Source organism: Lycium barbarum, chromosome 7, assembly GCF_019175385.1.
Source record: "Lycium barbarum isolate Lr01 chromosome 7, ASM1917538v2, whole genome shotgun sequence".
Lineage (NCBI taxonomy): Eukaryota > Viridiplantae > Streptophyta > Magnoliopsida > Solanales > Solanaceae > Lycium > Lycium barbarum.
In genome coordinates, this window is record NC_083343.1 from 30,840,273 (window position 1) to 30,912,361 (window position 72,089).

Sequence of the window (72,089 nt, forward strand, 5' to 3'; positions counted from 1 at the left end):
AGTCTTCCAGATCTCGTCGATCAAATTGTGAGGTCCTGTCCCGCCTATGTTCAGCAGTCCTATCTCCGCCTGAGTTTCTTCTTTGACAACCACGGTGTCAGCTTGGTAGTTGCCTTTTCCACGACCGGGTCCCAGTCCATCCCTCTGATGTTGTTGTTGTCCTCGTATTCTTCCTCCGATTTTCTTGTCTCCTTTTTTATATCTTGGCCAGCAATCCGGATAACCAATGAGTCAAAACGTGTCCGGATCTCTTGCAATGTGTGCAGAATGCACCATCATTTTTCCCTTTACCTCGATCATGATAAGGGTTTCTTCCTTGTACGACAAAGTCTATGGTTTCACTACTATCCTATGTTTTTCGTGCGATTCTTCTCAGACGTTCTTCTTGCACCAGCTTCAAATAGACCTTGTTCAATGATGGCAACAGTTACTGGGCCAGTATGTTCGACCTCACTGTAACATACGTTGTCTCATCCAGTCCGATGAGGAAAAGATGCACCTTTTCTTCTGCTCTTTTGGCTTCTACGACGGTTCCTAGATTGCACGTGCACTTTCCGCGCATACAAGTTGGAATCTATTCATAATTTTCCAATTTCTCCCACAGCTTAGTGAGTTTTCCATAGTAATCCACTATGGTCCTTCCCTTCAGCTTGCATCCGGAAGTTCCGCCTATTGTTGTTGCATCCGAGGGCCGTTAATAATGGCGCATCACTCTCAGATGCTCGTCCGAATTCTTCCATTTCCTCTTAATGTGAAATCATTGAGCGATGCGTTGGTTTTATGGTGTTGCATACCCACGACACCAACATTGATTTTATAGTCCACCAAACTTCCAAGTCACATGACTCTTCATCCTGCTTCTTGATTGTACCGTCTACGAAGCTAAACTTCATTCTTGGTCTTAGGGTTGTCCTCATGGATCTAGCCCATTCTTCGTAATTTTCACCCTTCAATTGGACTTGTGTCACCACAATTCCAGAATCATCAGCTGGCGCAATGTTATAAGGTGAGATTGTTTTTCTTTAGGTTCTGTTTTCTTCAAGGGCGATTCCTTTGCTTTTATCGCCTATTTTTCCGTCACCTGCTATTATTTTAGGATTTTTGTGCTCTTTTTAACGTGGCTCTGATATCATGTTAAAATCGAGAACAGGGACGAGAATTTAGAGAGACAAGAATAATGAGAGAATTTTTTCTACTTTTTATTCATCATATGATGACCTCCTTATAAAGAAGTAAGGTCTTCCTTCTCCTAGTCTAATAAGGTAACCCTATTCTAATAGGACTACCCATCCTATATTACCATAATTACAATTTACCATAAATAAAACTATTACAATTAGACTAGAATAGGGTTTCATATTAATGCTCGGTGTGTTCAGTAGCTTATTTTACAAAAGTATTTTCAGAGAGGAAGAAATTTCCAGTTCTCATCTTTATAAGGACGTAAAAACACTCAATTCAGTGAATTTTGAGTGAATCGTAAGCAAATTTCATTAACTACTACAATGGAAACTTATATAATATAAAAATCTTTGATTGGTATATGCTTATTTAGGTCGATCTAATCGTTTACAAAAACTGGTGATAAACTTCAGCACGTTTGTTAGTTAATGTTGAAACTTTGATCTTCCTAATTACGAACTTAGTAACTGTTTATTAAAGTGGTAGTTATAAATGGTAAAAGCTGGGGAAAAAATTGCAATCCTATGTGATGGAGTAACTGCTTTGGGCTCTAAGTAAAATAGTGCGCAAACAATGTCTATTATCACATATTGGCTTGTAAGATTACGTTTGAAATTGTATTGGTTTTAATGCTTTTTTCCCTGTCCGAAATTGATATCTACACTTGCATCGGTGCCAGCTTATATTGTATGTACGTATATGCGCATGTTGTCTTTAGAAAAATAATTGTACTGTTTTTTCTATTTCAATTTATGTGACACAGTTTGAATTTCGAAAGTTAAATAATTTAATTTCGACCGTGAATTTGGGTATAGAACCTTTAAGTTTTTAAAAATATAATTTACAAATTTGGAAACCAAGTAAAAAGTAATATAAGTCACTATAATTGACAATTCAAAATATTTAAAAAATATATGAAAAATTATTATTAAATAAAAAAAAATTATTTAAATCTCAAAATTCTAAAGATGTCACTAGACAGACAGAGGGAATAATAATTTTCTATAAAGAGATGCTGGATAAGACACCTTTTGAAAAGGTGTTTCTGTTCCCAAATCAAGTGAAAGGATCAGGAAAACGATTTGAAGACAAGAATTATGGCAGACTTGATAGATACACTCACATGCTTACTACTACTACTACTAATAATAATATATAAAATATCCCTATCACTGCTTCTCCTCAGACGAATCACTGTCAACATCTCGCACCTCTTCCCGCATCTTATCCACCATTGAGGCCACTCTCACATTGCCCTGTATATCTTCGCTCCTAATCTTATTTCTTCTAGTGTGCTCATACATCCATCTAAACATCCTCATTTATGCTACATTCATCTTCTGAATGTGTGAATTCTTGACTAGCCAATACTGTCCCTCATACAACAACTCTATAGAACTTACCTTTAACTCTCGATAGCACATTCTTATCACATATGACACTGGATGCAAGCCGGTATTTCATCCAGCTCACTCAAATACAATGTGTGAGTTGAGTGAACTTTTGCTATAAAAAAATAAAATAAATCTCATTTTTCCTTTTTCATTTCGTCTTTCTTTTGTTTTAAACTTATAGGAACTTTAGTTTGCTAAAAATCATGCCCTTTAACTGAAAGTTTATATGCATATTAACATACTTAAGTAAATATAATCATGACAGTTACTGTAAGTATCAGAAATAGAAATAAATGATAAGTTCGCTTTAGAGATTAGTGTATATTCAATTTGAAGAATAAATAAAGTGATTTATATTTATAGATTAATAAAATAACTATATTTTCTGGATAATGATGAAATGTCATTATTTAATTTTTTGGATAATGATGACATGTCAATTTGATTGGACAATGATGTATGCTTACGATTAAAATTGTTCAATCACCTGTTTGTAAGCATTTTAAACATTAGGAAAAAAAAATCTAAAAAGAAGATTAGGATTAGCTAGGCTTTTTAATTTTCTCAATTTTACTTATCCTATTTCGGAGGAAATGGTCTTCCATAATCATTTACAATTTGAGTAGAATAAAATGATCTTTTCAAATCTCTTATGTGTTACTTTTATGCGTAAAAATAAAAATCTAGGAAAACAAAACATAAAATTATAAATGAATTTATAAAAATTAACAAAACCAAATGATCTATGTTATTTGTCGGGCCGTGCTAGCAAGCTGAGTTTACAATTTTTTTGCACGGAGTGCCCTTCTTTTGGGCTGGTCTTTATATTTTGCCCCTCATTTATGTCTTCTTTAAATTTTTCCCTTGCCGCCTGTTTAATGAAAGTTTTTTGACAAAATTACCCTTACCCCATTAAAATCCTTTTTATTTCGTCATTTTCCCTTTCCTTTTCTTTTTTTGCTTCTTCTTTCCTCCTCTGTTTTGTGTTTGTCTCATCTGTTCTAAAACTTAGGTACGAATTTGGATCTTTTGCTTGTTTCAATATTTGTTTTTATGTTAAATTGTTATTTGTTGAATTGATATCCTTGTCTTCATCGTTTTTTATATTTAATTGATCCTTTTTTATTTAAAATTATAGTGTTTTGTTATAGTGTCTGTATGATTTTTTGAACTTTAGTTTCATTCCCCATGTATATATTTTGGTTTTTTGAATGTCGTAATATGTTTTAGTTGATTTTGATATGCGTTTTGGTTTTCTCTTTGTTGAATCGTTGAAGTTTTGCCTGTGAACAGCTGTTTTATGTTGTTGCTGCTGTTTTTATTTAATAATCTGGTTTTTGTGAAGAATGTGTTTGTCTGAGGCAACATATGTCGGGTCCGGCAGAGTTCTTGGTTTTTGAAACTGAAGTTATGCCGGTTCCGGCATAAAGTTATGCTTGTTCCGGCATAACTTCATGAATTAAGTTAATTTATGTGTGCTTGATTTTTTGGTGTTGTCTTGTTAATAATTTTGGTTTTTATGCAATCTTATGTGTTTTTGGTGTTTTGTTAATAATGTTTTGTTTTGGTTATGAAAAATGAAAGTTTGCCTCTCACGGCATACTTTGTAATTTTGTAAACTGAAGTTATGCTGGTTCCGGCATAAAGTTATGCTTGTTCCGGCATAACTTCATGAATTAAGTTAATTTATGTGTGCTTGGTTTTTTGGTTTTGTCTTGTTAATAATTTTAGTTTTTATGCAATCTTATGTGTTTTTGGTGTTGTTTTGTTAATAATGTTTTTGTTTTGCTTATGAAAATGAAAGTTGCCTCTAACAGCATACTTTATTCTTTTGTAAAGTGAACTTCTGCCTCCTCCGGCATACTTTTCTAGTTCTTAACACTTGCGTAAATTTTTGTTTTGCTCATGAAAATAAAAGTTTGCCACTAACAGCATACTTTGTTCTTTTGTAACGTGAACTTCTGTTCCCTCCGGCAGACTTGTCTAATTCTTAACACTTGTGTACTTTTTTATTTTGCTTATGACAATGAAAGTTGTCTCTAACAGCATACTTTGTTCTTTTGTAAAGTAAACTTCTGTCTCATCCGGCATACTTTTCTAGTTCTTAACACTTGTATACTTGATGTTTTGCTTATGAAAATGAATGTTTGCCTCTAACAGCATAATTTGTTCTTTTGTAAAGTGAACTTCTGCCTCCTCCGGCAGACTTGTCTAATTCTTAACACTTGTGTACTTTTTTATTTTGCTTATGAAAATGAAAGTTGCCTCTAACAGCATACTTTATTCTTTTGTAAAGTAAACTTCTGCCTCCTCCGGCATATTTTTCTAGTTCTTAACACTTGCGTAAATTTTTGTTGTGCTCATAAAAATAAAAGTTGCCTCTAACAGCATACTTTGTTCTTTTGTAAAGTAAACTTATGCCTCCTCCGACATACTTTTCTATTTCTTAACACTTGTATACTTGATGTTTTGCTTATGAAAATGAAAGTTTGACTCTAGCGGCATACTTTGTTCTTTTGCAAGGTGAACTTCTGCCTCCTCCGGCATACTTATTCAGAACTTTGCCTGATTATTTTTTATCAACTGAAGTTACTATAATTTCAAGTCTAAGTCATTGAGCATTGTATACTAATCAAATGGAACGTATAAACTAATCAAAATTAGAACAAAGCAATAAATTTGATCAATTCTATGTTGTTGAGTAAAATTATGATTCGCAATGTTGAATATCAGTTGTTTAGTTCATAGAAGATGATTTGTTGTTATTTTCAAATATTAACAAATCTAAACTTAATAAAGCATCAAATTGAGTTGAATTACGTTCAATTGAAACGCTATATATTATGTATTTATCTTTTCCGATGTTGTAGCAGCAAAATCAATGGAGATTTCTCTGGTGAAATGTTGGAACGATTGAAAGGTTTGTTGTTGGAATGATGGATAGGTTTAATTGGATGTTTGGGGTTCGTTACAGACTTTCAGGTTTTTATATGTGATGGGTAGGAGTAGTAACGTCTTTTCTTATTATTTTTTAGCTTAGAAGGGCAAATATTAAAGACCACGCATTACGGGGGCAAAAATTAAAGACCAACGCATTTGAAGGGCATTCGCGCGAATTGTTGCAAATGTGAATTCATTTTAAAATTTCCAATTTAAAAGGTTAGAAAGCATGACAAATATGTGAGAAGATGTTCCGTGGAAGTCTAATTAACTCAAAAAAAAGAACTCTATTAAAACCCTTCATTCAAAAACTTCAATGATGCTCACGTCCTGTGAAGGAGAAAAAGCGGGATGTTACAATGTTAAAACCCTACAGAATTTTATTTGAGTTAATTAGACTTCTACGGAACATATTCTCATATATTTGTCATACTTCTCCAAAGCCAATATAATTGAAGCTTTTTATGGTTTTAAACTATTCCGTGGAGAAATAGTTAAACAATACAAATTGAAGGTGTATCTATGATAAGCATAGTCCAACAATCAATTTTTTTTTTTTCTGGATATCACGTAAAATACAAGACGTGAACTATTCATACACGACAACTCAAAGTTCAATGGACAAAGCTTTGCCATGTATTGGACAGAAACATTCAAATAGGGACCAAAGAAATATGAATTGCTTTGTCCAAATTATAGTAATTTTTTTATTGGAACCTTGTATGTCCTTCTCATAAAGGAAAACTCAGCTTTCTAACATTTTAAATTGGAAATTTTAAAATGAATTCGCATTTTCAACCCTAAAGTAAGCTTGCTAGCACGGCCCGACAAATAACATAGATCATTTGGTTTTGTTAATTTTTATAAATTCGTTTATAATTTTATGTTTTGTTATACAAGATTTTTATTTTTGCGAATAAAAATAACAAATAAGAGAATTGAAAAGATCATTTTATTCTACTCAAATTGTAAATGATCATGAAAGACCATTTCCTTCGAAATAGGATAAGTAAAAGTGACAAAATTTAAAAGTCTAGCTAATCCTAATCTTCTTTTTATATTTTTTTCCCCCCCTAATGTTGAAAATGTTTAAAATGCTTACAAACAGGTGTTTGAACAATTTTAATCGTAAGCATACATCATTGTCCAATCAAATTGACATGTCATCATTATCCAAAAAATTAAATAATGACATTTCATCATTATCCAGTGATACGATTCAACTCGGGAGAAACCCAAATCAAATCATAAATGCGGAAATTAAAGATAGTAAGAATTAGGGATGAGAATTGAAGAAATAGGAGATGAGAATAGAAGAAAGAAAGGATCTACTCAACTATAATTGTGACTAATCAATATAGGACTTGATACCTACACCTATTAATCAACAATCTAAGATTAATCCAATCCAAGAAAGAAGAGATTTAAACTCAGACATGGAAATCTAGTCCTAGATTATCCAAGAGAGATTCAAGATGAGAGTTAAGGTATTCCACCCACTAATCATAATACTAGCTCATCCTTGCTAAACTAGGTCCATACAAGGAGAAAACACACATAAGAGTTTCATCTTAAATCTAAAGCTAAGGAATGAAAGTAGGCTAAGGCAAGCTTATATAGTTTTGCCTTTACATGGATAGCCACAATTAATTAACTACTAGCCACATTTGGCATTTAACCATTAAGCCCTATTACAACAAAGGCCCAAAAGTGGCCTTTGCACAAATAACCCAACATTGGGCCTTCACACACCCAATTGCGCTCTTAGCTACTTTTTGTGGTTTCCATCTTTTGGCCATCATCTTTGTGCCTCTTCCAAGTAATCATCCACATTATGTATGCCCTTGTGAATTGTCTTTCCATGGCCTCCAAAGGTCCAACCTTCATCATCAAAGGGCGTGTGATATGAGAATGTACGTCCAAGGTTCCAACATGGATTTTAGCCCCCATAATCGCTCATGAGCTTCTTAGAATCATATCATCCTCCCCTTCTTCAAAGGGATTCATCCTCGAATCCAAAACTAGCAAAACCCAAGGGAAGACATACGAAAACATGATCCTCAAAGCATGAGGGTTAGCACAAAAGGCAAAAATCACACTCTCACTCCAAGGAGGGATAAACTTGTTGTGCATCCACACATCAATAATTATCAATAATAAAGTCTACACATATGAGGTATCAAGAAGTTGATTTCTCCAAGGTTCATGACATATGGATAAAATAATAAAACAAATGGATTCAAAACACGAAGCATGCAATACTACATTGGTTCTATTTGACATGAAGCACATGGGATCCTTACTTTTTAAATAAGGACTCCTCCAAGGTAATTCCAAGACTAAGTTGTTGACACCTAATTTTTGACCTCCCGCAATTTATTTTAAGAGCTCAGAGTCCTTGGACAATTAAAAAAATCAGTTGTGCACCCTAAAGGGTCTAGATAATTTTTATGAAATTATTTGGGATAATATTTCACTCTTTTAAATTGATAAAGAAATCTCTAGGTAATTTTAATTTTTGTGAAAATTGATGATATTCAGAGAATATTTTTTTTGTAAATTAATCAAAGGGGCAAGAAAACCCTTTTTGGATAATTATTTTTTTAATTAATTAAATCAAGAAAAATTAGATTAATGAGTAATTTTATTCCATTTTATTGTCCAAGGTATTTTGAGTAATTAAAAAGAATTGACCATTTTACCCTTTAAATCTTGATTTTGTGTGCGTTTGCTAGTTGATTAATTTTCTTTTATCTGATTAATTATTTCAAAACCAATATCTACAAATAATTTTTATTTTATTTATGAGTCATGTTTTAAATTATTTAAGTCCTAATGGACTGATAATTAGTTTTTCTTTATTTATTTATTAGTTTGTTTTTTCCCGACCCTCTATGCATATATATGTACATACACCATGTATATACCAATATACATGGTGCGTATACATATATTTATATTTATAATGGGCCTAGCATTTTTTTTTAAAAGAATAAAGGACCAGGCCCAGTCCAACAAAGGACCAGGACCCGGTCCATTAAGAGATTAAAAGGGACGAAGTAGACTCCTCCCACCCGTTTCATTTAGAAGACCCTAAGGGTCTGTTGGTGCAAAGAAAGAAAGGGGAGGCGGCTAGGGGTAAAAACCTAGCGCCGCCTCCTGTTCCACCACCAACCCTGCCCCATTTTTCAATCCTGTCCCATGGTTGGAGCGTGTAACGTGAAGCAGAGGACAAAGCTCAAAAAAGGGGGCCAAATAGGACCTTAAAGGTACAATCCCCTTCTTTTATATTTTTCTAGCATTATTATTGCGATTTGAGGCCTGTAGGCCGTTGATTTCATTTTTACACTTTAGATCGGGACTGTATATTGAGTTTGTGACTGAGACTTGCATAAATCGGCAAGTACCACATCGTTGGTTGAGAGATAGGGGTCTGGAAACTGAAAAGAGGCTAAAATTTGCTATTTTTAAGTCTTAAAGATTCCAAAGTCAAAAACTTTAGTTTTAAATCTATGGTTTTCTTTTTTTAGTTTCCTAGTTCTAAAATTTATTTTTTATTTGTTGTGTGGTGTTGTGGTGGCTCAAGTTTGGTATTGGAGCACAAAGGCCTCCAAATCCATTGCTTGACCCCGGTTGCACTCAAAAAAGGTAAATACCTTTTAGTTTAATGCGTTGCATTTATGTTATGTCATAGTTAGTAAGATTATGTGTGGTTTTATGATGAAGTTTAGGTTAGTATTTTAGTTTAATGCTTTATATTTAGATTTCTATCATGTTTAGTTAATAAAATTAGTTGTATGATGAAGTTTAAGTTATTATTCTAGTTTATTGCTTTTCATGTTTAGATTTTTTTATGTATAGTTAATAAGGTTGTGTGTGGTTTTATAATAAAGTTCAAGATAGTTTATGGCTTTTTATAAGAAAGTTGAAGTCTTGTTATGCTGAATCTAATCTGATCATTGCTTGTCTCATGTGGTTAAGTGTCATGGGAAAGTCAAGTCTTATGATGTTTAACCCCAACCTGATCATTGCTTGTCTTATGTGGTTATGTGTCAAGAAAAAGTAAAGGCTTGTTATGTTGAACTTCAGTCTTGATCATTATTGTCTCACCTGATCATGTACTTGTTTGAAAGGTTGAAAGTCTACTAGGAACTGGACCTAGTTTGGTCATCACCTTGTCTTTCCTAAATATGTTGTTTGTTTGGTAGTTGAAGTTTGTCATGTGCTAGATCTGGCCTGATCATGTGTGTCCTCTAATGGAATTTTGATTCTAAAAAGTGAAAGTTTATTGAGTGCTCTTTGTGGAATTCTACATTTTACTTGGTAACTTGTTTAGCCTGATCCTTTTTTGTCTCACCTAAGTCATACTTGTTTGGTTGAAAACTGGGCACTTTGAGTCATATTAATGTATATTGAAAAACAAAGGTCTTAAAAGGTGATCCTGGAGAGGAGAAGAGTTTGAACTTGCCCAAAGTAACTCACTTTGCTCTGCTTCTTGTCTGATTGTCCTGTTTGTGGTAAGTATGGGAACTTGTTAAACGACCTCTGAGTAAAACATGCGGAGTGTGTGGCTGTGATATGTTTGAGTAAGGTTTATAATGTTGTTAAAATAAACTAGACTCAGAGCAATCCTGAGATGGTCTATGTTTGATGAATATGGGCAAATCTCCTAGTCTAACAGGTTGGTTAAGAGGTGGTTGTCATGTCTGTTCTCACCTAGCCAATGAAATATTTCTACTTTGATAAAAATGGCATTAAAAGAAGGGTTTAAGTACTGGTAGTTAGCCAGGAGTGTGTGTATGTGTGTGAGTTCTTTTGGTCCCTCATGTGTAGAAGTTGCCTATGAGTCATGTCTGTGTGAAGGAAAACCTTGTTTCTTGTTTGAAGAATTATCATCTAGTTATACTAATAGGAAAGAATAGAGGGTAAAAGGTTGGGAGGATAACAGGATCCTTGTTATAAACCTTGTTTAGCTTGTCTTTGTATGGTTTTCCCTGGATACTGTTGTGTTTCCCTTTGATGTTGAGAGCTAAGTTCCTTTACAAAAGGGTCGTGATAAGGCTAAGATGGTGGTGTTTGAAGTCTGTTGATTGTTTCTTTGTGTGGTGTGATCCTGATGGAAAAGGAAATGTGTATTCTCTCCTTTGAACTACAAAGTGGTTAGGAACAAAGCCCCTTTTATGATCACGGTTTTAGTTTGAAGGAAGAATTAGTTTGTTGTTACTTGCTATGTGTTCATTGTGTGTCTGTCTCTAGTACTCATAGGGGAATTTGGTAATAAAATGTCTTTAAAATCTGGACCTGGTCCTCATAAATCAACTAGTTTTCTTGTTTGTCTGCTATATGTCTATGAAGGGCCTGTTCCCATAAATCATTTTAACTTGATGACTAAGGTTTATTTTATAAATCTGGACATAGTCTTTATGAATTAATCAACTTGTTACTGTGTGTTATGTGTTTATAAGGGGAATGTTCCTAGTGTTCATAGTGAATTTGGTAACAAAGACTTTTAAAATCTGGACATTAGTTCCATAGGCTTATTGTGGAAACTATATGGTAGAGTAGAGTTCTTCTGGTTCCTCCCATGGCCCTTAGTGGAGTCACTAGGGTATGAGGGGGAGTACATAAAGGAGAGGAAAGAGGTCTTGGGAGAGTGAAGGTGAGCCTGGGCATGAACTGGAGGTAATGACCAATGGAACCCGGGATCCCTTTGCTGAAAGGGAGATTCAGGAGGAGGAAATAGGGAGGTGATGACCCACCCTATCCTGCTTCCCCTTTCCTTAGCTTGAGATCCCATCATTTTCTTTTAAAACTCTTTTTCATGGCCTTGGGACACACAAAGGCACAGGGTAATTTGGAACAATCTAACTGTGTCTAATAAGGAGGGAAGACACACCTAGAACCAAATAAGCTACTGTCAATAATTGTCAAAGCTGAGTGTTATGTGATTCCCACCTTGCCTTCTGAAAATCCCTTTTGTCTGAAAGGTTTGTAGGTTTTCTGAGCCTTATTTGTTTAAAATTGGTTGTGTGTCTAAAGGGAAAATGGGGTTGATGGTTGTGCTATGTGGGCTTGAGTCCACCTATGAGAAAATTGAGTGTCCACTGGGATTTGCCATTTACTTTGCTATTGGTCATATGCCTTTGTCCACTTTTCCTAACTTGTTCATCCATGACTAATGTCTGAGACCTGCTACTTGGTTTAGACTTATCCTTTATCTGATGTTTGGTCTCTTTGTTTGCCAAAACTGTGATCATGCTGTAAATTCATTTCTTGCTTTTCTCTTCCTTGGATTAGTCTAAAATATGTTGAAGGAATACTTTTAGGAATCAAAACTGTTGACAGACTGTTTGGTTGACTTGTCCATTGAGATTTCCCTCCCTTTAGCAAAGTTTTTCAAAGCTCACTTGTCTATTAACCAATAGCTTTACTTTGTGCCCTAGCTTGTGGTGTGTCCAAGTTAATAAAGAGGAGTAAGTTTTAAAGGATGCCAGTTCTGAATGTGCACTCTAAAAGTTTCCAAACATGGCTATGAGCTTTGGCTGTCTATGAGGTCTTCCCAGGTCCCTTTTTTCTGAGAATACTGTGCTTTTTTTTTTTTTTTTGGATTTGGTTATGTGCAATCTTGAGCATAGTTGAGATTGGATGAATGGCATCACTTGAATTAGTGTAATTAGGTTTTGTTTTCTCTGGGCAGTGGTTGTGAACCTTAACAAATGAGTGGGTTAGGCTGTCTGAACATGGGAATTTGGAACCTCTCTTTTTTTATTTATGAGGAGTCCTGGGCTAAGTGATTGATTGAAAAAAGACCAGTTTGCATTTGACCATAAAACCTCCTGAACTTGCTTTGATATACCTAAAGTTTTCCAGTTTACTCCTTCTATTTTATGACTATCTTAACAAGTCCATGGTTTTGATTGATCATTATATGTGTTCCCTCTAAAGCAGTTGTGTGCATTATCCTTGTCATCATCCAGTCATCTATGCTTGCTGATTATTTAGTCTCACTTAGGTGATGTTATTTTCTATGTTTGATATAGATGCCTCCCTCTAGAGTATGGCACTTGGCTGTAGTTTGTTTATGAGTTTGCTTGAAATCTGTTTCTACTCCCTAGTTCTATACTCCCTTTTCCTCTTGTTTGGATGCACTGGTTGAAGATAAACTATGGTAGTTCGGGGACTAAGTCCTTGCCTTATATTCCTGATGTCGCACAAGTTCCAAGGGGCTTCTAAGAACTACCATAGTTTATCTTCAACCAGTGCATCCAAACAAGAGGAAAAAGGAGTATAAAACTGGCGAGTAGCAACAGATTTCAAGCAAACTCATAAACAAACTACAACCAAGTGCCATACTCTAGAGGGAGGCATCTATATCAAACATAGCAAATGACAACACCTAAGTGAGGCTAGATAATCAACAAGCATAGAAGTAATGAGGGCGGCACACTCAGTCCATGGTTTTGATTGATCATTATCTGTGTTCCCTCTAAAGTAGTTGTGTGCATTATCCTTGTCATCATCCAGTCATGAAACTAAGTGTGCTGCCCTCATTACTTTTATGCTTGTTGATTATCTAGTCTCACTTAGGTGCTGTCAGTTGCTATGTTTGATATAGATGCCTCCCTCTAGAGTATGGCACTTGGCTGTAGTTTGTTTGTGAGTTTTCTTGAAATCTGTTGCTACTCCCCAGTTCTATACTCCCTTTTCCTCTTGTTTGGATGCACTGGTTGAAGGTAAACTATGGTAGTTCGGGGTCATCCAGGCCTTCTTGGTGTTAGCCATGCCTGGGGTTCTTAGAAGCCCCTTGGAACTTGTGCGACATCAGGAATATAAGGCAAGGCCTTAGTCCCCATGCCACTGCAAAACCTCCAACCAAGGCAAATCCATTCATGGAGAAACGGGGTAAGTATGGAATAATATGAGTACCTTCCATGTTTTATACTATGTATAGTTTTATTATCTTAGTGATTAGTTCAGTGTTTATAAACTAACCGGGTCCTTTTCTTTTTTTTCCCCCTCTCCTTACTCGCATTGTAATCTGTATCCAAACCCATATTATAGTGGAAATATTATGGTTAGAATTAGCCGTCTTAGGACAACGGTGCTTATACCGTTTAGATGACTTTAGGTCCCCAAGAAATTTCCAAAACCCTGAGCAAATGTTCCACAGTTTTTTTTTTTTTTAAAAAAAGGCTAAGTATAAAAAACAAGATTTCATAAACTCCTTTAATATAACTTGGGCTTTAAACTCCAAATGGGTAGAAGCGATTATTGACAACAAAAGATTTTTTTAGGACTTAATAGAGTTACAACCCCTTTTAAACAAATCTGTTTTTCTCAAAGTTTATACAAAAGGAGATCTCTTTTTACAACTGTTTGAAACAAACTTTGGGCCTCAGCCCACGGGTAATCCCTAATCAAAAGCCAACTTTATATTATTCTAAGAAAAAATGGACCAATTCCGTATTTAGGCTTTTTTTAACAAGGACAAGAATTGGATAAAAGAAATGTGTACACGGCTTTCTTTTCCCAAAAAATTAAAATAGAACCAAAGTTTTTGCCTAGGATTACAGCTTTGGGCCAAGAAGAAGGCCATAAAAATGGGTATACTCCCTTTGAACATACAAAACTGCTTTTGTTATAACATAAAAATCAATTCTAATACAAAGTTTCGGATAAGACTGGACGTACCAAAATGGAGTGACACGAGCCAAAGTATGAGTATGACATGAATTTAACACTATGAAAAAATCAAGAACCTCGCCTTTCTTCGTTTGTGAAAACAAAATATACTTTGTATATATATAAAAGGAGACTATTTATACACGGATTTTGTAATTCCGAAAACTACGATACCCCATAGATAAGGGGGACATATTCAAATTCTTTTCCAAATTGATTTGCAACTTACAAAATAACACTTTCTTTAAGTGCGAGAATAAACACAAAAATAGACAGTTTAGGCAAATGCTCATACTTTGAAATTCGAAAGTCAACCGTATAGTACGGATGCTTAATACTGGGGTGCCTTACACCTTCCCCAGGGGATCATCAGAACCCTTATCTAGATCTCTAGATTACGAAGGTTTTTCTCAAGGTATTTGAATAAACCCTTCAAAAATGATTTTCCTAATTTCCTAAACATTAGGTGGCCACTCTTTTAAAACAATGTCCGAAAGAGCACCGACGAGTTAGTAGTAGCCTTTTATGCCTTAACTGCCTCGTAAAAAGCGAACCGTTACAGATGGTGACTCCGCTAGAGACTGACTGGTTCTAATCATAAGGACTCCAAAATAATATGAGTTTTATTTGCCTTAATTGTCTATGTGTTTACTTCCTCGAAATTATTAACTGTCATTGCATGCATATCATAACTCCGCCATTCCTGACATTTATTTTACACTTTGTTCCAAAGGGGACTTCGTGAAGCACGTGGTCGTTCCTTCACTATAAAACTAAAACTTTCTTTTGGAACCGTCATGAGGCAGTGTTGGTACGCGGTCGTCCAACAGCCCTAACGGTTCTGCCCCAATTGTCCGCTCGGGTTCACAGTCATTCGTCAAAAACCACTCTAGTAAAACTAGGGTAGAGTTAAGCCAAACCCTACTAAACTAGAGCATTTATACCTAGACGAGCCTTGGGTATCTCAAACCTATCTAAGGCCCATTAGGAGTGACTACCCTGTGTTCGGACGGTCTATGACCCGAAAAACACCACATCTCATTTATGTGCTATGTGGAAACATGTTCGTGCCTATGTGATGGGCCATTGATCCTATGGGGATGGGGGAATCTTAACAGTGTTTGGTTTTGTAGATGGAACAAAGAATCCATTTTGTCATCATCACTGAGGCTCCAGAATTGTTGAGGGCCTTGTATGAATGGTTGGGGGATACTCACCAGAGAACGATCAACTGCACTTTAGGACACTTGCCCTCCATTATGACAATGAAAGGTCGCCCGGAGCTGATAGACGTATTGGCGGGATATTGGGATGATAAAGAAATGTTGTTCCGTTTTGATGATATTGAAATGACTCCTACCCTAGAAGAGATTAGAGACGCCATAGATAGCAATGGAACCTGCCTGAGGAGGCGACAGAACCCAGACCATAATTTGTTGTTTCCACACAAGCCTACCGTCAGCCAGATCATGAGATTTCTTACCTTGATCGAAGCATCCTGGGCGCAAGAGCCCACGGTAGCCTTCAGAGATCTATACCGAAGGTTCGGAGATGTCACCGAGTACACTCTATATCAAAAAGAATTCAGGAGCCGAGAAGAGTGGGAAACCACTAGACCTCTAGCCTTCGCTATAGCCTGTTTTGGTACTATGGTTTTCCCACAGGATGGGTCATTGGCCATAGACACTAAGGTGAAATATCTGGCACATGTGATCTTCCACGACATAACCAAAGATCAAGAGGCGAGGTATTTCGACCTTGCACCCATCATATTGGCCGACATCTTTCGGGCTCTAGATAAGTGTCGGAATCGTTTCCGATACTTCCAAGGGTGCAATATGTTGTTGCAATGGTGGATCATCAAATACCTTGACATGGCCAAAAGAAGTTCAGGATGGAGTCGACAGAACCGGGTAGATCACCTCGTGAATTACTGTCCAAATCTCGGGTTTATGTCCAAAAATTACTGGGCTGAATTCTTCACCAACTTGACTGAAGATCGAATCCATTGGATGTTCCCTGATTTATATCTGAGACTGTGGTAGTCCGAAGCAAGAATTACTCATTTGTGCCACTAGTTGGGGTTCGAGGAATCCGCCCTTAGTATCCATCCAGGGATTTAAGGCAACTTGGCAGGAGATAAGTGATACCTCAGGTAGGAAACTCTAAGCAATTCATCATTGAGCACACCAAACAAAATATCAGGCACGCTGGGGTGATCCTCAGAGAATGGAATGGACCTATGAGCTGGAGCCCGGATACTATAGCTCCAGACAAGCTCGAAGCAGGGTGCGACCCCGGGTATCGTGCATGGCTATAGGGACACTTGGCTCTCACACCCGCACCAGAGCCCGCTGAAGGACCTACTTGATTGCTGATATTTTTTTTTTATAAGTCCCATGTCGGCTTTTGTCATCACTTTTGTAATCTCTTTGGGAAAGATATTACTATTTATTATTAATTATGATGGCTTATTTGGGGAAATGGTTCAACATCAGAAATGGCACCTACATGTTTCAAACGACTAGGAAAGCCTTAACTCAAGAGGTCTTAAAGACCCGAGTAGTGTATGTTACACCTTGGAAAATTCCCCGTTAATGTACAGTAAATAGGCTAGTGAGGAACACGAGGTATACGATGATTTGGAGAAGTGAGAGATAGCATTTGACGACCCTAACAAAGATTCAAAGACATTAGATGTAAAGGAAGAAGTTTGGTAAATAAAGTAAAGGATATGTGATGTGTCGGGTAGAAATTATGGACTACGAGTTAATGATGGCATAATGATGTCTTAGAGACGAGTAATGACGTTCCTTAGATTGGTATTGAGGTGTTAAACAAGTGTCAATAAGGTTCCATAAAGATCGGAGACAAACGAGTCGACGAGAACAAGTCCCGGACAGCTGGACATTATACGGCCAGACATACTGGCCGTATAAAATCCACGGAGCGTATGTCCAACCGTAGATTCAGCCCAGAATGGCATACTCAACTGGACCAAACATACGGTCCAACATATGGTCAGTGAAAAATATACGGACCGTATGTTAGTCTGTATAAGTTGGTCGGGACAGGTTCAACATTTAATATAAGGGACCTCTCTCATTTCATTTTCACTCCACAAGTCAAGAAACCTCTAGAATTTTCTCTCCACACTTCATCCACAAGAAATCAAAGGAAAACCAAGATCAACTACTTCAAATCCATGAAAACAAGTGTGTGAAACTTAGTAAAAGTTCATCTACCTCAAGAAAACCCAAGGGAAGTGGAATAGGGTTTTAGTGCTAGAAGAGCCTTTCCACTCAAGGCTTGTTCATCCATCATCTAAGGTAATTTTCATCACCATACCATGTTGTTTAAGGTATTGGAAGGCTAAGACACTTGAATTGTAGAAAGACATAGAAAATGGGTCATAAATGAGTGAATAGTGTCATTGTTGAATAGTGGTTGGGATGAATGATGAATGTTGGTATGTTGTGATCGTGAGTACGTTATAAATGACATTTATACTATGGAATAGGTATTATATGTGAGAAAACGTGATAGGGAGTCATAACCATGATTGTGGAGAAATTGAAGGGAAATGGTGAATTGTGGTAAATGTAGATAAATGATGATTGCCGTGTGAGATATTGTGAATGTTGATATGAACGTTTGGGAGTTGATATAGAACATGGGAAAAGTAGTATAAACAAAGGAAATACTGCCTAATTTTCTCGAGCGTTAGTAAGTCCGTTCTTATGATTGTTAGCTAATGTCGATACTAATTCTCTTGAAGGTAGAACATGTGCATTAAAGGAGAACAAGCAAGCGATAGACTAGTTAAACGACAAAGGTATGTAAGGCTAATCCCTTCCTTCAAAGGCATGAGTCCTTCAAGCTTTCCATGATCCTCCTATATGATGAAGCTTATGAGTCCGTAAATATACCAAACTATATTCGAGCATGATAATGATGATGATGAGTAAAAGTATAGAGATTCTAAAGTTCATGATATGATGCTCCTATAACGTTAATGATGTCATTATTGTTAACACTCACCTTATATACTATTTCCTTCGAGGTGAGGCAGGATACTCATAAATGTTTATAATATAATCGGGGGTTCACGACCTTACGTCACCCCGACATATCCATAGTTGTCTTCAAAGTCTAATGTATGCTCCTAACGATAAATGTGATATGATGCTAAGTCTTGATATGTCTATAAGATGGTCAATAATGCTAGCTTATAATATGGTTATGTATGTATGAAAATGTCGAGCTATGATAAGATTATGATATGTTCATGAGATGTGTAATAATGATGGGTTATGATTGACTATATGGCGATATGATTCCACCTTGCCTAAATGGCCGGGAATGTCACCGCTAAGGCGGGCTGCAAATGATTCCACCATGTCTAAATGGCCGGGCATGTCACCGCTAATGCGGGCTGCTGTATTTACACTGAGCCTAAAGGGCCGGGCATGATCACCACTAGTGGGCGGCATATGATGGTTACCTGGACGCGGGTTTACGATGAGGATTATGATGTGATGATATATGTGATGTGATGACATATGTACCACGATTATGTAGAATATGATATATGTACAGAATATATTTGCCTATGAAACTCCTGCAGGTTATATCTTTCTCTTATTGCTCATGATCCTTCTATTATATTTGTTTCAGTCTTGTCTTACATACTCAGTACAATGTTCGTACTGACGTCTGTTTTCTTTGGACGATGTGTTCTGTTATATCCCGTGTTTTCACACGTTTGGAAAAATTTGATAAATATTGGAATTTTGAGATATGAGGTCAAATTTGATGTTTTGTTGAACATAGGAGTTATGCATGAAAGAATAGAATCATGAAAGTTTGGGACAAGGCCAAGGGTAATTTTGGAATTTTGGAAATTAGTTTCGGGAATTACAAATGTGATCCATAAGTTATTGGGCTCAAAAAAATTTAAGTGAATTGGAGCCCAATCCATTGAAGTGGCCGGCCATAGTAGGCCTTGGCCCAAGCCCAAATTAATGTGGTCATGTGCTAGGCATGTGACAATTAATTATAAGAAGACCAAGTCTTCATATTCATCCATTAGAGCAAGAACAAACAAAGCAAAAAAAAAATAAGAAAGAGAAGAGAGGGTTTCGGGTGAGGTGGAGAAAAATACCCCTCAAAAATCTTGTCCCAAAAATTCAAATCTTGTTGATTTCCTACTCATTCAAGGTCCCTTTGCATCTTGGTGTAGTTGGTTTGGAGTGGGGAGCTTTGGATTCCTCAAGGTGATCACATCTCCAAGTGAAGGAACTTGAAGAAAAGGTAAGAATTTCTACCTTTTATTTGTGTTATGAAGTCTTGATTGTGTTGTAGTTTATGGAAATGTGTTGATTGTATGAAGAAATAGAAGTTTGCAAAGTGGGTATGTAGTATATATGTATGGCCGTGTATATGCATGCATTATATGCTAATGAAGAATTGAAATTATGTTGTATTCTAGTTGTGAATGTGATGGAATTCATGTTGAGAATGAAAGTGGAATAAATTTGATTAAATGGCTAAAGATAGCATTTGGCCGTGTGGTGTATATGACTTGAGAATAAAATGGATTAAGTTTGTTTAGTGTGTTGGAGTGTAATTGTAATGCTTGAGATGTGAATGAAGTTAGAATGATATAAGTTGGTATTGAATTGGAAGGTAAAAACCTATGTCGTTTTAGTATGATTTTTCCGACGTTAAGGAAGTGAAGTGTTTGGTTGTGAATTATGATGTTCATGGGTGAATTTGGAAGTTGGAAACTTGTTATGAAATCATATGCCAAAGATTTGATGTTTTGCATAAGTTATACTTTTGGCGGAAAAGTGTATATCTTGTATATCAAGTGTATATCCTAAGAGAAATGGTATGATATGTCTCTAAAGTTATGTGGTGATGATCTTAGATGATAATGGGTGTGACATTATAACGTTAATTCGAAATTTTGGGTTGAATTGATAATTATGTTAACTTGTGAGGAAAATTGCTACTTGAAGGATATTTGCACTTTTAATGTTCATTGATGCTATTGTTGTGGTTGTTTGGGTTGTTGTTGATGAATTATAGCCGAGTTGAATTCTCGGGGTGCTATATGTATAGGGGAAGTGCTGCCGAAATTTCGGTAGCCAAATTTGCATTAAATTGAGACTTTGGTAATTATGGCTTACAAATGGTAAACTTGACCATTTGCAGTTTTTCGACGAAACGGGAAGTGCCGTTTGGAAGGCGTTAGGAGCGTGAAAGGTATGTAAAGCAACCCTATTACTTCCCTTGGCATGCCTTTAGTGAGTTAGGGTCGGATCCGGGCCTCGAAGGACCTCGTGGCCCTCGGAACCCGCAAAGGAAATTTTCCGTTTTTCCTTCAATGGAATTGAACATCTTTGGTGCCCTTTGCTTGAAATAAGGCACCTTTGCTTCAAACTACTCGAAACGTCGCCGAATGTCCGTAGAACCTTTTTAGGTGACTCCATTTGGTTAAAGAACACTATTTGAGCCCGCCGCCTTGTTTGTCCCGAGGCGGGCCCGCTAATTACGATTTTGCCCTTATGAGTTAAGGCTTCCTTTTTAAGCAAATGTTTTTGAAAGAAAATGTGTTGACTACCTTTAAATTATCTAAAGAATGTGGTTTATATATTCTATCAAGCCTAATGAATTATTTTGATACCCGGTATGACTTCGGGAAAGCTATACTTCCGTAATTTATTTTGACATACGAAATGTGTTATTCTGATCCCGTTTTATTCCATTTGATTTATTCGTCTTCGATACGCTTCGTCGAGTCTTTGAAGATAATTATGACGTTTTAAAATTGCATTAGTTTCTCACTACTCTATTCGTGGATGTCCCAACGTTTCCCACACTGAGCCCGGGCCAGGATATGTTGTCAAGCGTAATCTTCTGCATTGTTCGCCGCGCCCCGAGGTGAGGGGGCAGGTATACGTGTACATGGGTCTATGGAGTATGATGTGCCATGTCCGCCGTTCTGATCTGATCTGTTATGACCATTCTGATATGACATTTTATGATACGGGGCCACGCCCCCTTTTTCTGATTCCCATCTGTTGTGGCACCGATGTCGGGAGGGTGACCACGTTCTGTCTGCCGAGCCCCATGGCTGGGGCCGGATATGATATGACATATGATTTTGTACATACTCTGTCTGTTTTGAAAATATGCATATGACACTCAGGATTTTCTACTCAGTTTTCTGAATCTGTTATGGTTTATGCTTCTGTAATTCTGCTTTACATATTCAGTACATATTTCGTACTGACCCCCTTTCTTCGGGGGCTGCGTTTTTATGCCGCGCAGGTACAGACGACAGGTTTGCCGATCCACACGTTTAGGATCCTACTACTGCTATTTTGGGGCGCTCTCTTCTTCAGAGCCCATATTTTGGTACAGTCTGACACTAATCTGGATGTGTACAGTATTCTGGGTATGACGGGGCCCTGTCCCGTCTTATGACTGTGTTATGTTCTGTAAAGGTCTGTGGATATATCTGTGTGGGTTCTGTACATACGTTTGGGGTATTTTGTTCTATGACGGCCTTCTCGGCCTATGTGTGCCAAGGCTACCTTTCTGTTAAATTCTGCAGTGTTCACTAATGTTATTATATTATTATTCTGTTAATTTGCTAATCTGGGTATCGGGTACGTATAGGTGCCCACCTAGGGCACCGGTCACGGCCCACGGGGTTGGGTCGTGACAAAAGTGGTATCAGAGCGGTTCGTCCTCGGAATGTCCACAGACCGTGTCTAGTAGAGTCCTGTTTATCGGTGTGTTGTGCACCACGCCTATAGACGGGAAGCTACAGGGCATTAGGATACTACCCTTCTTTCTGTCTTAGATCGTGCGTTAGAGCTGTGTTATAAAGATGACTCCTCCCTAACGAATGGTTACATTTGCAGATATGCCTCCGAAAAAGGCAACAGCGGCCCAAAAGGGCAAGTCAGTGGCCGTAGGAGAGACGAGCCGGGTCCAGAGGACTACCAGGGCCCAGACATATATTGCTCCGGAGACTTTACCCCAGACAGAGGGTTCGTCTACACCGCCGCTAGTAGAAGAGATTGGGGCAGCCGTAGCTGCAGATCGGGGGACGGCTCCTCCGCCAGCTCCTGCAGTTCCAGTACCTGAGCCTCCAGCTCCACGGCCAGGCACTGAGGATCAGTCCATGAGGGAGGCGATTCAGTTATTGACCAGATTGGTGGCAGGACAGGCCCAGGGCCACGGACTGGGAGGCGACCGGATGTATAGGCGTGACAGTTCGAGGGCCCGGGAGTTCTTGACTTGTGGTCCTCCAGAGTTCTACGGGACTAAGCCCGACGAGGATCCCGAGGAGTTTATCAGGAAGATGCGGCGCACTCTAGAGCTGATTAATGCTTCCGAGACAGAGTCAGTCGCATTGGCTTCGTACCGGTTATATGACGTGGCAGCGAACTGGTATGAGTCGTGGAAGCTATCCCGAGGGGACGACGCTTCCCCAGCAGTTTGGAGTGACTTTTCTCAGGCCTTTCTTGGACATTTTCTGCCCCCAGAGTTACGACGAGCCAGGGCTGACAGATTTTTGTTATTGAGACAGAGGGGCCGCAGTATCCGGGACTACAGTTTGGAGTTTGATTCCTTGGCCCGATATGCGCCTACTGTGGTGGCTACGATGGCGGACAGGATACACAGATATATTATGGGGCTCGATCGCTATTTTATTGATAGTTGTTTGGTATTGGTGGCTCAGCCCGATATGGATATTGCCCGTATTCAGGCGCACGCCCAGGGCATGGAGGATAGGGGCCGAGGGGGACAGCAGGCCGATAGGGGCCAGGACCGGAGACCGCCCAAGAGGGCCAGATCATCGGGGTATTCTGGAGATTTTCGGGGCAGGCAGCCCCAGCAGCCGCAGCAGCCTAGCAGATTTTCATCTCAGCCGGCACAGAGCGCACCTCCCCAGCCTACAGGTCGCAGATTTGATAGCCCAGGGTATTCAGGACTAGGCCAGAGCTCCAGGGCATCAGGCTCGCGGACAGATAGGGGTTCTGGTCAGATGAGGCCACCCAGAGTTCAGTGTTCTTTCTGTGGTAGATATCACCCGGGCGAGTGCTACAGAGCCACTAGGGCATGCTTTTCTTGTGGCCGTCAGGGTCATTCGGTGAGAGATTGCCCGTATAAGGGCAGTGCGGGTGGTGCAGCGCAGCCTACCGGATCAGCCGCTGGGTCTTCATCTTCATCAGTGGCTATGCGCCCTACGGGGCAGGGTACTCCGGCACCAGCAGGTCGCGGCAGAGGCCGTGGTGCAGCTTCTGGTATTGGCGGTCCTTCGAACCGCATCTATGCTTTGGCCAGTCGTCAGGATCAGGAGGCATCTCCTAATGTCGTTACAGGTACTTTATCGGTCTTCTCTCGATATGTGTATGCATTAATTGATCCAGGTTCGACTTTATCATATATTTCGCCCCTTGTTGCTGGTAAAATTGGTATTATGTCTGAGCCTATAGAGCCATTCGAGGTGGCCACACCGATCGGAGACTATATTGTAGCGAATCAGGTGTATAAAAATTGTTCTGTAGTTGTATGTGACCGTGACACTAAGGCAGATTTGGTGGAGCTAGATATGATTGAATTCGACGTTATTATGGGTATGGATTGGCTAGCTTCCTGTTATGCTCATGTGGACTGCCAGAATAAGGTAGTCTGTTTCCAGTTCCCCGGGGAGCCAGTTGTAGTGTGGGCTGGTAATACAGCATCGCCGAAAGGTAAGTTTATTTCATACCTTAAGGCAAAGAAAATGATCAGAAAGGGCTATATTTATCATCTGGTACGGGTACAAGACTTGACAGCAGAGACGCCGACACTTCAGTCAGTCCCCGTGGTTAATGAGTTTCCAGATGTTTTTCCCGACGAGCTTCCAGGTCTTCCGCCAGAGCGGGAGATAGATTTCTCTATTTATTTACTCCCAGGTACTCAGCCTATCTCTATTCCTCCGTATAGAATGGCGCCGGCAGAACTGAAGGAGTTGAAAGAGCAGTTGAAGGATTTGCTAGATAAGGGCTTCATCAGGCCCAGTACTTCGCCTTGGGGAGCTCCGGTATTATTTGTGCGTAAGAAAGACGGGTCGCTGCGTATGTGTATTGACTATCGGCAGCTGAATAAGGTAAATATAAAGAATAAATACCCCCTCCCCAGGATTGATGATTTGTTTGATCAGCTGCAGGGTGCTAAGTGCTTCTCGAAGATAGATCTTCGGTCCGGTTATCACCAGGTACGAGTTCGCGAGGCTGATATTCCTAAGACGGCTTTTCGGACCCGATACGGGCATTATGAGTTCAGGGTCATGTCTTTTGGGCTTACCAATGCCCCCGCGGTATTTATGGATTTGATGAACCGGGTATTCAAGCCGTTCTTGGATATGTTTGTGATTGTATTTATCGACGATATCCTGGTTTATTCTCGGTCCGAGGCAGAGCACGCGGATCATCTCAGATCAGTATTAGGGGTACTCCGACATCAGAAGCTATATGCGAAATTTTCTAAGTGTGAATTCTGGCTATCTTCAGTGGCTTTCTTGGGCCATGTTATTGCAGCTGATGGTGTCCGGGTAGACACACAGAAGATCGAGGCCGTGAAGAATTGGCCCAGACCCACGACGCCTACAGAGGTACGCAGTTTCCTGGGGTTAGCAGGTTATTACAGGAGATTCGTGGAGAAGTTTGCTTCGATTTCAGCGCCTTTGACAAGGCTGACTCAGAAGGGAGCTAAGTCCCAGTGGTCTGATGCTTGTGAACGAAGCTTCCAGTCGTTGAAGGAGAAGCTGACTACAGCTCCAGTTCTGACTCTTCCCGAGGGACCGGATGGGTATGTCATCTATTGTGACGCTTCTGGCATTGGGTTAGGCTGTGTATTGATGCAGCACGGCAGAGTTATAGCGTATGCTTCCCGGCAGCTCAAGAAGCATGAGAAGAATTATCCTACTCACGACCTGGAGCTCGCAGCGGTGATTCATGCTCTGAAGATATGGAGACACTATTTATATGGCGTTCATGTGGATATTTATACTGATCATAAGAGCCTCCAGTATATTTTCAGACAGAGAGAGCTTAATTTGCGGCAGCGGAGGTGGTTGGAGCTTCTGAAGGATTATGACGTGGATATTTTGTATCATCCGGGTAAGGCTAATGTTGTTGCGGATGCGCTCAGTCGGAAGTCCATGGGCAGTTTGGCAGACTTACGGCCGGGCAGGAGAGAGATAGCCCGTGATATTCAGCAGTTGGCCAGTCTTGGGGTTCGTCTGGCCGATTCTGGAGACACCCGGATTTCTGTTCGAGGGGTTTCTGAGTCCTCCATCAGAGACGATATTAGGCGGCATCAGTTCGAGGATCCTGTCTTAGCTCGGTACAGGGACACAGCTTATGATAAGGAGAGGACCCCGTTCGAGTTTTCGCCGGACGGCACTTTATTATGCAGGGGCAGGTTGTGTGTACCTGACATTGCAGGCCTTCGACAGCAGGTTATGAGCGAGGCACATTATGCTCGCTATTCAGTCCATCCTGGGTCTACGAAGATGTATCACGACCTTCGATGTTTATACTGGTGGGACGGTATGAAGCGGGACATCGCAGAGTTCGTCGCTCAGTGTCCTAATTGTCAGCAGGTCAAGATTGAGCACCAGAAGCTGGGAGGACTGTTGCAGGAGATGGAGATTCCGACATGGAAGTGGGAGGCTATTAATATGGATTTCGTTACGGGTTTGCCTCGCACTCCACGGAAGTATGATTCCATTTGGGTCGTCGTGGATAGGCTGACGAAATCAGCCCATTTTCTTCCCGTCAGGACTACTTATTCCGCAGAGGATTATGCCAGGCTCTATATTAGGGAGATTGTGAAGCTTCACGGAGTTCCTCTATCTATTATCTCTGACAGAGGCGCCCAGTTTACGGCGCATTTCTGGAGGTCCTTTCAGGAGGGTCTAGGGACTCAGGTGAGCTTGAGCACAGCGTTTCATCCTCAGAGCGACGGTCAGGCCGAGCGCACTATACAGACGCTGGAGGATATGTTGCGGGCCTGCGTTATTGATTTCAGAGGCAGCTGGGACGATCACTTGCCGTTGATCGAGTTCGCATATAACAACAGTTACCATTCCAGCATCCAGATGGCTCCGTACGAGGCTTTATATGGCAGGAAGTGCAGATCGCCGGTTGGCTGGTTTGATATTGGCGAGACAGAGTTGATTGGCCCGGATATGGTCCAGCAGGCTGTGGATAAGGTGAAACTTATTCGAGAGCGACTGTTGGCAGCCCAGAGTCGACAGAAGTCATACGCGGATAGTAGGCGTCGACCGTTAGAGTTTCAGGTAGGCGATTGGGTATTTCTGAAGGTATCGCCTATGAAAGGCGTGATGCGGTTCGGCAGGAAGGGTAAGCTCAGTCCGCGTTATATTGGGCCTTATCAGATTGTTCGGAAAGCTGGGAATGTCGCCTATGAGTTAGATCTGCCATCTGATTTGGAAGCGGTGCATCCGGTGTTCCACGTCTCTATGCTTCGTAAATGCATCGGGGACCCTTCCAGAGTATTCCCTGCCGATGATATTCAGGTGACGGAGCAGTTATCGTACGAGGAGCAGCCCGTATCTATTTTGGATCGCCAGGTAAGGAGGCTCCGAAATAAAGATGTGGCTTCCGTTAAGGTACTGTGGCGGAATGATAACCGGGAGGAGATGACCTGGGAGTCGGAGGAAGAAATGAAGAAGAAATACCCTCATCTGTTCCCTATGGCCACAGGTAACCTCGAATCCCTGCTTAAGTTCATTTCTATATAAATCGTATGTGATTATATGTTGTCTGTGAGCATGAACGCCCCCAAAGTATTTTCAAACCCCATAAGATTGATTTTACATTCGAGGACGAATGTTCAAAAGGGGGGGAGGATGTTATATCCCGTGTTTTCACACGTTTGGAAAAATTTGATAAATATTGGAATTTTGAGATATGAGGTCAAATTTGATGTTTTGTTGAACATAGGAGTTATGCATGAAAGAATAGAATCATGAAAGTTTGGGACAAGGCCAAGGGTAATTTTGGAATTTTGGAAATTAGTTTCGGGAATTACAAATGTGATCCATAAGTTATTGGGCTCAAAAAAATTTAAGTGAATTGGAGCCCAATCCATTGAAGTGGCCGGCCATAGTAGGCCTTGGCCCAAGCCCAAATTAATGTGGTCATGTGCTAGGCATGTGACAATTAATTATAAGAAGACCAAGTCTTCATATTCATCCATTAGAGCAAGAACAAACAAAGCAAAAAAAAAATAAGAAAGAGAAGAGAGGGTTTCGGGTGAGGTGGAGAAAAATACCCCTCAAAAATCTTGTCCCAAAAATTCAAATCTTGTTGATTTCCTACTCATTCAAGGTCCCTTTGCATCTTGGTGTAGTTGGTTTGGAGTGGGGAGCTTTGGATTCCTCAAGGTGATCACATCTCCAAGTGAAGGAACTTGAAGAAAAGGTAAGAATTTCTACCTTTTATTTGTGTTATGAAGTCTTGATTGTGTTGTAGTTTATGGAAATGTGTTGATTGTATGAAGAAATAGAAGTTTGCAAAGTGGGTATGTAGTATATATGTATGGCCGTGTATATGCATGCATTATATGCTAATGAAGAATTGAAATTATGTTGTATTCTAGTTGTGAATGTGATGGAATTCATGTTGAGAATGAAAGTGGAATAAATTTGATTAAATGGCTAAAGATAGCATTTGGCCGTGTGGTGTATATGACTTGAGAATAAAATGGATTAAGTTTGTTTAGTGTGTTGGAGTGTAATTGTAATGCTTGAGATGTGAATGAAGTTAGAATGATATAAGTTGGTATTGAATTGGAAGGTAAAAACCTATGTCGTTTTAGTATGATTTTTCCGACGTTAAGGAAGTGAAGTGTTTGGTTGTGAATTATGATGTTCATGGGTGAATTTGGAAGTTGGAAACTTGTTATGAAATCATATGCCAAAGATTTGATGTTTTGCATAAGTTATACTTTTGGCGGAAAAGTGTATATCTTGTATATCAAGTGTATATCCTAAGAGAAATGGTATGATATGTCTCTAAAGTTATGTGGTGATGATCTTAGATGATAATGGGTGTGACATTATAACGTTAATTCGAAATTTTGGGTTGAATTGATAACTATGTTAACTTGTGAGGAAAATTGCTACTTGAAGGATATTTGCACTTTTAATGTTCATTGATGCTATTGTTGTGGTTGTTTGGGTTGTTGTTGATGAATTATAGCCGAGTTGAATTCTCGGGGTGCTATATGTATAGGGGAAGTGCTGCCGAAATTTCGGTAGCCAAATTTGCATTAAATTGAGACTTTGGTAATTATGGCTTACAAATGGTAAACTTGACCATTTGCAGTTTTTCGACGAAACGGGAAGTGACGTTTGGAAGGCGTTAGGAGCGTGAAAGGTATGTAAAGCAACCCTATTACTTCCCTTGGCATGCCTTTAGTGAGTTAGGGTCGGATCCGGGCCTCGAAGGACCTCGTGGCCCTCGGAACCCGCAAAGGAAATTTTCCGTTTTTCCTTCAATGGAATTGAACATCTTTGGTGCCCTTTGCTTGAAATAAGGCACCTTTGCTTCAAACTACTCGAAACGTCGCCGAATGTCCGTAGAACCTTTTTAGGTGACTCCATTTGGTTAAAGAACACTATTTGAGCCCGCCGCCTTGTTTGTCCCGAGGCGGGCCCGCTAATTACGATTTTGCCCTTATGAGTTAAGGCTTCCTTTTTAAGCAAATTTTTTTGAAAGAAAATGTGTTGACTACCTTTAAATTATCTAAAGAATGTGGTTTATATATTCTATCAAGCCTAATGAATTATTTTGATACCCGGTATGACTTCGGGAAAGCTATACTTCCGTAATTTATTTTGACATACGAAATGTGTTATTCTGATCCCGTTTTATTCCATTTGATTTATTCGTCTTCGATACGCTTCGTCGAGTCTTTGAAGATAATTATGACGTTTTAAAATTGCATTAGTTTCTCACTACTCTATTCGTGGATGTCCCAACGTTTCCCACACTGAGCCCGGGCCAGGATATGTTGTCAAGCGTAATCTTCTGCATTGTTCGCCGCGCCCCGAGATGAGGGGGCAGGTATACGCGTACATGGGTCTATGGAGTATGATGTGCCATGTCCGCCGTTCTGATCTGATCTGTTATGGCCATTCTGATATGACATTTTATGATACGGGGCCACGCCCCCTTTTTCTGATTCCCATCTGTTGTGGCACCGATGTCGGGAGGGTGACCACGTTCTGTCTGCCGAGCCCCATGGCTGGGGCCGGATATGATATGACATATGATTTTGTACATACTCTGTCTGTTTTGAAAATATGCATATGACACTCAGGATTTTCTACTCAGTTTTCTGAATCTGTTATGGTTTATGCTTCTGTAATTCTGCTTTACATATTCAGTACATATTTCGTACTGACCCCCTTTCTTCGGGGGCTGCGTTTTTATGCCGCGCAGGTACAGACGACAGGTTTGCCGATCCACACGTTTAGGATCCTACTACTGCTATTTTGGGGCGCTCTCTTCTTCAGAGCCCATATTTTGGTACAGTCTGACACTACTATCTGGATGTGTACAGTATTCTGGGTATGACGGGGCCCTGTCCCGTCTTATGACTGTGTTATGTTCTGTAGAGGTCTGTGGATATATCTGTGTGGGTTCTGTACATACGTTTGGGGTATTTTTTTCTATGACGGCCTTCTCGGCCTATGTGTGCCAAGCCTACCTTTCTGTTAAATTCTGCAGTGTTCACTAATGTTATTATATTATTATTCTGTTAATTTGCTAATCTGGGTATCGGGTACGTATAGGTGCCCACCTAGGGCACCGGTCACGGCCCACGGGGTTGGGTCGTGACATGTTCATTCCCACAGGTAGACAGGAAGGAGAGCTTGATCCAGACTCGTAGGAGCTGATAGCTGATTGAAAGCACTCCTTTGTTTCGGAGGTGCTTGATTATTCTTTTGTGTATATTTGTACAGGTTGGGCACGACGGGGTCCTGTCCCGTCCTTATGTCTAGTACTCCAGTAGAGGCTCGTAGATTCGCAGTGTGGGTGATGTGGTCTCACAAGCTTGCTACTATGTATATATATTATTTTGATGGCCGAAGGGCTTAAGCATATAAAAGTATTTATGTTTTCAAATGAAAGATGATTTCCTTATAATTTGGGTATAGAATTGATAAAGGATCGTTGAATGAGTATAATGAGTAATAGAACGAGCGGTGCTCGGGGGTTAGCCCCGGGTACCCGTCGCGGCCCCTAGCTGGGTCATGAAAAAAGTTGTATCAAAGCAGTTCAGTCCTAGGAAGTGTCTACGAGCCGTGTCTAGTAGAGTCTTATTTATGGTGTGTTGCGCGCCTCATCAATAAACAGGAGGTTACGGGGCATTTAGGAAAAATGACCATCTTTCTTCTTATGAGATCGTGCAATAAAGCTGTGTATAAGATTTTATCCTCCCTAATAGTGTGTTGTGATTTCAGAAATGTCGCCAAAGGGAAAAGCTACAGCAGGCCAGAAGGGCAAGACTACGACAAAAAGGCGGGTAGAAAGAGAGCCTCTGATGAATATAGAAGAGGGCGAATCACATAATGAGGCCTTATCTAATACTTCTTCCACCCCACCTAATGTGGAAGAACAAGGAGGAGCTCCAGCTCCAATTCCTCCACCGGTTGCTTCGGGTCAACAAGTGATCGAGGCCATACATCTATTGACACAGTTGGTTGCCACTCAGGCACAGCGGCAGAATGCGAGCCCAAGTGATCGGTCAGCTAGTACCCGAGCCGTGACTTTATGAGTTTGAATCCTCCGGAGTTTTTCGGGTCAAAGCCGGATGAAGACCGCAAGGTTTCATAGATGAGATGTTGAGGACATTGAAAATTATTCACTCCTCCGAGACCGAATCCGTGGAGGTGGCATCGTATAGACTCCGAGATGTGGCGGTATTGTGGTATAATAATTGGATAGCATCGAGACAAGAGAATGCGCCTCCACCTGTATTTGTAGATGCTTTTATCCGTCACTATTTGCCACCCGAGGTCCGCCGAGCTAGAGCGGATAAATTTCTAAATTTGAAGCAAGGAAGTAGGAGTGCCCGGGAGTATAGCATACTATGGTGGATGACATGGGAGATCAGGTGCATAGATTTGTGAGTGGCTTGGGGCCACATTTGTTCAGAGATTACTTGACGGCTTCGTTGCAAGAAGGGATGGATATTTCACGAATACAAGCCCATGCCCAGAACTTAGAGGGACGACAGCAACCACAAAGGGGTGATCGCAACATTGATAGAAGGCAAAGCAAACGGGCCTGATCCATGGGGACAGGTAGCGATTATAGAAGGGGATCGAGGCAGACTTATTCCCGACATTCAGGCCAGTCAGTGAATAGTGCACCTCCACGATTTGCAAATAGGAGATTTGACCGCTCCTGTCCTTCAGGACAGGGTCAGAGTTCGAGAGCTTCGGGTTCTCAGTTTGGGGGTGATTATAGTCAGAGGAGACCACCAGTTCCACGATGTAGCCGGTGCCGGAAATTACACTCAGGGCCATGTCGCCAGGACACAGATGATTGCTATATTTGTGGACAGACTGGACATTTGATCCGAGATTGTCCATCGCGGTATGGTATAGGTGGGGTTCAGCCCACAGGTTCAGCAGCTGGTTCTTCCTCAGTATGCCCGGTAGGGCAAACTCCCCAGATGTCAGCAGGTTGAGGTAGAGGCAGAGGGGCATCATCTACTTCAGGTGCCACTCAGCCCCATGTATATGCGTTAGCCGGATGACAAGATCTTGAGTCCTCCCCGGATGTGGTTACAGGTACATTATCCGTATTTTCCCATGATGTGTATGCATTGATAGATCCGGGTTCTACTTTCTCTTATATTACTCCATATGTTGCTGGTTATATTGGGGTGAAACCTGAGCCAATAAAACCTTTTGAGGTATATACTCAGGTTGGTGATCCCGTGATAGCAAGACAGGTGTACAAAAATTGTGTAATTGTGATATGTGATCGCCAGACCAAAGCTGGTTTGATTGAGCTGGAAATGTTGGATTTTGATGTGATTATGGGTATGGATTGGTTGGCCTCGTGCTATGCTAATGTAGATTGCCGATTGAAAGTAGTTCGATTCCAATTTCCGGGAGAGCCCGTGCTTGAATGGAAGGGTAATGCAGCATCTCCAAAAGGTAGGTTTATTTCCTACCTTAAGGCAAGAAAGATGATAGCGAAGGGTTATATTTATCATCTAGTTCGAGTTCACGACACTGAAGCAAAGTCACCAACTTTCCAATCCGTTCCGGTAGTGAATGAATTTCCGGATGTATTTCCTGATGAACTTCCAGGTCTTCCTCCAGAAAGAGAGATTGACTTCGCCATTGATGTGTTGCCGGACACCAAGCCTATTTCTATTCCTCCTTATCAAATGGCTCCGGAAGAATTGAAAGAGCTGAAGGCGCAGTTGAAAGATTTGCTTGAAAAGGGGTTCATTAGACCCAGTTCATCCCCGTGGGGAGCACCAGTCTTGTTTGTAAGAAAGAAAGACGGATCTCTACGAATGTGCATCGACTATAGGCAGTTGAACAAAGTGACGGTAAAGAACAAATATCCTCTTCCGAGGATAGATGATTTGTTTGATCAATTGCAAGATGCCAAGTGGTTTTCTGAAATAGACTTGAGGTCGGGTTATCATCAAGTGAGGGTTAGAGAAGAAGATATTCCCAAAATAGCTTTCAGAATGAAATATGGCCACTATGAATTTTGGGTGATGTCATTTGGGTTGGCTAACGCTCCGGCAGTGTTCATGAATTTGATGAATAATGTATTCAGGCCACTCTTGGATTTGTTCGTGATAATATTTATTGATGACATCTTGGTATACTCTCGCACAGAATCAGAACATGCAGATCATTTACGTATCGTTCTTGGAATCCTTCGAGCCCGAGAATTATATGCAAAATTTTCAAAGTGCGAGTTTTGGCTGAATTCTGTAACATTTCTGGGCCACATTATTTTAAATGATGGTATTCGAGTCGATACTCGGAAAATTGAAGCTGTGAAGACTTGGCCAAGGCCTACAACGCCTACAGATGTCCATAGTTTTCTAGGTTTGGCAGGTTATTATGGAAGATTCGTAGAGGGCTTCTCATTTATTTCAGCCCCATTGACGAAGCTAACCCAGAAGTCAGCTAAATTTCAGTGGAATGATGCTTGTGAACGCAGTTTCCAAGAGTTGAAAGACAGATTGACCTCAGCTCCGGTCTTAACACTTCCAGAAGGGCCAGATGGTTATGTTTTGTACTGTGATGCTTCCGGCGTTGGATTAGGATGCATGTTAATGCAGCACGGTAGAGTTATTGCATATGCTTCGAGACAGTTGCGGAAACATGAAAAGAACTATCCAACTCATGATCTCGAATTGGCTGCGGTTATTCATGCACTGAAAATGTGGAGACATTACTTGTATGGAGTACATGTTGATATCTATACAGATCACAAGAGTCTTCAGTACATTTTCAAACAGAAGGAGTTGAATCTGCGGCAGAGGCAGTGGTTAGAGTTATTGAAAGATTGCCATGTAAATATCTTGTACCACCCCGAAAAGGCAAATGTAGTAGCCGACGCGCTTAGCCGCCGATCAATGGGCAGTTTATGCGAAGTTCCTCCAGAAAAGAAAGAGATGGTTCACGAGCTCCATCAATTAGCTAATCTTGGAGTACGTGTAATTGATTCGGGTAGTGTAGGGATTGACATTAATGATCCCACAGTCTCGTCCTTGAACATGGAAATGAAAGAGCATCAGTATGAAGATCCTAAACTATGCCATTATAGAGACATATCTCATGAAAGAGAGAAGTCTCCATTTGATGTTTCTATGGATGGAATTCTTAGATACCGAGGCAGACTGTGTGTGCCGAATGTGGTAGAATTGCGTCGTCAAATTCTAGAGGAAGCCTATTATTCTCGGTATTCTATTCACCCAGGTGCAACCAAGATGTATCATGATCTTAAACTATTATACTGGTGGGATGGTATGAAGAGAGACATAGCAGAATTTGTAGCTCAGTGTCCAAATTGCCAACAAGTAAAAGTCGAACATCAAAAGCCAGGAGGATTATTGCAAGCCATGGAAATCCCTACTTGGAAATGGGAAGTAATCAACATGGATTTTATTGTGGGGTTACCTCATTCCCGAGGCAAGTATGATTCTATATGGGTGATTGTGGACAGACTCACAAAAGCAGCTCATTTTCTTCCGATTAGAACTACCTACTCAGCAGAAGATTATGCGAGATTGTATCTCAAAGAAATTGTGTGACTTCATGGTATTCCACTATCCATTATTACAGATAGAGGAACACAATTTACAGCCAAGTTCTGGAAGTCCTTTCAACTTCTACTCGCATAAAACTCAACATCATAGGATTCACAGGGGAAGTGTGTAGAATTGTTGTACCTCACGTTGTCCTAATAGTAATGGTGTATAGCTGTAACACCAATATGAGTAGTGTAGAAATGGCGTTGGAAACTCAATCAAGACATAAGACTAGTCCTTGGGCAAAAAAGTCAGAAGCTACCCTACAGAGCATGTTTTCAAGTGAGTTTGCACCAGGTTTCACTTAAAGTGAGTACATAAAAAACTCTATATGAAATTTGGGAAAACTTCCTCATGAAAGTTGTAGATATGTAAAATACCTTTCCAACGGTATATTATGGAGGTCAAACAGACATCTGTACAAAAAGTTATGTCTGTTAAACTAAAACAGTGTTCTGCCGATTTACAGCAGAATTTACGGGCTATAAATTTGGGCCATAAGATTGTCCAAAGATGAAGCAAACTATTACAGATTTACGGTAGGATTTACGATTTGTAAATCTAATTTGAGGGCCTTAAAATGGGTCTAAAGTGAGCATAAAACAGGTCCGACAGCAACTTTAAAACTTCGTTTTAAGGCTTTTTCGCTTCATTCTTCACATCCCCAAGCCCTAGAAAGACCATTCTCTCTTCTCCTCATCCACATACATCAAGTTAAGTCCTTCCTGTGTATTCCCAAGCGAACTTTAATGATTATACGTGAATTATAAGCGAAATCCTATGTTAACAACCTAGGGTTTTCAAGAAAACCCATCTCAAGGTTCAAGATTCAAGATTTTGGAATTCTTCTTCAAAGTTCATTTTTTTATTACAAGTTAGGAGCATTACCAGGTAAGTAGGGCTTCTATCCACGTGTTGGAACATCTTTGTTCTTCCCCAAGCCACGTTCCTCCATGATCATACAAGAGTTCACCAAAACTAGGATTTTAGATATGTTCATGATATCCCTAAGTTTATATACCACGATGTACCATGTTTCTATACGTAGTTCGTTATTGTGTTCTTGATATTCCATTTTGGTTATTGAGAATCTGTTTGTAATCCATGAAAAACCCATCATTTGCATTCTATGGGTTCTCACATGCAGGTTATAAATTACTATGTTTATTTTCATGAAAAACTCTACATGTTTACACGTTTTCATGCAAGTATATTATGTAACTACATCCATGTATAATGCAAGTCATGCTTTATGAAAAACTATGGGCTCAGATGCTACCTATATTATGTTCATGCTTTTGGGAGTTGAACAGATTACCGAGAAGGCTTTAATAGCCTGAAACTACGCTAGCCACCGTAGGATAAGGATCGCTCCACCCATGTTTAGGATGATTCATTTATGCTTTATTGATTGGATCCTTTCATGCCATGTTTATATCTTATACCCCTTGCAAGGTATGAGAGCTCTGCTTGTCTGGCCAGGTACCAGACTCCACGTACCCACGTGGTGATTCATGTTGTCGGTTATATTTATACACTCATGTTCATGACTAGGTTTCAGTTTTAGTTTAAGCTCTGATCATGTTATTTCATGTGCCATGTTTATTTCATTAAGTTGCTTTACATACCAGTACATTCAACGTCCTGACGTCCCCTTTCTATTGCTCGGGGCCTGCATTTCACAATGCAGGTATGGATTTACAAGATGACATATCTGCTCAGTAAGATCATCCACGTATCAGCTTTTGGTGATCCCCATCTTCTTCGGGGTTTAGTCACTATTTACATTTATGTCAGTTATGCAGTTAAGGTATGCTGGGGGCCTTGTCCCAGCAGTTATGTTTTGCAAACTCATGTTCATGTTAGAGGTTTCATAGACTAGTCAGTCAGTTATGTCAGATACTTAGAGTCGTATAGCCATCTTTGGCTCAATTTATGATATTTTCGCATTCATGTTTTAAACAAGTATTTATTAAATATCATGAATTTTCATGTTTTATTAAGGCTTATCATGTTTCATGTTATATTCCGCTTATGTTATGCCTCATGAAGATTCAGCAAGCCATGTGGTTCGCTTGGTCACATATAGTAAGGCACCAAGTGTCGTGTTACGTCCAGGCCATGATTCGGGGCGTGACAAAGCATAGTATCAGAGCACTAGGTTCAACTGTCTTAGGGAGTCTATGAAACCGTGTCCAGTGGTGTCGCTTTTATATGTGTGAAAGCCCCACACATATAAATTGTTGAACACCAAATCATTTGGGATTGTCTTACTTCTTTCATACTCTAGATCGTGCAATTAGAGTAGTACTCTCAAGAACTCTTCTAAATCATGCGAATTACGTAGTTCAAAAAATGGCTCTGAAAAGAAAGTACAACAAGAGGAATACATCTACTAGCCAAAGGTCTATTGCTGATGCAGCTACATAAGGGAATACTCAGGTTTAGACAGCCGCCCCAGCTAATGCTACTGCTACACCTCCTAATGCTTTGGACATGGATGTTAGGGGAGCTATTCAGTTGCTCACCCAGATTGTGGCTAATCAGGCTCAGCATCAGGAAACGGCGCCTAGCGCTAGTGCTAGTGGAGGATCTACTAGTTCCAGGTCTCAGGAATTCATGCGGATGAAACCTCCAGTGTTCACAGGGACTAAGGCAGAGGAGGATCCGTAGAACTATAAAGATGGGTTGAAAAAGGTGTTCCACATTATGGATGCTACTGAGATAGAAGCACCAGCGTTTGGTGATTTTCAGTTACAGGACTTGGCCCATATCTGGTATAAGCCATGGGAACAACTGAAGAGGCACTTCCTGCTACTTGGGATGAGTTTGCAGATGCTTTTCTTGACCACTTCATGCCAATCGAGTTCAGGGAAGCAAAGGCTATTGAGTTCGAGAGGATAAGGCAGAATAACATGACAGTCTAAGAATATTATCAAAAGTTTGTTTTGTTGGCCAAGCATGCTCCCCATATGGTTCTCGATATAAGGGTCGCAATTAGGAGATTTGTGCTTGGACTCAAATTTGATTTGCACGGTGATGCAAATATGGCTTCTCAGAACAACAACATGACTATTACCAAGACGGTTGATTTTGTGCAAAGTAATGACGACCGAATGAAAGAAGAAAAAGCTTTTCAGAAAGAGAAAGAGAGGGAAATCAGGAAAAGAGGTAAGTCTGCAGGTACCTTCATTCATGACTCATGCGGGAGATGGAGGCAGAAAATTCTTTAAGAATAGGTCATCAAGACCTGCTCCATCGGTAGCCAGTGCCACAGTCCCAAAGTTCAGTAATGATCAGAATAGACAGAATTCCAGGCCAACTTACTCCTATTCTCAGACTAGTGTGGCTCAGAAAACCTATGACATTCCTATTTGTAGCAAGTGTAGTAAGAGACACCCAGGGGTGTGTCGCATGGGTATGGTTGTTTGGTATGGGAGTCGCCAGCAGGGCCATTTTCAGAGAGATTATCCGTCAACTAGACAAGGTACCGGAGGTAATGTGGCCCAATCCACAAATTCAAAAGCTCCTCGTAATTCTCAATCCCAGCAGGGGCATGCAGCTGCAAAGTCTGGCAATACGGGCGGTGGTCAGAATCGTTTGTATGCGCTGGCAGGTCACTAAGACACGAAGGCATGTGCAGATGTTGTCACAGGTACACTAATAGTTTTCACTTTTGACGTCTATGCCCTTATTAACCCAGGATCCACCTTATCTTATGTAACCCCATTTATTGCTAAGAAATTTGCGATTGAACCAGAAAAGTTGCATAAACCCCTTGAGGTGTCAACCCTAGTTGGGGAGTCAGTTATAGCTAGGCGTATTTATAGGGGTTGCCCAGTTTTAGTCTATCACCGCAGAACCATAGTTGACTTAGTAGAGTTGGAGATGGTAGACTTTGATGTAATCGTGGGTATGGATTGGTTATCTTTATGTTATGCCAGAGTAAGTTGTAGGACCAAAACACTAAGATTTGAATTTCCTAATTAACCAGTCATAGAATGGAAGGGTAATTCAGTGGTACCTAGGGGTAGATTTATTTCCTATCTTAAGGCCAGAAAGATGATTTCCAAGGGGTATATCTATCACTTAGTTCGAGTCAGGGATTCAGATACCCAAACTCCAACCCTTCAGTCCGTACCAATCGTTAATGAGTTTCCAGAGGTCTTCCCAGAAGTTCTTCCCAGAGTCCCTCCTGACAGGGAGATTGACTTTGGAATTGATCTACTTCTCGACACTCAGCCGATATCCATTCCGCCATACAGAATGGCTCCAACAGAGTTAAAAAGCTAAAAGCCCAGTTAAAAGATCTCCTTGATAAGGGATTTATTAGGCCTAGTGTTTCACTTTGGGGTGCGCCAATCTTGTTCATCTGAAAGAAAGATGGTTCCTTATGCTTATGCATTGATTATCGTCAGTTGAACAAGGTCACCATTAAGAACATATACCTTCTTCCAAGAATAGATGATTTATTTGACCAACTTCAGGGTGCCTAGTGTTATTCCAAGATTGACCTCAGATCAGGATACCATCAGTTAAAGGTTAGGGAAGTTGACATTCCAAAGACCGCTTTCAGAACCCGTTATTGTCATTTTGAACTTCTTGTAATGTCTTTTGGGTTGACAAATGTGTCGGCTGCTTTCATGGATCTTATGAACAAGGTCTTCAAGTCTTATCTTGATTTATTCATTATTGTCTTCATCAATGATATTTTGGTGTATTCCCGTAGTGAGGCTGAACATGCAGAACATCTCAGAATAGTGTTGTACACACTTCAGGATCGTGAGCTTTATGCTAAATTCTCAAAGTGTGAATTTTGGCTTAAGTCAGTGGCATTTTTAGGCTATGTAATTTCAGGTGAAGGTGTGAAGGTTGACTCTCAGAAGATAGATGCCGTAAAAAATTAGCCCAGACCCACTTCAGTTTCTGATATAAGGAGTTTCCTGGGTCTGGCGGGTTATTATAGACAATTTGTCGAGGGATTTTTCTCTATTTCTACCCGTTGACTCAGAAAAAGGTTAAGTTTTAGTAGTCAGATGTTTGTGAGCAAAGCTTTGAAGAGTTGAAGAAGAGATTGAATTCTGCTCCAGTTTTGACGCTACCAGAGGGAACTGAAGGGTTCGTTGTATATTGTGATGCTTCGAGAATTGGTCTCGGATATGTCTTAATGCAGTATGGTAAGGTTGTAGCTTATGCATCTCATCAGCTTAAGACTCATCGAAATAATTATCTGACTCATGACTTAGAGTTGGCAGCCATGGTTTTTACGCTTAAGATATGGCGTCATTATTTGTATGGGGTGCATGTTGATATTTTCACGGATCATAAAAGCCTGCAGTATAGTTTCAAGCAAAAAGAGCTGAATCTTAGGTAGAGAAGATGGCTCGAATTACTTAAGGATTATGATGTGGATATTCTCTACCACCCAGGTGTCACGACCCAATTTCACTAAGCCGTGCGGGCACCAACCTTTCCCACCTCGATAGGCGAACCCTTAATTCAATATCACAAATAATAGAAAATAGCGGAAGAAGTAAAATAGTGAAAGTCTCACAAATATAATATAAATAAGAAAATGCGGAAGTAAATGAAATCAACATCAGTATCTGGTCTGGTCATACAAGAGCATCTAACTAAAATCTACAAGTTTGGAATATCAATAATACATCAAATCCAAATATGTATAGGAATAGAAAATAAGACATAAATAAAGAAGAATCTTCAAGCGGCAGACGTCTCGTGCTCACCGTGTAGACTCTAAGCAACTCTCAGGGCGACTCTCAGCCACGAGATACAGAGGAGGAACCCACCTGGAATTCTGCATTCACAAAATAATACAATAAGTGCAGGTCAGTACAAAACCACAGTACTTGTAGGTATCATAGGCCGACTAAGTTTAGCTAGCATAATCCAGACAATAAACTAAGATAAATAGGTAAAACAACCAGTATAAGTCAAACACAATTCAGAAACCGAGTACACATCGTCACCTAGGTTATAGCAACTAAACCCAAGTGTGCCAAGTCTCAACATATCCAATTCAAATCCACATAACACAAGTATATCACCAACATTATCACAATCAAGCCATAGAGTAAACCATAACCTACCTGGAGGGCCGAACAGCAATAACACCAACAATATCTCCTTAGCCTTTCCTTTCCTTTGAGCCTAGAGATCAAGAAAGTCTAAGCATGCGAATCATGCAATTAGAATCAAGGAGAACATCAAAACCAACCCTACTTCTATCAAGACCCAAATCCCTAACCTATGGAATAGGGTTTATGAACTAGAAAGGTGAAATTAGGTATCTAAAGGTCTCAACATGAAATTAAACCTCTAGGTGATCCGTTCCCACCATTAGCAAGCTATAATAATCAACAATTCACTCTATGTCAGATTCTAGGCAAACCCCCCAAATTTGGGTATAAATGCTAACCTTAAATTCATCAATTAAGCCATGGAAAAAGGAATATTCAAGTTACAATTAATACCCATCGACATCATGCTAACCCATGCTAATTCCACCAAATAGACAAGGTTTTATCATCATAAGATCATTAGAGAAGAAACCCACAAAATCCCCTTTTTTTCTCTTGCCATTTAAGAGAAATCTAGGCATGGATTATTGAGTAGGAAGAGCTAATGGATGATTTAGAGACAAGATGTTTAACTTAGAGAAGAAATCAGTGAAAACCCTCCAAAAATCGCCTCCTTAACCCTCAAGAACGAGTATAGGAAATGACTTAATATCTAAGGGTTTTAACATATTAAAAGGCCTCTGACTCAACTAATACTGCTTCTGCAGCAAGCGGTCCCGCCTCGGCGGTCCACTCAAAAAGCCCTTAGCCGTTTCAGCAGCCAGGCAACCGCTATAACGGTGCCGCTGATGAGGTATTGGTGTATAGAGGGCATCAGAACAAGATTCCTCAAAATAACACAATCTCAATCCCGAAATTCTAACTAATACCCGAGGACATCTGCTCACAAACCACAAATATAGACACACATAAAAACACTCTAAGAACGCACTCGTGGCCTCGGAATTCCCAATGGAGGTATCGCTGACCGAGTCAACCCCCGATACCTAAATTCAAACTTCCCAACTCAAGTCCCAAAATGTACCCGAGCACATTGGGAACCGAACCAGATATTCACACAAGTCCTAAATGAACATCCGGACCTCTCGAAATTGACGGATTCCCGAAAAAGGCCCGTTTACCCAAAAGTCAATTTTGAGTCAACCCTTTTTTTGCTTTTAAGTGAAATTCCCCCAAAACTTATCCAAATCAACTCCGATGACCTCGGAAAGCATGCCAATGGTCCCCGCGGGTCAAATATGAGCCAATAAAGTTCAAAAAAGGGTTAAAAAGGGTAGGAAATGCAATAACGACCAAACGGGTCGTTACATCATATACCAACTAAACAATCTCTCGTCCTCCAGCGACAAGGAAGAGAATGGGAAAGGATACCTTAGCCCATAACAACTGGGGATATCTCAACACATAACGGGCTTCTCCTACTAGGAAAGATTCTCATCAAACCAAAATTGAATCCTAATGAATGATATAGGTACCATCAGAATGGCACTCCTTCAACATAGAAACAAGGAAAATTGGATGAACTCCCGACAGACCTGGTGAATAACTAACTCACAAAACACAGGATCAAACAACGAATAGTCTCAAACAGGCCACTAAATCTCAAGCTCACTTGCCCTTCTTCCCACATCGCATGACAGCCTACATGAGTGTAACCTTAAAACCTGCTCGCTCACTTTACCAGTCACAACTCTCTAAACTTAGCTCAAGCTTCAACTCTCATATCCCCGCATTCGAATTCCCTTCACAACTAATCCTCGAATAAATGAATTGCTCTACTCTAATTCTTTGATTCTGCTAACTTCTTCTCCCACATCTTCTAAAGTTATTACTTGCATCGCGATTTCTTGGAACATATGAACATGCATACCAAAATTTGGAACCCATAACTTACTTTCGCTAAAAAGAACCCTTGATTCATCTAAGATCCTTACGTAATCCCATCAAGAGTGATCTTACTGACAGCCAACTTGGCTAGTTTCAAGTCTTCTTAAACCTTCAAATCACAATACAGGAACCATACCACTGAATACCTCACCGAGCAAAGTCCGTCGGAACCCAACCGATCACTATAAAGACCTCTCCACAACAGTTCCTCCTCAATCTGTACTAGGCTCATTGTAAATCGTTAACCTATGCTAGTAACTGTTCTCAGAAAATATCGTCAAATCCACTGGGGAACCTTGACAAAGCTCGGTAAATCTATCATACCTCAAATCTAAGCCGAAACAGATCGAATTTTAAATATCTTCCTAGAAATATAACCATAGACCATTAAGCTAAACTCGAACCATGCTGACCCTGAATGAATGGACAACTCTCGGATGTCACCAATAGTCATTTGAATTGACTCTAAATTCCCAAAACCAATCACAGTCATACCACGCATAACAAGTCCTGCCGTACCTCTGTGGCGGTCAGTTCTCATCTTTTCCTCACGCATAACAACTCATGTCTATCATTTCGAATCCACAAGTTGTGTCATATCCGAGTTATCAACTTAGTACCGAAGAGCTATACCTTACGATTTCAATCTCCATGTTTCTCAACCTTTACCCGATACGCAAATCCAATACAAACCCAAAATTTTCGACGCAAAACTTGAAGCCTCATATAGTAATTATATAACCATCGAACCTCTCATAGTGTCACCTCGATGTGCTTATAAACTATCCGAAAGTATCCAATCTTACACTGTCTCTCTAAATGTTGCGCAATTACCCCCAAGTCTTTAATAACCAAAAGCGATTATCCAAACTATCCTGTCAATATTACTTGCAATTATAATGAATTACCACGAGTAAGGTCTCACCTCGAAAATATAGTTCTAGTCCTCACATGATAGGGATTCCACAATCTTCTCTCCTAATGCATGCTAACTCATCCACTGTAGAAGGTTATGAAACTTATTAGACGGTGTACCACCAAGCCACTTTTTATAAACCTCAACAAGTCGGTTCACTGGAATATGCTTCTCACTAGTCGCGGATCACAGAACTCTGTCATATCATATAGTCTATCCTTGTAGATTTCCTTCTTAAGCTCTCGCAACAAGCACATCTCAACTGGAAAATGCAAGAAGACGACAACACAATCCATACTGGCCCAAGAAATCCCTAGGATGTACCTTTTTCTTATTGATTCACACTCGACTATACCTTTCTCGACTCATCAATTTCCCAATTTCTAAGTAGTTCACGATCATCGATACCGTAATCAATCCTCGAATCCACTCCATTAAATACCATATAATCATAAATCTTACATATTAGCCGAATTAATCCTGGAGATAGGATCGTACCACACACTCTGCACATTAGCGTTTCCTTAACGCTTACGTCCCTGAACTGAATGCTTTCTAAATTCGGCGTATCACACAACAGTATTACTAATATACTCATGTATCTCAATGAAGCGTCCTTGCTTGAATTACCTTACTTAATTTCTGAAATGTATACCGAACTTAACTCATTTAACCCATCATCGCCTATTCTATCATTTCAAGTACCCAGGTTTACTAATCCTTTACTCAAATCCTTAACGTTACTAGTCCTCGAATAATCACGTCAATTATCGAATCTGAATATGTCTAACCACTTGCACGACTATCCCTTCTTGTCCAATCATCCAAGTCGAGCAATAACACCACTAGTAGGGGGATCCAACCAATTTTTTTACATAATAAATACAAGGTTCCCAACCTTAGTCCACTACTAATCTCTATTAGTCTATGATATAACTGAACATTTCAAATCATCCATAAACTCTCAAGCCCACTCTGCATTGTACAATCATAACCAAGCTCTCACATTGCTAACTCGTGTTTCAACGATTTTCTTTCTGCCTAAATCTCGAAAACACCAACCAACCTCATCAATCAACCTTTTTCTGACCGTCATGGTACAATGCTCCCATAATCCAGACACGACTCACGTACCCAAGCTACCTCACCTCAAGTCTCATGAACCTTAATCTTCTAAACCCAATATCAAGATGTCTCATTGTAATCCTTCAGTTCCTGTATTCCATCTCAAATCACTCTATCACTATCAACCAACAACACTCAATCCACTCGATCCTCTAAACCAATCATTCCTCAGAGCCGAACGAACCACAAACAATATCAATACCTCTCCTTAAATCGAAGTATAGCAGTCAACTCATCTCATACGCCCATAATTGAAGTTATTTCCATTAGTTGATTACTAACTTCTCAAAACTCTACAACCCATTCAATTTACCGATCAAACGATGTGCCACTTAATAACCGAGTAGTCTTTTAAGATCAATGAGCTTATATCAATAATAACTTTTGACACCAATCGAAACCTTATCCTAAAAACCATGTCAGATACCAATTTTTCCCTTCCCAATATCACGAAAAGTACTCATGTCTAAGATGTTCTATGAAGTCTCACTTCACTACATGTTTCCCATAACAGTCTTCCTTCGTGTCCTTATTGTCAACTTCTTTTCTTTATTACCCGCGATCACAATACATTTGCCTAATTCGATGGCCATTACCGAACTTACACTTGTTCTCACATACTGAAGTCTAATACTCTACCGTTGTTGAATCATCGATCCGCCATTGGTACATCAGTGTCACACACACCTTCATCAAGCCTTGATGAAGCTGAAATCAAACCGATCATATCATCGAGCAACCCACTATTGAAACATGGAGACCCTTTAACCCTCTGAACTATCTTTCCCATTTCTCACGAACTCTCACAATAAATGAGTCTAATCGCGACTCCACACAATCGAATCCTTAGGCCATCACTAAAGACCGAACTTAATCACTGTCCTGAATTAGAATAACACATCTCATACCAAACCATAACATGTCATAGATCAACCATTCACATAAGAATTTAAGGAAGAGTGTCCACCCTTGTGGGTGATTAAGATAAGAAAGTTCAGATACCAATTGGGATCAACTAGATACCAATTTGAATGAAGTCGCACAAGAGAATGCAATAATTAAAAGTTTCCTAAATGTCTTATAGCCTCTCGTAGATAAGTACGGAGCTCATCGTACTGATCCACGAGACTCTACTAGACACACTCTTGTATTATAGACCCGGTAAACTAGGGCTCGGATAGCGACTTGTCACGACTCAATCTCACTAAGTCGTGCGGGCACCTACCTTTCCCACCTCGATAGGCGAACCCTTAACTCAATATCACAAATAATAAAAAATAGCGGAAGAAGTAAAATAGTGAAAGTCTCACAAATATAATATAAATAAGAAAATGCGAAAGTAAATGAAATCTGCCTCAGTATCTGGTCTGGTCATACAAGAGCATCTAACTAAAATCTACAAGTCTGGAATATCAATAATACATCAATCCCGAATATGTCTTGGAATAGAAAATAAAACATAAATACAGATGAATCTTCAAGGCAGCGGACGTCTCGTACTCGCCCTGTAGACTCTAAGCAACTCTCGGGGCAACTATCAGCCACGAGAAACAAAGCTCGAACCCACCTGGAATTCTGCATCCATAAAAGAATGCAGCAAGTTCAGGTCAGCATAAAACCACAATACTGGTAGGTATCATAGGCCGGCTAAGTTTAGTTAACATAATCCAGACCCAAGTGTAAGTCAAGTCTCAACTTATCCAATCCAAATTCATATAACACAAGGATATCACCAACGTCATCACAATCAATCCATAGTGCAATGCAATGCAGTAATGTATGAAATGTGAATGCAATGCAATATTGTGTACATATTTACTCCAGACGGAAGTATCGATGTCTCGGTAGCACAACCCATGGAGGACCTGCAGAGTCCATATACCTCATGGTCCGGCAACAACCTGGATACCGCCACCTCACGATCCCGACACCAATCTCGGGAGTCACTACCACACAACAACGATTTCGAAACAATCATCGAATATCGGACCTCATGTCACTCTCATCCAACTGAGCCCGGCTCATTACAGTGTTTCCTCAAGTATCATCAGTGTATAAATATTATATAATGAAGGACGAGAATGCGTGCAATGTATGAGTACAACATCAATGATTAGATCAATATCACAAGTACCAAGCACGGGTACACCAACAATATCATGAAAAGGCTACACAAGCCATATAGAACCTTATCCTCATATCAAACATCAATAAGTAAGATACTGCAATATCATGAACAAGATATATCAAGAGTTCCAACATCTACTATATCCACACGGCATCAAGCCCACAACAATAGAACAAATCAAGTCATAACACAATAGATGGCTAGCCCCAATCACACAACAAGGCCCAACCTAAGACAATATCCAACCCAACTTCATACCCGAAGTTTTACATTCTTTCTCTAAATATATTATCTAAATATATACTTCGCTAAATGAAGTCTCACCATAGGGCAAACCGTAACCTACCTGGAAGGCTGACAGCGATAACACTAACAATATCTCCTTAGCCTTTTCTTTCCTTTGAGCCTCGAGATCAAGAAAGTCTAAGCATATTTGAATCATGAAATTAGAATCAAGGAGAACATCAAAACAAACCCTACTTCTATCAAGACTCAAATTCCCAACCTATGGAATAGGGTTTATGAACTAGAAGGGTGAAATTAGGGATCTAAAGGTTCCAACATGAAATTAAACCTCCAAGTGATCAACTCCCATCATTAGCAAGCTAGAATAATCAACAATTCACTCTATTTCAGATTCTAGGCAAAACAACCCCAAATTTGGGTATAAACCCTAACCTTAAATTCACTAATTAAGCCTTGGAAGAAGGAAGATTGAAGTTACAATAGCCAATACTCATCAATATCATGCTAACCCATTCTAATTCCACCAAATAGATAAGGTTTTATCATCATGAGATCATTAGAGAAGAAACCCACAAAACCCTTTTTTTTTTCTCATACCATTTAAGAGAAATCTAGGCATGGATTACTGATTAGGAAGAGCTAATGGATGATTTAGAGACAAGATTTCTACCTTAGAGAAGAAATTAGTGAAAACCATCCAAAAATCGCCTCCTTAACCCTCAAGAACGAGCGTAGGAAATGACTTAATGTCTAAGGGTTTTAACACATTAAGAGGCCTCTGACTCAGCTAATACTGCTTCTACGGCATCAAGATCGCTGAAGCTGTCCCGCCTCAGTGGTCCACTCACAAAGCCGTTAGACGCTTCAGCAGCCAGGCAACCGCTATAGCGGTGCCGCTGATGCGGTACTGGTGCCGCTATAGCGGGCACCAGAACCAGATTCCTCAAAATAACACAATCTCAATTCCAAAATCCCTACTAATACCCGAGGCCATCTTCTCACAAACCACAAACATAGACACACAGAAAAATGCACTAAGAATGCACTCGTGGCCTCGGAATTCCCAACGGAGGTCTCGTTGACCCCATGATACCTAAATTCTAACTCCCAACTCAACTCCTAAAATGCACTCGAGTGCCTTGGGAATTGAACCAGATATGCACACAAGTCCTAAATGACCATTCAACCCTCGCGGAATTAACGGATTCCCGAAAAAAGTTTGTTACCCAAAAGTCAACTTTGAATCAACCATTTTTCTCTTTTAAGCCAAATTCCCCCAAAACTTATCCAAATAGAATCTGATGACCTTAGGAAGCGACCCCGCGGGTCAAATATGAGCTAATAATGCTCAGAAAAGGATCAAAAATAGTTGAAAATGTAATAACGACCAAACGAGTCATTACACTAGGGAAAGAGAATATAGTAGTTGATGCTCTTAGTCGGCGTTCCATGGAAATTTTAGCTCTCATTGAGTCAGATAAAAGAACTATGACCAAGGAAGTTCACCATTTAGCTAATCTAGGAGTTCGACTCTTGGACTCCGAAGATGGTGGTGTTATTGTCCAGAACATGGCTTATTCCTCTTTAGTGGCTGAGGTGAAGGAGAAGCAGTTTGAAGATCCCTTTTTATTGTAGCTGAAAGAAGGGATTCACAAGCATAAGACAACGACTTTCGAACAAGGAGAGATGATGTTACTTTGAGGTACCGAGGCAGATTATATGTTCCAGATGTAGATGGGCTTAGAGAGCGAATCATGTCAGAGGCTCACAACTGCAGGTATTCCATTCACCCAAGTTCCACTAAGATATATCATGATCTTAAAGAGATTTATTGGTGGAATGATATGAAAAAACAATATAGCAGAATTTGCTGCTAAGGGTCTGAATTGTCAGCAAGTGAAAGCCGAACACTAGAGGCTTAGCGGTTTGGCCCAGAATATTGATATTTATGTTTGGAAATGGGAGATGATAAACATGGACTTCATAACAAGTGTTCCTCATTCATCCCGAGACATGACTCGATTTGAGTGATTGTGGACAGACTGACTAAGCCAACGCACTTTTTGCCAGTCAAGACCATCGATTCAGTAGAAGATTATGCCAAGTTGTACATTCATGAGATTGTTAAATGGTATGGGACTCTAGTTTCTATAGTTTCAGATCGTGGTGCTCAGTTCACAGCGAACTTCTGGAAATCCTTTCAGAAATAATTGGGTACCAAGGTGAACCTCAGCACAACTTTTCATCCTCAAATAGATGGCTAAGCAGAGCGTACTATTCAGACTCTTGAGAACATGTTGAGAGCATGTGTCCTAGATTTCAAAGGTAATTAGGATGACCACTTGTCTCTCATTGAATTTAGTTATAATAACAGTTATCATGCTAGTATCAACATGGCACCGTTTGAAGCCCTTTATAGGCGAAGATGTAAATTACCTATTAGTTGGTTTGAAGTTGGTGAAGCAAAATTGCTAGGACCAGATTTGTTCTATCAGGCTATGGAGAAAGTCAAGTTAATTCGGGAGCGTTTGAAAACGGCTCAGAGTTGCCAGAAGTCCTATACAGTTGTGAGAAGAATGGACTTAGAGTTTCAAGTTGAGGGTTGGGTGTTCTTAAACGTTTCACCTATGAAAGGTGTGATGAAATTTGGCAAGAAAGGGAAACTTAGACCCATATACATTGGACCTTACAGAATCCTGCGAATGGTTGGTCAAGTGGCTTATGAACTTGAGTTGCCAAAATATTTAGCTGTTGTGCACCCAGTATTTCATGTATCCATACTGAGGAAGTTTATAGGAGACCCATCGTTGGTTGTTTCTGCTGATACTATAATGGTTAAAGATGGATTTACCTATGAGAAGATCCCGATTGCAATTCTTGATCGTCAAGTTTGCAAGTTAAGAACTAAGGAAGTAGCCTCAATAACGGTCTTATGGAGGAGTCAAAAAGTTGAAGAGGCTACATGTGAAGCCGAAGAAGACATAAAATCCAGATATCCTAACTTGTTTGAAGAGCAAGCAGATTAAGTTCAAGGTAAGTACCTTCAGTATTCATGTCATGTCCCTTACGTATTCATACCTTATGTTTTACATTCACTTTCATGTATTCTCTATCCATGTCTCGTGTTTCAGCACTTATATTTTCATGAAACCATGTCATGTCAGTTCAGCTCCCATATTCCATGTCATGTTTCTTCACTTTTATGTATTCAAGCCATGTCCAGTCACATTCTTACCTATGACCTGTCATTTGAGGACGAATGATCCCAAGGGGGGGATATTGTAACACCTCGTGCATTCGGGCTAAGATTTGACTCGTAAGACGGGAGTATAATGAACCCAATATGAATAATGTAGAAATATGTTTGAAACCCAATCAATACATAAGAAGAGTCCTTGGGCAAAGTAAAGTCGGAAGCTACCCTACCGAGCATGTTTTCAAATGAGTTTGCATCAGGTCTCTCTTAAAGTGAGTATACGGAAAATCCTATACAGAATTTGGGGAAACTTCCTTCTTGATAGTTGTATATATTTGAAATACCTTTCCAACGATATATTATAGAGGTTAAACAGACATCTATAAAAACAATTATGTCTGTTTTACTAAAATAGTGTTCAGTGGATTTACGGCAGAATTTACTGGCCGTAAATTATTTATGGGACGTAAAATTGTCCAAAAAATTTATCAAACTGTTATGGATTTACGATAGGATTTACGAACCGTAACTCTGATTTACGGGTCGTAAAATGGGCCTAAAGTGAGCGTAAAACAGGTCCGACAACAACCTTAAAACTCCGTTTTAAGGCTTTTTCACTTCATTCTTCACATCCGCAAGCCCTAGAATGACCATTATCTCTTCTCCTCATCTATATACATCAAGTAAAGTCCCTCCCGTGTATTCCCAACTGAATTTATTATAAGTGAAATCCAATGTTAACAACCTAGGGTTTTCAAGATAACCCATCTCAAGGTTCAAGATTCTAGATTTTGGAATAGTTATTCATATTTTTATTACAACTTTGGAGCATTACCAGGTATGTAGGGCTTCTATCCATGTGTGAGAATATTTTTGTTCTTCCCCACGCCATGTTCCTCCATGATAATATAAGAGTTCACCAAAACTTGGGTTTTAGATATGTTCATGATATCCCTAAGTGTATATACCATGATGTACCATGTTTTATACGTAGTTTGTTATTGTGTTCTCTATATTCCATTTTGGTTATTGAGAATCTGTCTGTAATTCATGAAAAACCCATCCTTTTCATTCCATGGGTTCTTACATGCAAGTTATTAATTACTATGTTTATTTTCATGAAACGTGATATTTGGCACAAATATCATGTTTTGTGTCATTTTACAGCCTACTCGCATGAATTTTATCGCTTAATTCATGATGCAATCGTCGTATTTGAACTTATGTCGTTATATTTCATGTGTATAGGTGCGATGATGGCAAACGATGGAAAACTGAGCTTAAAGTGATTGTGTTTGGAGCATTTGACGAGTAGACAAGGTGAGAAGTCGAAGACCACAAAGGACGAACCAAAAAAGGAAAATACTTCGACTGAAGGGTCCGTTTTTCTTCCGCATCGCGTGAAGAAAGCGGACAAGACCAGCCAGCCAATACCATCAGGCGATCCTTCCGCGATGTAGAAGGAAAGCGAGAAGCCCCAGTACTCTGCGCGATCCTTTCGCGATGTGGAAGGAAAGCGGGGTTCTGCGAGAGTTGTCCCGATTCGACTAGGATTTGGATTACTTATTTTCTATTTTTACCCTAGACTATATATAGACGTTTTAATAGCTGAGTTCGGTGTGCTGGGATTATTCAATGATTTGTAAGCCCCCGTTCTATTTTTCTCTCTCTAGGTTATTTTATTTTTCATCTTTTTCAACCCTAGTTTATTCATGGATTCTTTTGTCTATGATCAAATCATGAGTAGCTAAACTTCTTAATTCTAGGGTTGTGGCGAAAGACTTGAAAGTTAGTTTGATGACAATTATTATCTATTGATTTTCCATATTTTGGGTTGCTTATTTATTCTTGATCTTAATTGTTTGATTATCTGGCCAATAGTTAGACACTATCTGTGGTGCGCGAATTGAACTTGAGAAAGGGAATTCGAGTACGTAATAAGAATAAATAAAGTTTGTTCGATTTAATCATTTCGCTACTGAGGATAGAGATATACCCTTTAGCCCTACTTAGTTGAATACGGAAAAATAAATGCGTCCTTGTTACCTCTGATAACCATAGAGATATAGGCATTATAGTAACATCTACAGGCTTGTGAGTAGTTCGAGAGAATATCATAAAGTAAAATTAACCAGTCAACTAGTAACCCAGGAAATAAAATAGGTGGAATTGTCTGAAGATCAACTGGATTGTCGAAAGCCATAACCCTAGATCTTTCTCTCATCTGATAATTCTTACAATCTTTGTCAAGCTAGTCCCAGTCACAAACACACCCATCACAAATTGTTTACTTTTCAATTTTAGTTTAGTACAACAAACATCTTGATTTTCACTTTCTTGAATAGTTTCATTCGAATTTGAATTAGCTTAACAGTAGAATCGAAGTCACTGTGGGATCGATATCTGGACTTAACAGTCTATATTACTTGTACGACCACGTATACTTGCGTGTGCGTTTGGGAGCAACAAGTTTTTGGCGCCGTTGCCGGGGACTTAGAAAAATTTACTGTTTTTCTAATTTGAGTTTTTTTTTTCTATTCAAGTCTTTACTTTTTTGTTGTTCTACTTGTGTCACTTCAGGCTTCTCTGGTTTATGCCAAGCACTAGAAGTTCAGGAAAATCGTTAGCTGATTTTGATCACGAAATCGAAAGAACATTTCATCGACAGAGAAGAATGGCTAACGAAGCAGCAAGACTTGCTCTTGAACAGGCAGAAAGGGATAGAGCCAGAAACGGCGATGAACAGGGTGAAAGAGCAGCTACGAGGGCACAAGAACAACAGATTCTTTTATCTAGTTATGCTAGGCCCAGTCTGGCAACTATTGCTAAGGCTATTGTTAGGCCTGACATTACTGGAAATTTCGAGCTAAAAGAAGGAACTGTGCGGCTGGTGCAACATACGTGCCAGTATATGGGTAAGTCTAGTGAAGACCCGCATAAGCACTTGATGCAGTTCGTGGAGTTGAGCGAAAATTTCCAATATAGAGATGTTCCCGATGATTATGTGAAGCTGTCCTTATTTCCGTTCTCAATGATTGGCGAAGCGAGGGAATGGTTGACGAATCTACCTGCAGGTTCCATTACTTCTTGGGAGATATTATCAAATAAGTTTATCGACAGGTTCTTCTCACCCAAGAAAACAAAGGAGCTGCGAGGAAGAATTGTTAACTTCACTCAGAGAGATTCCGAATCTCTACCACACTTTTGGGAAAGGTATAAGGGTTATCTGCGAGATTTCCCTCATCACATGCAGCCAAAGGAGATCATTGGCAACTATTTCGTAGAGGGTCTTAACCATGAATCAAGGGCCCTGTTGAATGCTTCAGCTCAAGGACAGATCTTAAACAAAACATATAAAGAAATGGAAGATCTCCTTGAGATGATGTCTGAGGGTCATCATGAGTATCATGAGAATAGCCGGGGGTTACCACAAAAAGCTACTGGGGTTCTTAAAGTTGATGATGTTGCAGCTATTCGGGCTGATATTGGTACTCTCACTAACGTGATGTTGAGAGTGTTTCCTCAAGCTCAGCAGATTCAACCAGTTCATTATATTCAGCAGGCAGCATGTGTAAGTTGCGGTGAACCTCACGATTATAACAATTTTCCATTGAATCAAGGGTCCGTCTATTTTATGGGATAGCAGAATCGCGATATTGGTAATCGGGGAAACTATTATGGAATTAATTACAACATTCCATTTGGGAAGCATGATTTCCACAAGCCGAACAATTATCAGCAACCTCAAGCTCAGCCAGCTAGCAATTTAGAGGAGATGATGAAGCAGCTCATAGCTCAAAATCAAATGATGCAGCAGCAAAATCAGAAAATTCAGAGTGAGATGCAGAAATCTATTCACGAGTTTGAGTGTCAGATGGGGCAGATGGCTCTTATGCAGAATGTCAGACCTCCGGGTGCTCTTTCGAGTGATACTGAAAAGAACCCAAAAGAATGCAAGGCAGTCACCTTGAGGAATGGTAGAGAGTTAGAAGAAGTGCCGCCGAAAAAGAAGAACATAGCAGAGGCAGAACTTATCCCTGCTAAGCGGGCTGAACCAAAGCAAACACTCGCAGAGCAACATGTAGAGGAAGTGGTGCGACCACCCCCTCCCTTTCCACAGTGACTTCAGAAACACAAAGCAGATTCGGCTTGCAAGAAATTTCTTGAACTCTTAAAACAGGTACACATCAACATACCTTTGGTGGAGCTTCTGCAAGAAGTCCCAAAATATTCAAAATATATTAAAGATGTGGTCGCGAACAAACGGCGTTGGACAGAGTTTGAGACTGTTGCACTTACTGAGGAGTGCAGTTCTAGAGTGAGGAGTAAAATTCCTCCAAAGTTGAAAGATCCGGGCAGCTTCACAATTTCAATTACGATTGGCAACATTGAAGTTGGGCTAGCATTGTGTTATTTGGGTGCTAGTATTAATCTGATGCCCACCTCTGTGTTCTGAACATTGGGTTTGGGAGAGCCTAGGCCAACCACTATTACGTTGCAGTTGGCTAATCGATCTTTTGCTTACCCTGATAGTATTATTAAGGACGTTCTTGTGAAGGTAGGCCCATTTATTCTGCCAGTTGATTTTGTGATACTTGATTATGAGGCAGATAAGAGTGTTCCTCTCATCATGGGGAGAGAATTCTTAGCTACTGTCGATACTGTGATCTGAGTGAAAGATGGGAAGATGTCCATGACAGTTAATGGGCAAGAGGCGACTTTTGATGTGTTTAAAGCTACCAGACTTCCAGCCCATTATGAGGAGTTGAAATGATCTCTGTGGTGGAACCCGAGCTCATTAATGCCGAGTTAGATCATTTTCTAGCCTCGCGAGATCCGTTGGAGACAGCTTTGGTGTATGGGGATGATCTGAAAATTGATGCAGAAGTGGAGGAGTGTCTTAGCATTCTTGACACTTCATGTGCTTATCTACGAGCAGGTAAACCGGTTGAGGAGCTAGACAGACCAGAGTCATGGAAGAAGCCGAAACCATCTATTGAAGAGGCTCCCGTTCTTGAGTTAAAACCATTGCCTCCTCACCTTCACTATACTTTCTTGGGTAGTGAAGACACATTGCCCGTAATCCTCTCTGCTTATTTGACTGATGTGCAGGTTGAACGTGTGTTACGAGTGCTAAGAGATCGAGTCCGAGCCCTTGGGTGGTCAATAGCTGATATTCGAGGTATTAGTAGCTAGTTTTGCATGCACAAAATATTATTGGAGGAAGACAGCAAACCCAGTATTGAGTGCCAGAAGCGACTGAACCCGATCATGAAAGAGGTGGTGAAGAAAGACGTAATCAAGTGGCTTGACAGCTGCATTATTTATCCCATCTCGGACAGCAATTGGGTGAGTCCTGTACAATGTGTCCCGAAGAAAGGGGGCATAACTGTGGTGGAAAATGAGAAGAATGAATTGGTGCCTCAACGAACTGTTACGGGCTGGAGGATATGTATTGACTATCGCAAGTTGAACAATGCCACCAGAAAGGATCACTTTCCTTTGCCCTTCATGGATCAGATGCTCGACAGGTTGGCTGGGCACGATTATTATTGCTTTTTGGATGGTTATTCGGGTTACAACCAGATCATGATCGCGCCCGAGGATCAAGAAAAGACTACATTCACATGTCCATTTGGCACGTTTACATTCCGGAGGATGCCTTTCGGTTTGTGCAATGCTCCAGGTACTTTCCAGCGATGCATGATGGCTATTTTCACCGATATGGTGGAAAATTATGTAGAGGTATTTATGGATGACTTCTCTATTTTTGGAGATTCCTTTGATGACAGTTTAAATCATCTTGATGCCGTGTTAGCTCGTTGTGAAGAAACGAACTTGGTACTTAACTGGGAAAAATGCTATTTCATGGTTCGCGAGGGAATCGTTCTTGGGCACAAGATATCGAGCAAGGGAATAGAGGTTGACAAGGCAAAGATTGAAGCAATTGAAATATTGCCACCACTTGTTTCAGTTCGGGGAGTGCGCAGTTTTCTTGGGCATGCAGGATTCTATCGATGGTTCATCAAAGACTTCTCTAATGTTGTTAATCCAATGTGAAAGCTTTTAGAGAAAGATGTGAAGTTTGTGTTTAATGAAGTCTATCTGACGGCTTTTGATGAGCTAAAACAAATGTTGGTGTCAGCTCCTATTATCATCTCACCCGATTGGTCTCTGCCATTTATTTTGATGTGTGATGCAAGTGATTTTGCTGTGGGAGCTGTCCTTGGTCAGAAAAGGGACAAGATCTTTCATCCTATTTATTATGCCAGCAAGACACTTGATGCAGCCCAGATGAACTATACTGTCACAGAGAAGGAGTTATTGCCGATTGTCTACGCCTTTGACAAATTCCGATCATATCTGGTGGGCACGAAGACGATAGTCTATACTGATCACACTGCAGTTCGTTATTTGTTTGCAAAGAAGGATGCAAAGTCGAGGCTTATTCGTTGGGTGTTGCTACTGCAAGAGTTTGACATCGATATTCTTGATCGAAAGGGCACAGAAAATCAGGTAGCAGATCACTTATCGAGATTAGAAGATCGGGGACATGTGGATGAAGCAGTGGCGATTAAGGAGACTTTTCCTGACGAACAACTCTTAGCTCTTCAATCAGCTGAGGTGCCATGGTATGCAGACATGGTGAACTTTATAGTAAGTGAGATTTACCCCCCGGGTGCTAATCACGAGAAGAAGAAGCGGATTTTGCATGACAGTCATTTCTATGTGTGGGATGAGCCCTATCTCTATAGGGTTGGCACAGATCAGCTGATCAGAAGGTGTGTTCCAGAAGAAGAGGTCTCAGCGATTCTCGAGAAGTGTCACTCATCACCTTATGGAGGACATCATGCTGGTGACAGAACAGCTGCAAAGGTACCTCGGTCCGGGTTCTATTGGCCAACTTTGTTCAAAGATGCTCATGAATTTGTGCGAGCATGTGATAGCTGCCAGAGAACCAGAAATATCTCCAAGCGTCATGAAATGCCTTTGAAGGGCATCTTAGAAATCGAGCTGTTTGATGTGTGGGGTATTGACTTCATGGGTCCCTTCATACCATCTAAGGGGAATAAGTACATATTGGTTGTTGTAGACCATGTCTCGAAGTGGGTGGAAGCCATTGCGCTTCCCACCAACGATGCTAGTGTGGTGGCGCGATTTCTGAAAAAGAACATTTTTACAAGGTTTGGGACCCCTCGGGCCATCATCAGTGATCAAGGTACGCACTTTTGCAATCGGCTCTTTGATAAATTGCTGCTCAAGTATGGGGTGAAACACAAGATAGCGACTGCTTACCATCCTCAGACGAGTGGTCAAGTGGAGGTATCAAACAGAGAAATCAAGAGGATTTTGGAGAAGACTGTGAGCGTAAGTAGGAAAGATTGGTCATTGAAGCTTGATGACGCTCTGTGGGCATACTGAACAGCTTACAAAACTCCGATTGGCACATCTCCCTATAAGCTCATCTTTGGTAAGGCATGTCATCTACCAATTGAGCTTGAGCATAGAGCATATTGGGCGATCAAGAAGCTGAATCTAGACATGGTTCAAGCTAGAGAAAAGAGACTGTTGCATCTGCACGAGTTAGAGGAATTTCGCTATCATGCTTATGAAAACGCGAAAATGTATAAGGAGCAAACTAAGAGAATTCATGACAGACGCATCCAGTCTCGTGACTTTGAGCCTAGGCAGTTAGTCTTGCTGTATAACTCTAGGCTGAAGATCTTCGGTGGAAAGTTGAAGAGTAAGTGGTCTGGGCAATTCGAGGTAGTTCGTGGGACCGCACATGGAGCAGTTGAGCTAAAGAAACCCAACTCAGATGAGACATTCTTGGTGAACGGGCAAAGAGTGAAGCATTACTACGGGGAGGCCACTGACCGCGCGAGGACCACTATCGATCTAGAAGAGGCTTGAGGAAATCCTACGTCGTGTCGTGACGTTAAATCAGGCGCTTCTCGGGAGGCAACCCGTGTTGTAAAAAAAAAGTGTCGTGCCACGACCTTAACTAAGGCGCTTGTTGGGAGGCAACCCAATTTTTTGTATGGTATAGGTCACATTTGTTCATGTTGCAGGAATTGGGCGGAAAGAAGAAAATTACAAAGTGCCCAGTGATTTGCGCATCGGCTCTGTGATGCGGACCGATCGCACATAAATAAATCAGAAACCTTCAGCGATTCGCGCATCGGTCCCGCGATGCGGACTGATCGCGCAAAGTTCTGCAGCCTCGCGCTTTCCTTCCGCGATGTGGACGGATCGTGCGGGTCGACCCGGTTTGTATTTTCTTCTTCTTATGTATGTTATAACCGTGCCCCTCCTTCATAACATCCCCCCAACTCACCGCATTCCCTCTCATACGAAAAAACTACCTATCCCCATTCCCTCTCTCACAAAAACATCTTCAAAGTTGCTCCAATCCATCCCCCATTAATATCACAAGGTAAGTGGGTTCATCCTCCATTATTTTTCCATTTTCCCCCTTGTTATTGATGTTTGTAGTTGAAAAGTAGGGATGTGGGTATGGGCGAATCTTGGGTGGGGATTGGTATTGCTTGTGTGATATGAGTGATAATGGCTAGAATGTGACTCCCATTGCACAAAGGAGGGTTCTTCCACCCACCATTGTTATCAAAAGTTAAGGGACGATTTTAAGCCCATAAGGTGTTCGATAAAAGTCCTAAACCAAGTTTTTGTGAAATTGTGAAGTCTTGAGTAGCAATGGAACATTAACCGAGTACAGGAACCCTTGTGGATCTCCTCTCACCATAAAATTCGAATTGTGAGAGAGGGTTAGAGAACTGTGATTTTTTCCATCCCAAGCCCTACAACATGAAAATAGCTTACTTTGTTTTTGTTTGCTTTGTCATGTAGGAGTAGGTAACTTCTTCGATTTTTATTTTCGTAATGTAGTTTGAAGTAAGTGTGGGGTTGTTCCACGACCCCTTAGTTACTGACCTGTACCTCTCATTTGGAAATGCGTTGTTTTGCAGGCAAAATGGTTCACGCCAAGTCCAAGGGCAAAGTTGTCGCCTCTTCCTCCCAAGGCACAAAAAGAGGAAGAGTACAAAACGCGTCCAAAGCGACAAAAGGGAAAACATCCGGAAAGGGAAAGCATCTCGCGGTTGTCATTCCGCCGGCGTCTAAGAGGACGCCCCACCCCCATCTCTCTGGGGCAGGGAAAGAGTGGTATGCGGGGTTTGACACCTCGAAGGGATACAATCATGAATGAGCAATCAGAAGAGTCCCTTTGAAGAAGAATTTTTGGGATGTCTACAACCGCATAGTCGCCATGGGATGGACGTCTGTGTTTGAACAGCCGGGGCCAGTAAACATTGATTGGGTCATGGAACTTTACGCAAGCATGCCAATCCGTGGGACCCCAAATTCCGTATTCGTTCGGAAAAATTGGGTGCCATTGACGGCATCGACTTTGTGCGGGGCAATTGGAGTCCCGGATGTGCCTGTTGAACCATTGCTAGAATTCATAAAAAGGCCCGATTATAGGGCTATCCGGGAAACTCTCTGTGGAGCCAACTCAAAGGCTCAATGGGCACGATACTCAGGGCCTTTTCAGAAGCATCGGAGCATGAGCATCAGTAATTTTTGTTGAGGGGCCCGAGTATGGTTGCGCTTTCTAAATGCTAGAATCATGCCACTTGATCACTTCTCGGAGGTACCACAGGAGAGAGTGTGCATAGTGTACTTCCTGATGACAGGGCAGCCGGTGAACATTGGGTACTGGATGATGCAGGAAATTCGAAGAGTGCGGGCTGGCAAGTCTAAAAGGCTGAGTTATGGAAACACTCTCACGTCCTACTTAATGAGGCTCGACGAGGAGTTGGCATACTCTACTGATAGAGTACTTGAGGCGCCCATTGACCCGCTCGACATCTCAAATGTCATGGCCCCAGCGAGTGTATCCGGACATCATTTGACTCCAGCAGAGGAGAGGTCCGCCCAGTCCACTGTATTAGCCCAGCTTTACTCGGGGATGATGGTTGCGAGTGAGCACTTTAACATTGATCTCTCAAGGGTCTTTATTCAAAACCCCCACACTCCACATTCTCGGGCACTTATGGGCGAGCTGTCTCAGTTACCTGCGGATGAGGACGAAAACTCGGTTGATCGAGTACTGGCTGCATTCGTAGAAGGGGAGGAGGGAGAGTCCCTGATGCAAGGCGACGACAATGAAGAAGAAGAGGACGCCGAGCCAGATGAGGGCGAGGCTGATGATGAGGATTTCCTCGATGAGGACGACTAGGCCCTAGTGGTCTATGAAATTGTACAAAAAATAGGCAAGGTGGCCTATGAGGTAGATTTACCTCCAGATTTGGAGTCAGTCCATCCAGTTTTCCATGTCTCGATGCTTCGGAAATGTGTTGGAGATCCTACGAGGATCGTCCCAGTAAATGATGTTCAAGTGACAGAAAAGTTAACTTATGATGAAATACTCATTGCCATATTAGATAGGCAAGTACGGAGGCTTAGAAACAAAGAAGTAGCCTCAGTTAAGGTTCTATGGAGAGATAGCAAACGAGAGGAAATGACGTGGGAATCAGAAGAGAGTATGCGGTCCAAATACCCACATTTATTTCAGCCCTTGGAAGAAGTCCAAGACGAGACGTCAAGATTCTAAGGTATGTATGCTTTCCTTTTATGCTTTTGGGTTATGTGTGGCCAAACTTTGTATGCTATTGTGTTGTAGCCCTGTGTGGCATCAATATTATAGGTTGTTGTGGCAGGATGGTAATGCCATATTACAGGGGAAACTCTGGCGAAATTTTTATAGAATCCCCGAAGACTTTAACATTCGAGGACAAATGTTCTTAAGGGGGGAAAAATGTTACACCTCGGAAAATTTTCCGTTGGTACGCAAGTAAATGAACTAGTAATTCATGCAAATGGATGTGGACGATTAGAAGGAGAAGTCTAAGAAATATGAAAAATTGCAGATTTGAAATCTGCCCAGTGGTCGTAAAGTGCAAATACGGACCGTAAATTGGTATACGGTCCGTAAACTGGCAGTCGTAAATTGGCATGCAAGACTTCAACTTTCTGCCAGTCGAGGAAATGGTAAAATACGACCTGGTTTACGGACCGTAAAGTGATTTACGACCCGTAAACCATTGTCGTAAATCACCATGCAAGCAGCCAAAGTTTCTGGTTTTTGAAAAGGTTAAAGACGACCGCGAGGGACGAACCGTAAAATGGAATACGTGGTCGTAAACTCAGTTTACGACCACTGTTCACCGCAGCACATATTTTGCAATTCATTAAATAAAGGGACCAACACTTGTTTTATTTCATTTCCACATTACACACCTTCTCTCTAAAACCTCTCTCTACATTTATTATCCAAGTTTTCAAGGATCATAAGTCATCAACAACATAAAACAAAGTGAATCAAGAGTAAGAACATCATCAAAGGTCTTCCAAGTCAAGAAATCCAAATGGAGAAAAACTAGGGTTTTGCTCAAAGTGGAGTATTATCAACTAAAGCTTGTTCCTACAACTTCTAAGGTAAGATTCATGATATTTATATGATGTTTAAGATATTGGAGAGTTGAAATGCATGGATTGTAGAAAATATGGTCAACTAGGTCATGAATGATGGATAGTGACATTTTGAGGAATAGTTTGAATTGAATCACGAATGTTGTTGTGTTGTGATATGAATGTGTTATAAATGGTATTAAGATCATGAACTAGACACTTTAGACGGATGGACGAAGTTGGGTGTTATGACCTTGAATATGGATGAATTAGAAGCAAGTTGAGAAATCTAGATAATGTGGATAATGTGAATGACTAATGGCCATTGTTATGATATTAATGAAGGTAGAAACGCTAACATTGGAAGGGGACGTGCAAGTGTAGAATAGTCCGACGAAAAGGTATGTAAGGCTAACCATTCTTTCATAAGGCATGGTTCTTTGGCCAATTCTCTAAATCCTCTATACGCGTATGTTGCCTTCAATTGATAAATTTTCCGAGCTTGTAAGCTCACGATCCTTGATACATACTACGATTGCACTACGCTCCTCGTATGACGAGTAGGCCCATGATATAGATGTAACGATAATGAAGAGGATAGTAATGATGACGATAATAATGATGATGCTAAAGGTGCCTATGGGCTATTATACGTATGTGTGCCTATACAGGGCTATAATGAACCCCGAGCTTATAATGCCGGGTAGAATATATGTATATGGATGTATATATATATGTATGTATATGATTACGTAACGCGCGCACACATCTGCAGATGGTACGGATAACCCTGAAGCCTTGGTAGGGCCAGGTAGATATAACATTGAGCCTTGGTTAGCCAAGTATGTATGAAACACCGAACCTTATGGTCGGGTACGCTATGTATGTATATAAGTGTATGGATATGTATATTATATGAATATGAATGTGAAAAGACTATGTATATGAATGCGAATAGGGGCATGTATACGAATACGAGCACTATTATGAAATACGCATGAGAAATGGAAAGTTCCTATGAAAGGCAGGTAAGTGCCATGATGATGATATTATTGTCTTCCCTCCTATGCCACTTCATCTATTGTCTATGATGCTTCTATATTGATGTTGATCATGCTTTATATACTCAGTACATTCTTCGTACTGACGTCCTTTTGTTTGTGGACGCTGCGTCATGCCCGCAGGTGCATAGAGAAACAGACTTGATCCATAGCTGCTTATTCAGAGATTACATAGCGGAGCTCCATTTCCTTCGGAGCCATAGCTTTTGGGTACTTATTCTTTTGTGTATATAATTATGGGCATAGTGGGGTTATGTCCCGCTCATGTGATATGTTTTACTCTTCTTAGAGGCTCGTAGTCACGTGTATATGGTTAGATATGTCTGGCCTTGTCGGCCTATATTTTGTATATCATTTTGTTGGCCTCGTCGGCCCATGTACATTGTTGTGGCATATATGCCTATGATGATTGAAGATGTTGTCGTCCAATGGGACTAGCATGGTCAATGCTTAGAAATGTATGATTAATGATGTGGCTCACCTAGATGCAAGTCTAAGTGTAAGCTAAGGGGTGTCCGGGTGGGCTAGCACCGGGTGCTCGTCGCGGCCCCCTAGTCGGGTCGTGACATGAATAAGGGCTAATGAATAAATTGTGCAAGAATGATAAAAGTATATGCATTAAAGTGCTTAGGGAGGTTAGTCACTATTATCCAAATAATTCCTACTCGTCCCTCAGCCTACATTACAACCCTCGAAGTCCTACTTGATTCTAGGTTCGTCTCACTTGTATTAGTGGAGTGGTTACACTACGGGCAAGCCTATGGTATGTCGTATTTTACATGTGATATTCTTTGTGAGAGTGAGCGTACTTATTGATTTTAGGACCATTGATTTAAACATATGTGATTCTTGAGAAATATGGACTACTTTGTTTTGGTGAGGGAACATAATTAGCAATAGAGTGGTGAAGTGTTGATTTCTTGATCATAAGGTTGCTTATATGCGTTAAAGTGGTGTCGTTGAGTCAACTGGTTTTTAAATTTGAAGTGTTTTTTTTTTTTTGGAAGGAGGTACTTGGTGCTGAAAATGAGGCTTTTAATTCTTTGGCATGGCTTTCGCAACTTGGGTCATTGTTTTGGTTTTGGAAATATTTCTTCAAAGATACCCATACTAGCTGAATCCCGTTGCAGACCTGTTTGAATAAGTGGAACTAGAAGTATAGTCTAGTGTTGGTTTGTGTTTGCTCGAGGGCGAGCAAAGTCTAAGTGGGGGGTGGTGATATTTAGCACAAATATCATGTTTTGTGTCATTTTACAGCCTACTCGTACGACTTTTATCGCTTAATTCATGATGCAATCGTCGTATTTGAACTTATGTCGTTATATTTCATGTGTATAGGTGCGATGATGGCAAACGATGGAAAACTGAGCTTAAAGTGATTGAGTTTGGAGCATTTGACGAGTAGACAAGGTGACAAGTCGAAGACCACAAAGCACGAACCAAAAAAGGAAAATACTTCGACTGAAGGGTGCGTTTTTCTTCCGCATCGCGTGAAGAAAGTGGGCAAGACCAGCCAGGCAATACCATCAGGCGATCCTTCCGCGATGTGGAAGGAAAGCGAGAAGCCCCAGTACTCTGTGCGATCCTTCCGCGATGCGGAAGGAAAGCGGGGTTCTGCGAGAGTTGTCCCGATTCGACTAGGATTTGGATTACTTATTTTCTGTTTTTACCCTAGACTATATATAGACGTTTTAATAGCTGAGTTCGGTGTGCTAGGATTATTCAAGGATTTGTAAGCCCCCGTTCTATTTTTCTCTCTCTAGGTTATTTTATTTTTCATCTTTTTCAACCCTAGTTTATTCATGGAATCTTTTGTCTATGATCGAATCATGAGTAGCTAAACTTCTTAATTCTAGGGTTGTGGCGAAAGACTTGAAAGTTAGTTTGATGACAATTATTATCTATTGATTTTCCATATTTTGGGTTGCTTATTTATTCTTGATCTTAATTGTTTGATTATCTGGCCAATAGTTAGACACTATCTGTGTTGCGCGAATTGAACTTGAGAAAGGGAATTCGCGTACGTAATAAGAATAAATAGAGTTTGTTCGATTTAATCATTTCGCTACTGAGGATAGAGATATACCCTTTAGCCCTACTTAGTTGAATACGGAGAAATAAATGTGTCCTTGTTACCTCTAATGACCATAGAGATATAGCCATTATAGTAACATCTACAGGCTTGTGAGTAGTTCGAGAGAATATCATAAAGTATAATTAACCCGTCAACTAGTAACCCAGGAAATAAAATAGGTGGAATTGTCTGAAGATCAAATGGATTGTCGAAAGCCATAACCCTAGATCTTTCTCTCATCTGATAATTCTTACAATATTTGTCAAGCTAGTCCCAGTCACAAAAACACCCATCACAAATTGTTTACTTTTCAGTTTTACTTTAGTACAACAAACATCTTTATTTTCACTTTCTTGAATAGTGTCATTCGAATTTGAATTAGCTTAACAGTAGAATCTAAGTCTCTGTGGGATCGATATCTGGACTTAACAGTCTATATTACTTGTACGACCACGTATACTTGTGTCACGACCCAACCCCGTGGGCCGCGACTGGTGCCCTACAGGGACACCCCAGACAAACTCACACCCATATCATCGAAATCAGACTCGTCCAAACACAACATACGATATTCAGACTCAACATCGTAATCAGACATCTACCGGATACTGATCCTAAGCAGTCGCCCGTACAGATCAAACAAATCGCAAATCAGAAAAGAGGCGGAATGTACTTCGCCGAATTTTCACATACACACATCCGAAGGGTGGCGGAATGTACATCGCCCCCAAAAGCATACACATACATACAAAATCAGAGGCCGACTTGGCCATAGTAGTGTACGGGCCGCTTAAGAACACAAAACAGGCTCACATACGAACACACCGGACCCACGACCCACAAATCTGACTACAGGCCTCTAGACAAAACAGAACATAAGACATATGAACATAGGACGGGACAGGGCCCCGCCGTACCCACTCATCCAAGTATACAGAATACAGACACAACAAAAGATATGTACCAAAAGTAGGCTCCGGATCAAGGGGAGCTCTCCAACACAGCAGACTGAGTAGCCTAAATCGGAGGACCACCCAGACGAGCTTCTGTACCTGCGGGCATGAAACACAGCCCCCGAAGAAACGGGGGTCAGTACGGGAGAAGTACTGAGTATGTAAAGCAGAGGGTACAGAAATCACAAACACAGCTGGAGTCAGAAAGAACAAACACACCGACATCGTAGACAAAGCAAACCTGTGCGGGAGGCGAACGTACAAAATGCAAATCAAATCATGTATAGGGTTTAGGAACGTGGTCACCCCCCGACGCTGGTGCCACAACACATCATAACTCCAGAAGTTTTCAAATCTCCGTACAGTCTCCAGACACATCATATCACACACACATCATATCATCAAAACATATCAAATGCCATATCACATCATAACTCCATAAACGGTAACCGGCCCTATGGCGAGGCCTCGGAAACCGTAACACATCATAACTCCCGAATATATTATAGCGCGCACGATCACAAAGTCGGCCCGGGTACCGACGAACGAAGTCATAGCAGACAGCACGAACAGAGTAGTGCAGAAACCATATGCATATCAAAATAATTTGTCAGACTCAACATATAATTTACGTACAAGTATATACTGACGCCAGAAGGCTCGGAATAGGAATCAGATTGATCAAAGTTTGCGTATATAAGTTACGAAGTGCCAAACGGCTAAATTCTCAAGAAAAACTGTTCATACGTCATTTTCCGAAAATCTCACATCGTTCAAAGTACAGAACGTACATTAATGGCATAGGAAGTTTCAAACACATCCTTGGGTCATAAACAGAAGGTTGCGAATCATAACAGACACAAGCGAATCAAACAAACCGAATAAGGGGAGCCTCGGGGCTCGCGGGCCCACCTCGGGTCAAATTGAGGCGGCGGACACAAATCGCAGATTTTTGGTTCCATAGAGTCATTTACAAAAGTTTCGAAGAGTTTCGGACTCAACAGCACAAGTTATGGAGGTACGAGCGTTCTTTTACCCAAATGGGACCAAAAGGTTTCAATCGCGCTGAATGAATAGTGCTCGAACTTGAACCTCGATTTCCAAGAGCAGAGTTATTCCTGAGATTCCGAAATTTACCTAGTGGGTCTAGGACATGCCAAAAGAATGAGAGGTAGGCTCTACATACCTGGTTGGCGCCTTACGCTCCTCAAATCGCAATTCCCGTTTCGTCCAGAAACTGCAAATGGTCACTTTTACCAGTTACTATTCATGAGAATTAACATTTTAGTCTTTGGGCTATATTTGGCTACCGAAATTTCGGCAGCACTTCCCCTATAAATCTAACACCCCCGAGACTTAGCTCGGCTCAAAATACCACGACAACAACAACCCCAAACATCATTAAACCATACAAACCACAATCATACTACATTAACTTCAAAATTTCACTTTAATACATAAGTTGGCAAATTCTTGATTCAACTTCAAAATTCCAACTCTATTTCCACATTAGTCCATTCATTCACTCATTCTCAATTATTCAAACACACTACATACAAGTTCCAAATCACATACAAACATTCCCAAAGTTCACTACTTTCCAATTTTCATTCAAAACACCAAAAGTTACGACGAACGTTCTAACTTGCGTCGTTTCATTCCAAATTCGTTATCATCAACCATAAATCTTATTTAAAGTCTTTAGTGTCATAAATATACTATGATATACACAAATATACCAAATGTATACGCTTTCCGATAACGTCCGAAATTATTTTCTAACACCAAATCAATTCTCCAAACATTCATTTACGTTATAAAGGTTACAACGACACCTCAAACGACTAAACGGAATTAAATTCACATGGTCTTGCACTACATACAAGCCACGGCCAAACACACTCTTTTTGCACACACATGCCAAGCACAAACACAACACCATTCCAAAATCTTCATGCTAATTCAATCACTAACACATATGTACCCATTTCATAACATAAAAACATTGAAATCTTACCTTAATCTTAAGATCCCGATTTGCCGCAAACGAGCACCTTACGCCAAACTAATTGTACCCCGTTGAAGAGGGGCTCGAGTACTTCATAATACGTTAAGGACAAGGATTTTTGGATCACCACAAAGCTAGCAAATTTTTTTTCTTTCTTTCCCTATACCCTTCGGCCGAGAGCCATTTTTTCTTGTTCTTGAATTTTTTTTTTCTTTTGTTCTAGATAATTATCCATTACAATGTGATATATATCCACTTATAGGTCATGTGCATAGCACATGACCTTGATGGAATGGGCTTGGGCTTGCCCCCCCCTTTGGCCGGCCACTTTCCTTCCTTTGGGCCTCAATTTTTGTATTCCATTTTCTTAGCCCAATGCATAAAATGTCCCGTTTTGAAATTCCCGAAACTAATTTCTAAAATTCCAAATTCACCCTCGGCCTTCCCCGAGGTCTTGACATTAATAGTTTCATAATCATCACGAGCATAGCGACTTAAACCAAAATTATTTCCTCAATACACACAAGTCTTATTTATCTCTTGATTTCCCGTTATACGAAAATACGGGACATAACATTCTCCCCCCCTTAAAAACATTCGTCCTCGAATGTTGAATCGAACTCATGGGTGTCGTACTACTCCGGGAGGGTTCTCTTGATAGTTGTCCTTTATTGATTTCTCCGACATGTCTTCTTTACCAATACTAGGGTAGATTTTTCACATCACTGACTCAAATACCTTCATAATACATTTTCTCATACTCTACGTAATCACCGAACTCTGCACTATATTCTTGTAAGGGACGGACGCTTTCCAGATATCATCGCCAATATCATCTTCTTTTCACACTCCTGAGTTTCCTTACCACATCGTCGTAATCTCACTTTACTTCATATCAGACACTTCATGCCCAACAGACTCAGAACTAAAACCGAACGGATTCATAATCGGAAGCAGACATACTCAACGATGGCGGACGGATTCGTAGTCAACATCGAAGGTACGGAAGCATATCAGACACATCTGAGATCGGAGTCAGACGTGCAAAGGAGTATCGGACGAATTCGTAAGCAGAATCAAACACACGAAGGTATACCAAACAGATTCACAATCGAAGTCAGACGTACGGACTCATATCGGACAGATCCGAAATCAGAATCAAATATACAGGATTGTTTCATACAAAGTCGTGACCAGTCAAACCGAAGTGTATCGAACACACACGCGGTCAAAATCAAACGCACCGAAGCATATCAGATGAATTTATATCCAGAGTCAGACCCACAGAGGTGTGCCAGACAGAAACGGGTTCAGAATCAAACACACAAAAGGTTCATCGAACAGGAACGTAGTCGAACTCAAAAATATAGAGGCGTACTAGGTAGAGCCTCATCGGCATCGGAAGTGCAGAAGCACTATGGATAGAATATCAATTTGGGATTAAATCATTTATATTAAGGCTCCAATAATTCATGAGAATTTCCCTTTATTTGCAAACTCACTCACCAAGTCGTCACACAATTCGCCTTGCGTCTTACGTATCGACTTCCTTCAAAAATTTCACTTACTCACACTGCTTATCTTTTATTTATCACTACATTAGTTTCCGGGGCTCGGCTCTTAGCCCTCATGGCCCTGAATGGAAATCATACACACACACATACACATACACATACACATACACACGTTTACTCATACCTTACTGGCGAACATCTCTGACTGTTATTCAAATTCGTTCAATTTCCCAAGCGGTGGCATACCCTTTTCCTTTTTGCCCATTTAGTCCGCCTCGTTCCGCGCGGCTCTCGCGAGGGCACTAAGTATTCCACACACATTCTATTTATCCTTGGTTACCCCAAATTCTCATTTACATTAATCATACTTACACTTGTGCAAAATTTTGCATTACTTCCCAGGGGGTCACCCATCCCTGAATTGCTCTGGCTTGAGCACGCTTAACCCCGAATCTTTTACGTATTTTGACGCGTTAGGGTTGATATAATTTCGTCAATTGCCCCGCACTACCTTTGTCACGCAATTTTAGGCCAAACGGGGTCTTAGCAAATTTTTCGGAAATTTTTCGTAGCGGGTCCCCCTTTGTCCCAAAGAAGTCGTTTGCTTTTCTGGCTATGTGGTCTATCGTTCTAGCCTTCCAACTCCCATATATTTTCCTCACACACGTACAGATAACTGCCTCAGATATTTTCATTAATTCAGATTCTTACCCTACCTTTACTGACACACACAAAAGAATATCGCATAATACTGAGGTATAAACCTACCATTGCACATATTCATTAAACAAAAGGGTTAGTAATATACCTGGGTCTGTATCTGGGGGTGCCTCTGGGTCCCGATGACCAGTCAAAGCGTAGATGCGGTTCGAGGGACCGCTAGAATCTGAACCCCCACCACGGCATCTACCGCGGCCCGCTGGTGCTGGCATACCTCGCCCTGTCGAGCGCGTGGCCGAAGGGGTAGATGACGAACCCGCAACAGATCTCATCGGCGGTGCTGCGCTACCGGAACCGCCTGCCCACGGACAATCCCGCATGATATGGCCCTGGCGGCCGCAAGCAAAACAGGCCCCTGTGGCTCTGAAGCACTCACCTGGGTGCGATCTTCCGCAATACGAACACTGGGGTATGGGTGGCCTAGACTGACTGGGACCCCTGCTCGACTGAGGACCTGGGGCTCTGGAACTCTGGTCTGCCCTGGACGGTCCTGCTCCATCAAACCTCTTACCAACAGACTGTGCGTCCCGGCCTGACGGAGGAAAGTACCCGCTGGACTGATACTGAGGCTGCCCGCTCCGAGAATCTCCAGAATATCCCGCTGATCTGGCCCTCTTGGGCCGTCTCCCATCATACTCTCGGCTGGGCCGATCTGCTCGGTGCCGGTTCTCCATCCCCTGGGCGTAGGCCTGTAGACGGGCAATGTCCATATCTGTCTGCAATGACACCGCCATACACCCGTCAATCAAGTAACGATCCAGCCCCATAACATATCTATGCATCCGATCTGTCATATCTGCCACCACGGCAGGGGCGTACCGGGCCAGGGAATCAAACTCCAAATTATATTCACGGACGCTCCGACCCCTCTGCTGCAGATGCAAAAACCGATCAGCTCGCTCCCGTCGTAACTCTGGGGGCAGGAAGTGGCGGGTGAAAGCAGTCACAAACTGATCCCACATAGCTGGAGGAGCACCCTCACCCCGGGATAGCTCCCAAGTCTCATACCAATGCGCGGCAACATCCCGAAGCCTATGCGAAGCTAGCTCCACCGACTCGGTCTCTGAAGCCCTGACCAAGTCTAATGCACGCCGCATCCCCCGAATGAAGTCATGGGGGTCCTCATCGGGCTTAGACCCGAAAAACTCTGGAGGGCCACATAACAAGAACTCCCGAACTCTCAGGCTTTCCCGCCTGTCCTCATCATCATCGTCTCTCCGCCCGCGCCTGCGAGCCTGGCCGGCTACAATCGTAGTCAACAACTGTACAGCCTCCCTCAGGGTCCTATCCTCCGCCCCTGGCTGAGAAGCTGGCGTCTCAGGAGCGGGTACACGGACCTCTGGAGCTGCTGAAGGTCCCGCTCCCGGCTGTACTAATGGGGGTGTAGCAGACCCCTCAGAATGAGGTGTAACCTCAGGCAAATCATAAACACGAGCCCGAGTAGCCCGTTGTGCCTGACTGGTCTCTCCCACCTTCGCCTTGCCCTTCTGGGCCGCCGTTGCCTTCTTCGGAGGCATCGCTGCAAACACAACAACGGGTCAGATCAGAATGATCCTAATAACACAGCTCTATCGCACGATCTAAGATTCCAAAGAAAGGGCAACACAACATCCTAGATGTCCTGTAGCTTCCTGTTTATAGATGTGGTGCACAACACATCGATAAACAAGACTCTACTAGACACGGCCTGTAGACATTCCGAGGACAAACCGCTCTGATACCACTTTTGTCACGACCCAACCCCGTGGGCCGCGACTGGTGCCCTACAGGGACACCCCAGACAAACTCACACCCATATCATCGAAATCAGACTCGTCCAAACACAACATACGATATTCAGACTCAACATCGTAATCAGACATCTACCGGATACTGATCCTAAGCAGTCGCCCGTACAGATCAAACAAATCGCAAATCAGAAAAGAGGCGGAATGTACTTCGCCGAATTTTCACATACACACATCCGAAGGGTGGCGGAATGTACATCGCCCCCAAAAGCATACACATACATACAAAATCAGAGGCCGACTTGGCCATAGTAGTGTACGGGCCGCTTAAGAACACAAAACAGG

General features: G+C 41.0%; 2 protein-coding genes across 2 annotated transcripts; both read left to right on the forward strand.

Moving 5' to 3' along the window:
• Nucleotides 1-37,570: 37,570 nt before the first annotated feature.
• On the forward strand, nt 37,571-38,222 carry LOC132601445 (uncharacterized). Its single transcript, XM_060314524.1, has 2 exons — nt 37,571-37,769; nt 37,864-38,222. The coding sequence occupies exons 1-2, from the start codon at nt 37,571-37,573 to the stop codon at nt 38,220-38,222; spliced, it is 558 nt and encodes a 185-aa protein (XP_060170507.1).
• Nucleotides 38,223-49,703: 11,481 nt separating this feature from the next.
• LOC132601446 (uncharacterized) lies at nt 49,704-50,027 on the forward strand. Its single transcript, XM_060314526.1, has one exon. It carries the CDS (start codon nt 49,704-49,706, stop codon nt 50,025-50,027), a length of 324 nt encoding a protein of 107 aa, XP_060170509.1.
• Nucleotides 50,028-72,089: the final 22,062 nt, after the last annotated feature.

What these genes read in the sequence shown, in the direction of transcription:
- LOC132601445 (XM_060314524.1), top strand. Translation starts at nt 37,571, where the DNA reads ATGGTTCTCGATATAAGGGTCGCAATTAGGAGATTTGTGCTTGGACTC. An exon ending in GAGGGAAATCAGGAAAAGAG is followed by an intron (nt 37,770 to 37,863) that starts GTAAGTCTGCAG and finishes CTCCATCGGTAG; the next exon opens with CCAGTGCCACAGTCCCAAAG.
- LOC132601446 (XM_060314526.1), top strand. Translation starts at nt 49,704, where the DNA reads ATGGTTGGTCAAGTGGCTTATGAACTTGAGTTGCCAAAATATTTAGCT.